Source organism: Diadema antillarum, unplaced genomic scaffold (assembly GCF_040938485.1).
Source record: "Diadema antillarum isolate AM-2024a unplaced genomic scaffold, OU_Dant_1.0 seq00001284_RagTag, whole genome shotgun sequence".
NCBI classification, from domain to species: domain Eukaryota; kingdom Metazoa; phylum Echinodermata; class Echinoidea; order Diadematoida; family Diadematidae; genus Diadema; species Diadema antillarum.
Window position 1 is genome coordinate 711990 of NW_027272063.1, and position 72089 is coordinate 784078.

At 38.6% G+C, this 72089-nt stretch overlaps 3 protein-coding genes and 2 long non-coding RNA genes across 5 annotated transcripts; 4 read left to right on the plus strand and 1 right to left on the minus strand.

Annotated features, from left to right (window-relative positions):
* Positions 1–12438: 12438 nt before the first annotated feature.
* Positions 12439–42557, minus strand: LOC139745665 (uncharacterized). Its single transcript, XM_071656060.1, has 9 exons — positions 42348–42557; positions 39568–39814; positions 38678–38737; positions 36919–36991; positions 18080–18258; positions 17126–17365; positions 15959–16041; positions 14912–15129; positions 12439–12939 (listed from the first exon to the last, which is right to left on the minus strand). The coding sequence occupies exons 1-9, from the start codon at positions 42514–42516 to the stop codon at positions 12439–12441; spliced, it is 1770 nt and encodes a 589-aa protein (XP_071512161.1). The 5' UTR covers positions 42517–42557.
* Positions 18867–23009, plus strand: LOC139707924 (putative nuclease HARBI1). The gene is made up of 4 exons (XM_071619918.1): positions 18867–19232; positions 21159–21425; positions 21912–22048; positions 22724–23009. Exons 1-4 carry the CDS (start codon positions 18867–18869, stop codon positions 23007–23009), a joined length of 1056 nt encoding a protein of 351 aa, XP_071476019.1.
* An 883-nt stretch (positions 42558–43440) lies between the features above and the next one.
* Positions 43441–49005, plus strand: LOC139707911 (uncharacterized). The gene is made up of 4 exons (XR_011709310.1): positions 43441–43523; positions 46844–46924; positions 47737–47847; positions 48959–49005. It is a non-coding gene; the product is annotated as an uncharacterized lncRNA (long non-coding RNA).
* Positions 49006–49028: 23 nt separating this feature from the next.
* Positions 49029–50960, plus strand: LOC139745666 (uncharacterized). The gene is made up of 3 exons (XR_011711904.1): positions 49029–49146; positions 49608–49781; positions 50490–50960. It is a non-coding gene; the product is annotated as an uncharacterized lncRNA (long non-coding RNA).
* Positions 50961–64063: 13103 nt separating this feature from the next.
* On the plus strand, positions 64064–67567 carry LOC139707920 (uncharacterized). The gene is made up of 4 exons (XM_071619914.1): positions 64064–64074; positions 65026–65415; positions 66225–66401; positions 67498–67567. Exons 1-4 carry the CDS (start codon positions 64064–64066, stop codon positions 67565–67567), a joined length of 648 nt encoding a protein of 215 aa, XP_071476015.1.
* The last annotated feature ends 4522 nt before the right edge of the window (positions 67568–72089 follow it).

The following is a 72089-nucleotide window of genomic DNA, read 5'->3' on the forward strand; positions in this document are numbered from 1 at the left end:
CATCATTCAAATCCTTGAAAAAGGTTTCTGCCAACCAAACACCGGAATTCTCCTCCACATCAACAGAATCCGCATCATCTTGAACAGCTCTACGAGCCTGAGACCTAGTCACAACACAATCTGGGAAAATCCCAGGAAACTCCTCCTGCAACTGCTCAGTTTCAGCAACCACCACTGGTTTATCCGAAACAACTGGAGACGCAACCACCTTGTCCCCAGCCAAGTCATTCCCCAACAGGAAGTCAATCCCTGCCATGGGCAACTCAGGAACAACTCCAACAGTAACAGGACCAGAAACTAGGTCACACTTCAAATCCACTCTATACAGTGGCACTGACATATAACTGCCATCAACAGTCTGAATCAAGACTTTTGCATTCACTGCACTATCTGGTGGAAAAGTCATACCACCATCCACCATCAACGACTGAGAGGCCCCCGTATCCCGCAGGATGACTACTGGCTTACCTGCCTCACCAGAAGTACATGGGGTCACCTCACCATCAAACAAAAAGCTATGATAGCTCTCATCCACCTGCTTCATCCTATCTTTGAATTTGGGAGATTGACTTTCAATGGCCTGTGTTTCACTGAACGGGACACTGTTTTCGGGTAGGACACTTTTTGACATGACAAATCCCAAGTCCTTCTTTGTTTTGTTTTGCAACTTCCAACACTGTGACTTTACATGCCCTGTCTTGTTACAGTGAAAACATTTGATGACATTTGCACTTGTACTGGACCCTTTGTCAGATTGAGGCTTTGGTGCCGATGAAGTTTCAGAACTCGTGCCTTTTTCAGAACCAGCATTCTTTGGATTGCTCGACTGATTTTTGTCTCTCTTGTTTCCAGAGAAATTCCTGAAAGGTGGTCTGTTGTCATTTCTGTGGGTCAGCTCATACTCATCAGCCATCAAGGCTGCTTTATGGAAACTTGTCACTTTGTGATCATCCAAATGTGACCTCACACTGAAAGCAACACTCTTTTTGAATTCTTCCAAGAGAACAACCTCACGAAGGTTATCAAAGTCCTGATCCACTTTCAGGGATCTGTACCACCTATCAAACATCATTTCTTTTTCACGAGCAAACTCAACATGTGTCTGGCCTGGTTTTCGGTACGAATTTCTGAACTTGTGTCTGTACGCCTCTGGCACCAACTCATAAGCATTCAACACTGCTTTCTTGACTGTAGCATAGTCATGTGATTGCTCTTCAGAGAGAGATGAGTACACATCGGCTGCTTTGCCGACAAACACACTTTGAAGGAGCATGGGCCAAAATTCCTGTGGCCAGTTCAAACTGTCAGCCACCTTCTCAAATGACACAAAATATGCATCAACCCTATTTTCTTCAAACTTTGGCACCAATCGAATGTTCTTGGCCAAATCAAATTCAGAGGGAGCCCTTTCACAATTTCCAACAGTCTGTGCATGAGTCAATTCCATCTCACGCAATTTCAGTTGTTGCTCCATTTCCTTTTCAATTCTCTTCATTTCTATTCTTTCCTTCATTTCTAATCTCATCTTCTCTTTCTCCATTTCCAGTCTAGCAAGTTCAAGCCGTGTTTGATCAGAAATTTGAGCTTGATCTGGAGTGTCAATTTCTTCTTTGAGCTCCATGTGACCAGCTACTAAGTCAAGAATCTCTGCCTTTCTTGCACCTTGTGGAACATCTACATTCAAATGCTGTGCAACAGCAGTCAAATCACATTTGCGTAACCTTTGCAAATCTTTGAGGGACAAATCTGTCCTCTGAACAAATGCCTGAACATCCATTGTACTGATTGACATTGTTACAATGTATAACACACAATACACAATTGAACAATCAACTCAACTGGTATTTTGTCTGTACCAATATTCTGGATTCCGGAACGTTCCAAATTCTAAGTTTTGGCTTAAAATTCACTTCCCGGACAAGCCCCCAATTTTGTTACGACCAAAATCACTCTGAGAATGATCGCACAAAAGAAACAATCAACTGATGTTCAGGCGGTTTATTAACAGTGATATTGTGGGTACAGACTGGTAATCGGTTTCACATCAGTACAATAATGATCACTAGAAACAAATATAAGTCAGTAATGGAATCACTTACTCACTAAATCACGAAATCCCTACAGTTTCCTGGTAGTGTCCAAATACGATGCTTGATGCACAAATGAATGATCCGTGATGCACCGATGAATGATTCCTTCGACGTAAATCCAGAGGCACAGGTTACAATAGTCCGCGTTATAAATCCAGGGTATATGTCCACAATAGATCCACCGTATAATGTTCCCAGCGAAAGGTGCAGAATCCAACGACCACGTCCAGTCGATGCGTTGAATGATGATTCACTTTATATTGTCCAGCTAGGAATCCAGCCCGTCACAGCTTTGCCGTAGCAATGTCCGTTGACATAAAAACATGGAGTCCAATGAAGGCACATTAATTCTCTGCAGGCAAAATGTCTCCCAGGCCAAGTATCTCCACAAACATAACAGGTCAGCAGGTAACACAGGACTGACTATAACAAGTCGCTTCAGAGCCAGAAGTGACGTAACTCTCAGAGCAGAGGTGTTGGGTACTCTGCCTACTGCAGAATTCCTCTGGCTTATATACTATCCATTCACCCCCTTCTAGCACATTCTATAACTCTCTCCAACCTACTAGCCAGTCCAAGTTCCAGGAAACCTGGATGACTCACTGCCTAACTACAGTATGTACAAAACATCATTACCAAGAATAACTACCAATCACATTGGGCTACAGGGACAGTGCCTCACTCAGCCAAATATGTAAGCACTTCCCAGAACTTTCTGGAACGGGTGAAATCATTCTAGATTGAGTGAGCTATATTGTATTTCCTGTTACATGCATATACTGTATAGCTACATTGTATACCACCTAGAAAATTCTCCACTGATCTGGTCAGCCTGTATGTACTATATCTATACCATGTAGAATGTTCTCCATGAATCTGGTCAACCTGTGTACATACACATTAAAACAGCCATGCATACAGTACATCATACATATGTACATGACTAGTGTGTACATTTGTGACACTGGTATTCCTTTTGAGAAAGACAAGTCAGTAATTTCACATGTTGGAGATAATATACAGCTAGTAAGCAAATAATCAACGTTGGTGAAGGTGATGTGACAAACTATCACATCCGAGGCGATATGAATGTAGCTATCTTTCCGAAGCGCAGCTGAGGAAAGATAGCGTACACATTCAGATCGCCGAGGAAGTGATAGTTTGTCTCATTGCATGAAACTAAAAGTTTCATATTTGCTTTATATTCCACATCTAGGGTCCTAGTTACTCCCATTCTATTCCACATCTGAAACCGTTTTAGCTGTTTAATAGGGTGTCTTCAGGGTTTAGGCCACGTAGTTTACTTTATAACGTATGCGTGTAGATGACAAAGCAACAAATTTACTCCGCGCCCCGCGCGTGGCACCGAAATAAAAGTGCGTTGCACTGTGGTCTATCACTTGACCCAGGTCAAATGATAGACCACAGTGCAACGCACTTTCATTTCGTGCGTACTCAAAATTGGAAGTTATATCACGCGTTAGGACTGTGTGGACAAGAGATCAGCGAAACAATGACTATCATCATAGAGTGTAACGAACTTTTCTTCTCAGGTGATGTGATGGGCAAAACTACGCTTTATCACGTGATCAGCTCTTGACCAATCCTATAGCAAGATTCTCAGCATGTGGAATATAATCAATATTATCGCGAGATGTTGATCTTGTGAATATGGGTCAATTAACTAACAAAATTTGCAAAAATAAAAACAAAGACAGCTAAATAAACAACTTTTACAATACAGCTGTATGTGACCATGTTCTTTGATAACTAAGTCATAACAATACAAACGAGATATGAAACTCGTCACGCTGACGAGTTAGGTGATACGCTTGGGGTCATCAGGTGTCGGTCATCTGTGATCGACAAAGAAAAGAATGTGATATAGGCACCTTGAAGTTATATTGAGCGTGCATGCAAAACCGTTTTTCTAACCACTCGGCCACGGGACATCCCCGGAAACAGTCAATGCCCACTCTACAATCGTGGCCGCGTGAACATGTATTGCATTGCTAGACGGAAATGCGGCCTTGTAACGACTGATGTCGCTATGCCATTTCTGGCAACTTGGGAAAAATACGCGCCGTAGACATAAAGCCTATAATCGGCTGGTTTTGATACCTTGCCTTTAATCACAATTTTCAGTGTGATGACGTCATCAAAGTACAAAACAATGACATGGTCTTGAAAGACAATTGTTCAAAGTACAACACCTCCGTCGTCGTCATTACATACTATGATCGGTTTGACAAAGTCAGCCTGCAAAATTTTGCAGCAGTCGAAGCAATGTGGTCTCCAACACAAAAAAGAGGGATATGGTGTGTGTCTGTGTGTCTGTGTGTGTGTATAGGTGCGTTTATATACGAACGTGATTTCTACATGGACGAATATGTAATACAAAATTGAAGAAAAAAAGTAAAATAGCTATAAGTATTTTGTTTCGTGATCTTGTGGGGTTCGAACCCGCAACCTCACGTCTCTGAGACGTCGACTTTAACCACTCGGCCATACGTCTCGGCGAGAAAATATGAGGAACGTAAACTTATGTATGTGAAAGATGAATCGGGAATCGTTTTGTCCACATTCCATTCTCATTTTCAGTTTTAAACTGCAAAATTGTCAACCTGATGATGAGATTTCAAAAAATAAAATGCATGATTACTGAAGCTTATTGTCACAGCTACAACATACTTAAGTTTCAGAGGAAATGAAGCAAAATCAGCTGAGATAAAGGTGCTTAAACATTGTCAAGTCAATGCATGGTTTAAAAAAAAATCACCTCCCATAGACATAACACGTAAACTTGTCCGATTTGGCATCTTTACCTTTAATCACAATTTAAGGTATGATGACGTCATCAAATTTCAAAACAATGACTTGGACTTAAAAGGCAAATGTTCAAAGTACAACATATATGAATTTGGGATAATATTGAGCTTAAACAACAGAGATACGAGCAAACGAATGTCAGAAACAGTACCTCAAAAAAAATGATTCCACTTTTTTGATTTCAGATGATGATATGATGACGTCATAATGTATTTAGGGAAATATTGATACTTGAAACGTTATTTTCAATTCATATGCTTTTGTAATATGCAATAAAAACATAGGGTCACCTGACGTTTTAAAGAGCTATGGCGAAATAAACAAAGACATGTTTTTCGCTATATTTCCACATAGACGCGCACACGAAATTTCAACTTTGACGCCAGCGCATTCCTTTGTTATAGGTCGAAATTGATCGGAAATCAATGGATATTGTTACTTAATGTATCAAGAATCCAAATCTGTCAAAAAATGTGCATTTTCATGTTGCTTACGCAGAAATGCGCGGACGGACGCGAACGCGCGGAACGCTTAAAATTGTCTGAAACTTCGAGATTTCCCATTGGGAAGTCGTTTTAAGCATTTAAAAACTTTGACGCGCGCTAATGCGCGCGTAATGATGTCCTAGGTAATTAGCATTAAAAAAGTAAGATAGAGCGTGACCTGAACTTTATGTCCAACGAAAATGATACAGAAATGACCTTTAGTTATGAAGTTATGATCGATCATGTAACATGGTCCGAAACTCACAAAATGGCGCCTAGATGACGTCATAGATATGTTACTGTCATGAAAACCTTATTGTGGCTAGATATTGTCATGAGACATGTTGACTGAAAATGTCATGTTATTCCGTCATGTCAATGTTGAGATATTCACGACACAAAATGTGCCAGAAAGAAAGAAGAATAAAAAGAAAGAAAGGAAGATTTTGACAAACACAATAGGTGATACGCTAAAAGCGTATCACCTAATAAGGCTGTAGGGATATCACGAATACACTCTATTAAATAGGGATCATTCAATCTTCCTTGTCTGGCACGAAGTAAACAAACGTTGATAACACAACTTGGCGAAGTGCATGGGGATGATAAAGACTAAATTATCATCTCAAAGATATGAAAAAGAAGTAGAAAAGGAGACAATGACTGATTATTTACTAAACTTGTCTCCAGTGGCATGAACACACATTTTGCATTTGCCGAGTAGGTCATCTGAGCATTAGCTCATTCATGATGGGGTGTAATCTTTTATTCACAGTCCCACATGTATATAACTGTGTTTGCACTTCATCAACTGCAGGCCTAACAACAAGTATATCACAACTCACCAATCTACTGAAAGTATCCAGCAGTACTTTGAACAGGTCTCATAGCAACTGATATTGAAATGCCATAGTCACATCTGTATGTCAGTACTGAATGTCACACAAATATTTACATACACACACACACACACACACACACCTTTGGTCACGAGTACAATAGTAGGACCCTATAAATTGTGGGACTGAGTGGACTGACTATGACAGAAAGTCTAGTTCTCCTCCCTACACATGAACTGTCAGTTATCACACCAAACTCACATGTACCAAAGATTACCATCATGTGACAGAATGTGTCTTACAAAATGATGAATTCTAACTGACAAGAGGTTCCATACTGACAAGATAGTTGAGTTAAATGTGAGTAGTCACATGAATGGAGTGAATAAGCAAAAATCAAGAAACGACTGAAGAGAAAACTATTAGTAACTTTTCCTATGAACATGTATGTTAAACCATTTGAATGTCCATACAATACTTTATCATAGTGTCTACTATGGACCACAAAAAATTGCTGTTATTGCAGTTTGATATCTCTAACATCAAACTCACTTGTTTTTCTTATCAACATACCAGGTACTAACACTATGAATTCTATTCATCTGAATGACTGTTTACGTGTCTGCTGTCCTGACAGAAATATAAAATCACACTGCCCTAGAAATTCTTGAGCAGTCAGACAGAATATGTGTATTTTCTCAGAGTAAACTGTGCAATTAGTGAAACCTGAGATTCAATCACAAATGAGAAGTATTACAGAAGTGACTTCATCCATTCAGACATCCCATGGCAACTTTGAGATACCCCTTGCACTCTGTTAACTTACTGACTCACTTTAGAAAAAAAGAATTAGAATCATATTTTAGATATTTCATCTGATTTTGTGTGAACATTACTGGGTGGCTCCTTCTATCTCATTGCTTTCAATCTTTTTACCGTCTCTTGGGGTTGAATTTCTTTTTGCACGCTGTGCAACGGTCTGCATCTACTGGCACATGCTTGTGGTTATAACTTCACAGCAGATTTTGCTTGACATCATCCAAAGTCACATTAACGACAAACTGACTGCCCAGCATCATATATCAACGAAGTGGTGTGCATGTGTGTAGAACACTTCATAGTTTTTGTTCGAATTGAATTCCTTGCACAAGACTATGACAAAAATTGATTTCATATTATGCTTCATTTATGCTTCAGTTTCCTCACTAGCCATTATAGCTGCATCAAGGAAGGTTTGTAGACTGATTTCATAACAAAAGAAAGACAGGAGTGGTATTCACGTATTGATTTAAAAACAAAAACAAATGTAAAACTCATACATTAATACATGATACATACACATGAAAATCTACTATTTCACACAAATTGACATCACTGCCTTGCAAACACAGCATCTGCACATATACTGCCTTTAGTAAAACTCATGTGGCACAATTTATGCCACTGTCTCCATGGCAACAAGGAAAAGTAGAAATTACGCGGTGCGTAACATATGTCCCCGCCGGAAGTAGCATTTTGTAACAAAATGTGCAATATAGGTAAAAAATCAAGGTCAAAGGTCAAAGAAGTCAAAGGTCAAAATTCTGTGTAGAAGTTTTGAAGCCCTCACCTAGTGCCATCACATAAAGCAAATGGAATCAAAATTGGGTTAGAAATGGCGAAGGAGTAGCATTTTGTAGCCAATGTACAATATAGGTCAAAAATCAAGGTCAAAGGTCAAAGAAGACAAAGTCAAAATTCTGTGTAGAAGTTTTAAAGCCCTCACCTAGTGCTATCACATAAAGCAAACGGAATCGAAATCGGGTTAGAAATGGCGAAGGAGTAGCATTCTGTAGGAAAATGCACAATATAGGTCAAAAATCAAGGTCAAAGGTCAAAGAAGTCAAAGGTCAAAATTCTGTGTAGAAGTTTTGAAGCCCTCAACTAGTGCCATCATATAAAGCAAACGGAATCGAAATCGGGTTAAAAATGGCGAAGGAGTAGCATTTCGTAGCAAAATGTACAATATAGGTCAAAAATCAAGGTCAAAGGTCAAAGAAGTCAAAGGTCAAAATTCTGTGTAGAAGTTTTGAAGCCCTCACCTAGTGCCATCACATAAAGCAAACGGAATCGAAATCGGGTTAGAAATGGCGAAGGAGTAGCATTTTGTAGCAAAATGTACAATATAGGTCAAAAAATCAAGGTCAAAGGTCAAAGAAGTGAAAGGTCAAAATTCTGTGTACAAGTTTTGAAGCCCTCACCTAGTGCCATCACATAAAGCAAACGGAATCGAAATCGGGTCAGAAATGGCGAAGGAGTAGCATTTTGTAGCAAAATGTACAATATAGGTCAAAGGTCAAGGTCAAAGGTCACGACTGAAATTCTGTGTAGAAGTTTCAAAGCTCCCATGTAGTGCTATCATATAAAGCAAACAGAATCAAAATTGGCTCATAAATGACAGAGAAGTAGCAAATTGAAGATTTTGATCACACACGGACGCACACACGGACACACGGACACACGGACGGACGGACGGACGGACACACGGACGGACGGACACACGGACACACACACGTACGGAGCCCGTTTCATAGTCCCCTGCTCGAACTCGTTCGGCGGGGACAAAAAGCCTTTCATTTTTTGCCAGCACATTACATCATTAACTTAAATCTGCCTCAAATTGCACTTAATCATAACTAGATGATTTGATCTCTTTTGGCAAACACCTTTAGCCTATCCAGTCCCGAGAACAAAATTTCTGCAGTTTGGTGCTTATCTTTTGGGTCTTCGTTGTTTCTGCTTCATAAGGAAACATGAAAAACAAACTCAAAAAAATCTATTTCATAGTCTTTCTTTGTTGCTCAAAACATAATTGTTTGTCTTGGATTCAGAATTTCCAAAAGCCTCTTAACTCCAGAAGTTATAAACTCATTCTTGAATGGCAACATATTTCAGAAGACAAAAAAATTCATCTTTCTCTCACACAGTGGCAAACTCTTTGGTCATTTCTACATCTGCTTTTGTGCAGATTTAAAGAATTCAACAAGTGAAATCCAAACTTTCTCAAGTATGAGAGTAAAATTAAGACTTGCCAAAATGAAACTAGCAGTTATTATCTTGTCGTATGGATTGGGCACACAATGGCAAATGAAACAGTTAAGGAAGAAGACAGATATGGTACTGCAGTGAGGTAGGCTGGGCATTTCATTGTTGGTTGCTTTGGAGCATGAAAGAACAAGGGGCGGGACCAACATTTTTGGCAGGAAAAAAAAAAAAGGTTCTTTGTCCAACTAAAACCCTTTTAGCAGACACTGCAATTGTTAATTCATTCATTCACCATTTATGCTTCTTCAGTACCTGAATATCACCTTTAAAGAATTGTGCCAGTACAGCAAGAAAATGCAAACATACTAAGAATATCCACGTCAAAGGTAAACATACATTGTACACATACAATTGCATAATTTATAGGATGAACAATATTTTGCATTGATATACAGAAATAGATATATATAATGATAACATAAGAAATCAATTCATTTCATTCTATATTACTCCTTTTGAAAGTGGCATTCCTCAAAGCATCTCGTACTAGACAGAGAAACCTTGGTAGAGCTCCAGGGAGGTGTACGTCCTTCCGCCCAGCAAGAAGTTGCTGACATTGCGCAGCCTGTCGCTGGCTCTCATCTGAAAGAGGAATGGCTTGCGGGGGTACTCCTGGGCCGTCGTCACGCCCACCGAAATGTACGTCAGCTGGAAGTGGATGAGGAACAGCTCCCACACCACCGAGTACACGTTCATCCCCCACAAGATGGCCACCCACGTCTCTTCGTGAAATAAGCGCAACGCGAAGGACGTGATGTCTGCAGCGTCCGGGTAAAAGATGAAGAGATATAGACAGCCGTGAATCAGAAAGGTGGTGTGGGCCGTGACGGTGAGGAGGAGGAAAAGGACAAAGTTGCGGTGGTTTCGCTTGCCGACGCAGTTGAGGATGAAGAGACAGTGGTGGTCGAGGTTCTCCACACAGCGTTGGCAGAGACGACAGTGCTTGGTGAACGCTGGCCGCACAATCTAATTTGGAAAGGAAAGAAAAGGAAGAAAGGATGAGAAGGATGAAACCTAATTTCATCATCTATGCATGCACATCTGTGCAAATAAGACACTGTTTGATTGCAATGCTATTTCAATTGATTAGGCCAAAGTACTTTGAAAACAATCCATCGCAGGCAACTTTTCAAAGATTCTGCAGCGTAGACATTTTTTTTCCCTAAAGGGCTATTTTTATAAGGTAAAAATTTAAACCTCCATTCACTTCGGTCATTTCCTGAGCACCTATCAGCCAGTACAATATTAAACCTTCACCGTCCATTGCAGTATGTGAAAGATTATGAGTAAATAATAAAAAAAACCATACTCAAAGGATGTCTTTGAGGTCGTGTAGTTCACGCCTGGAATCTTCTCTTCACACAGCATTCTTCTTGTTATGTTACACCTAAGATTAAAGTTTATGATAAGGTGTGAGTGAGTGCTCAAACATGCCAAACATCATGCAGTCTCGGGTCATTCCTTCTCACTCAGAAACTCAACACATCTTGCTGGATACAATCCATGCACTTAATCATCCGTAACTTGTACAGCTCATAAACACTCCATGCATTTAATATGGGATACATTCATTGTGTAACTATCCATTTTGATTAATAGTAGAATATAAAGTTGAAATGTGTAAGTTCAATGCGCGGCATCAAATGTGCAGGCATCATACAAGAAGCATTCATACACAATGATCATGCAGGAAGTATAATGTTAGCATTAGCAGTAAAATGGTGCACATATTTCTTTGTAAAGTGTGAAATGATATACATAGTAACTGCACTTGCCATATATTCAGGACTTTTTGTCAATTTCTAGAGTGGTTTAAACATGTGATTATGGAGTACAGCAATAGACAGTGAAATGTACAGTATGTGTGCATGTCACATTCATGTTGGGATCACAGTTAACATTTTCATGCATTTTCAATTCCTGAATAGCATCAGACTTGCAAAACTCTCTAAAATAAAACCCCCACAAAATATATGCCCTTTGTAGTATACTGTAAAACATGATATATTCGCGGCATGAATTTTTCGCGAATTGGAGCCGACGGCCTTTTTTGCGGCATGAAATTTTCGCGAACTGCCACTGGCATTCAATGCATATAGTGTAGACAAGAACTTTTGCGTGCATTTTAATTTCGCGAATCTTGGCGCTCGCGAAATTCGCGAAATTAAAATGCACACGAAAATTCCTCGTTTTACAGTATACAGGATTGGAAACATATTATGCAATTTTTCCTAGCAAGTCATGTCAGGGGAGTCTTAGAAATAATTAATCTAAAACTCAATGAATGGGTACAGTAGCAGTTGCTCTTCGAAGCAACTGGAAGATTTCTAAAGCAATCACAGGGAATACATGATATTCAACTGCTTGTTTGTTTTCATACCTTTTTTGGTAACTGTGCAATTCATAGGCAGTTTACGCTGTAATTTGGCTTGAGATTTCCCAATAAGTATATTAAATGATTACCTCTAGATGGCACTATACAGTGTACACAGAAATGGGGGAGGGGGTGGAATTTGAATGGTCATGAAAAAGGAAGCTAATACTATAGGAATACTATCTCCAACATAGATAGTACTAGTAACACAGCAAAACCAGGAGCTATGAAGGAACACAGGTACAGTTCTATCTCCACAATCATTTATGTTGGTATATATTGCTCATTTGCTTTTTGTTTTTAAAAGACAGCACCTATAAAATGTTTGTTTGTTTTTTTCAGGGGAACAGCAAACAAAACAAAGGAAAAATAAGCATTAATGCAATTCCACCCAAAAATTACATACCAAAAAAAACACACAAAACACTCACGCACATAAAAAACAACAACAACCACCTAGCAACAACTACTGGTACATGTGAGGTATTCAGTGGAAGGATTAAGTGTAGATGCTTTCCTAGTATGTAAGAGTATATGTTAAGTGGCTTGAGGGGTCAAAGAACTGAACAAAAGCAAACACAAATATGCAAAAAGTTACACAAACACACAACTGCAATGACACAGCAATACATGTCAACTGTAATACACAGAAGAATGGCAATGGTGAAAGTTTGTTTAAGTCAGATGATACTAACACAGGACAGATAGATGTCTCCAGGAACACAATGTCTGTCTCCTCATACGCCGAAAACCTTCGGCTTGCTATCACTATATTTGGCATAGGGTGGGCGCCCCATCAAAAATGCCATGATATTCTTCAGCCTGACCCTCCTGGTGACGGGCAGGGAGGACAGTCTTGGAAGATTCCTCCTGGACCTTGAGATGACCTCAAAGGTGGTCAGTCCGTAGGAGACCACGTTGAGTTGGTAACGGGACAGGTTGGCGTTGCCTAGGAAGGAAATGGCATTGAGGGCGATGAGGGCACAGACCCAGCCCTCGCCGTAGAAGACGGCCATCAGGAACGGCCACCACTCCAGCTGGGCGTGGCCCTGAAACAGGTAGAGGGCGGCATGGGCGACAAACGAGATGTGCATGAGGGTGGTGAGGAGGATGAAGATCACGAAATGGCGGTGGTTGCGCCCTCCGATGCAAGTGAGGAGGAACTGGCAATGGTGATCAAAGCCGCTGACACAGCGCCTGCACATGCGACAGTGCTTGGCATCTTCTGGCATGATCAGCTGAGCATGGACACGATGGCAGTGAAGGGGGTGAGGAGGAGGAGGAGGAGGAGGGGGAGAGAGAGAGAAAAAAAAAAGGTGGGAACTCTTTACCTACCTACCCTGTGAATGTCAATCCCGTGCCATAGCTATTATATTTTCTTAGTATGGTGTAATAATCAAGTTAACTGTGTAATGGGTTTACAAATTCTGTAGCAGTATACACATTTTGAATGTATACTCTGAAAATTAATTACCTGTACCCAAATTATCACCAACATGTATAAGTGATGATGTTATGGCAACAGAAAATATATCTATAGAATCAGTGTTACATAAGATAAACCAAGAGGATGGCATGCCGAATGTATTCAATGAAAATCCAAGCCAGAAAAGTATAAATACCAAAATGCTGATCATTCCATCCAAACAAGAGGAGGACCATGTCAGCTTTCATGCAAATGTAGCAACATTAAAAGCAAACTAATCATTAACTCATACTGGCATATCAACCAAACTTATTTTGCTTGAAGAACTGAAAACTTGCACATACTAAGCACGCTAAATCAATGTAAGAAACGAAATCATTAGAATAATATTGCACTATCTTTCACGAAGAAAAGCATACTGGCTGTCATAAACAAATACCACTTGGCAGCTCTGCATTTAAAACATTACAAACCAAACTTACAAACCATGCTACGCACATGCCTATCAAGCACCCAGCTGCTGATGCAACAATGTAATACAGGATAGGATTGCACTAACATATATCAGGGCTGATATTAGCAGTGGCTCGGTGGCCCAGAGTCACTAAAACTTCCAAAACAGTTAGTGGCCCAATCATACAACTGGGATTCAAAACGGAATGTTGTGATTACTTTCATTTCAAGCCACTTTTTCTTTTTTGGACCACCAAAACTCTAGAGTTCAAAATCTTAGTGGGCCAAATGGGTCACCAGAGAAAAATGTCAGTGTTGAGCCCTGCATAGACAATTGGATATACAAACACTGTATCCTACAACCTCTTTTTCCATTCTGTATATGCATGTGTCTGTACATAGCTGGGTGGAAGGAGTAATGTACAATTTTGTAGTAGACTGGATGGCATTAAATGAACACCAACTTCTCCTAGCCACACTGTATGCTCAACTAATAATGAACTGAAATGACAGTGTAGTGTACATTAGCATGGCATCTCTTGATGAAAGCATGTCACATCCTTGTTTGTCAGATAGAAATGACAGTCATCGCCATAGAAACAAAACACTGGGCAAAACTACACTAACTTCTATTGCACGATGAGAGAGTATGATGATGATAATTTATGTTTCTTGTGTAATTAAAGTATTATTGAAACATTTGTTTTCATATTCATGGAATACCCTGACCTGTGATTAGTTCTCATTGATCACGTTGGATGCATCCGAAAGACTACCTTTTAAGCAAATTTAAAAGAAATAAATGTATTCAATACAAACACATACATACGCACACCCATACACACAAAACAACAGCATGTGTTTTTCTTTCCAACAATAGCTTAAAGGGATCGCATAGTTTTGGTTGAGACCTAACTTCCAGTTTTTAACATTTTTGGGTAAGAGATAATGAGAAACCTGTTATGAAATATGTAAGAGCACATAATTCCAAGAGGAATTCAATGTTTACTTGATGAAAATTGGTTTTTGAAATGGCTGAGATACCCAAAAAAGAGCAATGCTAATAAAAGGTGGGACCAACTTTTTATTACAATCACTTTGTTTTACTTTGTTTTTGGATGTCTCAGCCATTCCAAAACCGATTTTCATCAAATAAACTCTGAATTCCTCTTGGAATGGTATGCTCTGTATTATTTGACAAGTGGTTTCTTGATATCTTGCAAAAAGTTAAAAGCCCAATCCTCATCTCCACCAATACTGTACCATCCCTTTAAGCCTCTACCACGAAAGAGCTGGAGGAGTGGGAGAAAAATCGAAAATCTTGTGCTTACTTCACACGTCACGCAGAAGGCATCCATTTTGCATCGCCCCTTGGCGAGGTCATTGATGGTCAGCACTGCCCCAGGTCCACCCCCCGAAGTGGCGGCGGTCTGGGAGACCTTGCAGGTGCCTGGGTCCTCGGTCAGCAAGCGGTAGTAGAGGGTCAGCATGACCAGCAGGGCTGGGATGAGGATGACGAGTTGAAGATTGACCGTGTGTGGCCAGAGCAGTGGACATCATCATAATGTCAAGGAAGTCAACTTTGACCTGGGAAGGGTTTGTGTGACCAATTAACTAATTTCTGTCATGCAGGAAAAGTCATCAGTGTCAAATTTAGGCTTTGAAAAAAAATCACTATTCAAAGATCGTGTGTTATAAACCTTGCTCTGATTACCATTTCACCAAGATGTTTATATTTCTGTAAGATTTTGACAAAGGGAATTCACATCAGGTGTTTTTTATCAAACCCAAGTCCCTAAAGGTCCATGAAAAGATCTTGACCCGTTGAGGACAAGTCCCGAGAATACTCGGGCAAGTGTCTATGGGAAATGCCTGTAGTATCAAAATTAGCCCATCCTCACCGGGTTAAGATAAGCTGTGAAGAAAGTATTTTAAGACCAGAGCTGCAATAGCAGCCACACTATTCATGCACCATGATCGAGGCTAACAATTCTAGTGATATTAGTGTCACGTAACCATGTATGCCAATTCCAAGTATTGTACTGAGTGTAACATTGCTTGGTCCTTTTAGAGCCATAACAACGTCTCGGGTTCACAATCACTCTCCATTCAGTGGGTAATCATACTGATTTATCAATCTTCTGACACTGGATATGTAAGCTCAACTTTATTGAGTGTGCTTCATCTGCCAAAAGGTGGCGACACCTCTTACACTGAGGGATATCAATAGATAGGATATTCTGATGCTTAAATGGGTATAACTTTCATCAAAAGTTTTTCTTGTGTAGGGACTTTCCATTCAAATGAATCTGAATTAGGAAATGGCAAAATCACACTGTGTCACTTTTTCCGCCATTGTTGCACTTGTGAAAGGATATCTGGTAGCACTTTGTACACGTAGCAAATGATGGTGTGACTAATTCCTGCAGCAAAAGCCCCTGCTTGTACGGGATTTGCCCACCTGGAACAGAAATCAGAAAAATTATGCAGGTAAGAAGCTCTCCTCACTATTCTGTTGAAATCTTTCTTATTCACTGTTTGCCACTGTTTTATTTGGGGGGTTTTTCACATGAAAACAACCTAAATACAAATTTATTCAACGGTGCAATACGACCTACTATACTGCTGATCAAGTTTAGAAACTCAAGAGTGAACAAGATCACTTCACTCATCATTGTGATATCTTCACTGCTTCAGGTGTAAGTAAACTTAGGGTGTTTTTTTCTTTCACCCAGTTCAATGTGATTGTGTAACCTCAGGGTGTCCTGAGCATGCAAATATAAAGCAAGCTCAAACATGACAAATTGCATGTACATCGTCAGTACTATGTAATAATTTTATTTCCTCCTTTATTATTCTAATTCTGTTGGTGCCATTTTCACAAACTTTGCTATTTCATGATGTGCACAGCTCACATTTTCATTCAAACACAAGATAAGCAACACACTGAGCTGAACATCTCGAGCATGATGCATAAATGTTACCCTTATTCTTGGTATGCATGATGCTTCATGAAATGTCCTATGTGCCATAGCAAATATTCATGAGAAATCTCAGGAAATATAAAACTGCTATTTATCTGTGGAATTCATTCCATATGGAAATGGCATGTCCAAGATTCTCTGTTTGATGCGAAAAGAGTAAAAACTTGTGAACATTTTTCTATTATTTCCTGATAATCATCCGTAAATGTAAACTTCAGGAAATCAGAAATGGAAATTTACATAAATTTTATTAGAGAAACTCACTGAAATACTATGTAGAAATTTACAATACAACCAGTCAAAGCATGAAAACTAAAGTTTTTTTGTCTTGTACTGATTGATTTTTAGCCAGAGAGCAACTTATATGAATTGCTTACAAACTCAGAGACAGACAGACAGATATACAGACACATTGACAAACAGATACATTTTTACATTTTTATGCCTCGACCATTCATTTGTAACATGTGATACTTACAACCAATCACACTCACTGAAACAAGACATCCGCAGTGGATATCACCAAGACTTCACAACTCATGAATCTTTATATAGTAATACCTGCTGATGTGTGAGATTCTGTGGTGCTGGTTACTAACTAGGAAGACAAGAAAGGCAGTCAGAACCGAGATGGCGACACCGCTGTAGTCCCCCAGCAGGGAACCGACAGCCACGATGGTAGCGAAGCCGGTGAACGGTCCAAAGAGCAGCGAGTACCACGAGGAAAGCGGGCCTCTGGGGGGCAGGTGAGGGGCCCTGGACTTGGACCAGTAGGCAAGCTCCTTGTACAGGTACTGGTGGCTGCGGAGGGGAGCAATCAGGGAAGGTTATTCAAGGGTATATCAGCCTGCTTTGCTCCGAGTAATATGGCTTTATCAACTGATAACCTTTATTCACCTCTCATTTCTTTTCATAACTCATCATGGGAGATTTATTCAGTTGGCTTGGCTTTCTTTTTAATTGAATTAAAAGTTATGAAACAAAGAAAAGAGTGATTGAAAGAATGAACAATTCATATGATTACAGATGATGATGATTATACTGCTGCAGCAAATACTGCCACTACTCACAACAATACTTCTACCTCCACTACAATAACTATAGACAGGTTCCATGATGTCAAATGACGTGTTGCCCGAAGGGCAAGAACAAATTACGTATGTATTAAGCACATAACTTAGGTGCACAGTAACGCATACCGCAGACCCGCCTGCCTGGTTGGCCAAATAAAATCTCACGCAATGAAGAGATGTGGGACGTAATGCTGATGCGCTTGTCCATGCGTACAGGGGCCCCCATACGTAGTTTCTGCCCTTCAACAAGGTCTGCTGACATCCTTAAAACCTCTTCTGTTACTACTACTACTACTACTACAGCTATCAGGGGCTGCTGGATGTTTTCTTAGGTGAGGATCACCCTCACATTTTGAGATAAAATAAAATAAAACAAAATGTTAGAATCTGCATAGTGTGTATCAGGGCTGCTGCACTGATAATACGAGGTAAATCTTCTTACGCCAAAGATCTGCCCTCCTTCAGTATGTCTAGCGGTGTCTTGCCCTCCTTGTTGGGGGCGAGGAGGGTCTTACAGTTGCTCATCTCCAATAGAGTCCAGCATGTCTCTGACAGGGCATTGAGGGCCGCTATGTGGATGGGGAGGTTGCCGTAGTTGTCCTTCCACATCACATCTGACCTCTGTATAAAAAGAAACGACCGGGCAATTTATTTTTTGCTCAGTTACAAAATGCCCCTGTTGGATTCACAATCTCCATCCCAGCATATATTTAATCGCATGGTTTGCAACATTGATCTACTTTCGATCTTACATTTGCTTCTGTTTTTATTTTTTCAAGTTGTATATCAAAAAGGTTAAAAAAAAGATATTACATTCTCATTAACATTAGCACTGATGGTGATATCAGTCATTGTAAAGTTTTGATAATCATAATACACAATGTAATGTATCAATGACATTAAGTCTTCAGATTTCTTTGCGTAAGGCATAAAAATAAAGTCCAAACATATTTTTCCCCTTAACAGTTTGTATCTTATGACTCAGTAATGCATGTTAATGGTACAAGATCTTGGCCCCGTTGCTAGAAACTTTGCGTTTAAACGCAACTCCAAAAATCAAACGCAAGTCCTGGAAATCCCACGCAACTTTGCGTTTAAACGCAAGTCTGTTGCTGAAAGGACTTGCGTTTAAACGCAAAGTTGCGTTTAAACGCAAGTCCCTTGCGATCAAACGCAACTTTGCGTTTGATGTAGATCAAATGCAAGCAATCAGTCACAGCACAATCAAAATGGCTGCCTATGTGGTAGAACTTGAGGAGGAGGAGGAGGCACTCCATCAAGCTCCTCGGCCTCATCGTACTTTCAAACAAAGGTTCTCTGCCTTGGACTCCCTCACTGACGAGGAACTCAGAAAGAAATATCGTTTCAGTAGGGATGGTATCATGCACATTGTCAACATGCTGGACAACCATCTACAGCGCGCTACAGCAAGGAGCCATGCCATCCCTACTGAACTTCAAGTTCTAATTGCCCTGAATTTCATGGCTACCGGCTCATTATTTGACTCTGTTGCGAGTATTCACGGTGTACACCGCAGCACAGTCTCCCGGTGCGTGCATGCTGTTGCCGAGGCCTTGTGCCAGCAGAAGAACAACGTTAGTACATTTATTTGCCTTTGTAAAATTTATTTTGTATTCTAGAACTAGATACCGACTTTCAATAAAGTCGCTATTGATATCACCACATTCATTTTAGCAATGTTCTGAACTAAACTTTATTATGAAGGCCACCGTGGCAGTCGCCACCATGAACAACCATGGCTGGGACTAAGAGTACCTGTACGAATGTTTACCGTAGTTACTACACAGTATAATAGTCATTACGCTGCAGCTGACACTCAGCTTGCTTGCCTTGCCTTGCCTTGACTACATTTTTCCCACGTTGTTTGAAGCGAACATTCAATTGTAACTCAGCAGTCCTAGCCTTGTCTAATGTCCAGTAGTGAACTAGTACACTTGCAGAATTTCCAGACAGTCAGTTTAGCTCAGTTCAGGAAGATGTAGAACACTAACTCAGTTTGATTATGATAATTTGTCAGCCTTCAAATCGAGCCTTTCTGAACTTCTGCTACAGTTCAGTGGTGGTGTACGCATCGAACAGTATCCGATCTCCTGTGATCATCGAATCGTCGTCTACGTTTACGTGGCCTGAGAGGGCAGCAATTAATCCAGCAACTTTTTATTATTATTATTATTATTACTGTATTTAGAATTTAAAAAAAAAGTTTTTTCCCTGCAAACACTGTTTAGGGCAAAATGTTTGAATGTCATTATTAGCATCATATTCACACACTCATACACATCAGAATACAAGTGTAAACTTAAAGCACGCAGCTATACTTTTTTAATGTACAGTTAAAGCATACTTTTTAAAGTGCAATATGACATCTTTTAAATGAAATATTTCAAAATCCTTAATAACTTTTTTAAATGAAAAATCTGCCTCCAATAACTTGCTAGAGACATCAATGTCTCTTAATAACTTTCATAATATGACCACAATCATTTACCTTATTACCCATTCTACAATGTATGTGAAATACCTCTAGACAATTGAAAACAATACCCTGTAATCTGTATTAATTATGAAGAGTTTGTTTGCAAAAACCGATAAGTCCATATTAGCCAAATTGAGATATTTACGATTAAAGGTCAAGAAAAATAAAGAGAATAATAAGGAAATGTTCGCTTCTTTTGACCATAAGTTCAAAAATGTACCTGTATGTGTAGTGACCAATATATCATTTAAAAAGGTATTATTTTGTACTTTATGACAGAGACAGTACTTCAAAATCTTCAAAAATGGACCTATTGGTTTTTGCGAACAAATTCGTCATATGTTCTACATGTATATATGTATGTATGTATATACACACATATATACATATAGAACACATAAGTCTACACACCAAACTGTAGCACCCGCCCCCATAAAGAAGAAATTAACAAAGCACCACACAAATACTTAACAGCACAACAAAACAAAAAACATTTCCACTCTCATACATTGATGTACAAGTCAATAACATGTGTCAAATGTGTACGCACTCCATTGAAAGCGTTACTACTTATAAGATGTGCAAAGTTAAAGCAGTGAATCATGATACACACACATATACTGAATGCACCACATACATCCCACACAAAGAAATGAAAAAATTCATTGCATGTACATACATAGAGAGAGATATAGATATAGATATAGATCTGTAAATATGTAACCACACAATTACACATAGTATACTGTACAAGAGAAAATGAAATAATATGAAGTTATTAGGTGTCAATGATGTGAAGAAATAATTTATTCAACATCATAATAACTTTTCATTTAACTTATCATTGTAATGAAAAAGTACATGAATATACACGGTATAGAAAAAAACTGACAACAATAATACAAACGTCACGTACGTAGATGTAAGTACCACATACTGTGAGTATTGTATTCTAGACCTTTTGCGATGTTATTTAAAATGTTCAATTACATGTAGAACAATTTGTCTTGTCAACACATTTCAGGTCATCAAATTCCCCCATGCCCCAGAAGTTGTGGCCTCAACTGTGGAGCAGTTTCACAACATTGCGGGATTCCCAAGAGTCGTAAGCGTGATAGACTGCACGCATGTCAGTCTCCACGGATGCCACCTCGGGGAAGACGAATATGTTTACATAAATCGTAAGGGAAGGTGTACAGTAAATGTTCAGCTGGCATGCGATGCCAAGTTCAGGATAACCAACTGTGTTGCGCGATGGCCAGGCAGCACACATGATAGCCGCATATTTCAGGTAAGTTCTCTCGATAATGATAATACAATTTGAAAATGCACCATTTTTTTTTGCTTTAAATCTCACAAACTTGACCATATGTATCGAAAGAGTTGATACAGTTTCATGACAAATTACAATTTAAATGAGTTTGACACTAGCTGTTATGAAATAGCACCTTTCAGAATTTACATTGCTTTAAAAGTCTTGATGATGTTAAAACAAGAAATAGTACTGCAGCACAAGGCCATCAATGTATATTTCCTTAGGCAATGAGTCAATGATACTATGAAACAAAATAAGAAACTAAATGCAATAAAATTTGAAAAGTCAATGTGAGAAAACTGATATTACCTTCACTCAAAAAAAAAGAGAAAAACATGTCATAATTGAAGTCACACTTATATATAAAAATATAAATAATTGTTGGTTGACTGAATACAAAAAACCAAAAGCATTACTTTATATTCTTACAAGTTTGTATTGTATCACAAACTGTTATCACAGAACAGCAGACTCTTCCAGAAGTTTGAAAGTGGCCAACTTCAAGGCATACTGCTCGGAGATTCTGGGTATCCCTTGCTTCCATACCTCATGACCCCAATACTGAATCCTCAAACGAGAGCAGAACATGCATACAACCAGTAAGTAACCAAGTATGTCAAATTCTACAGTAAATATTATGGTACATGTTTTCAAAACATAACATGACATAGTGTTCATTGAATAACATCTTCCTTTTTTTTTAGAAAATGGTGAACACTGCAGTTATTTCACAGATATCTTATCTTTGTGTATTGCATTGCTATCATTTACTTTGTATTTCTTTTACATCAACAAATGTATTCAATCTTTTCTTCTCTGAATGATTACACACTGTGGTACTACACCCTCAGACCAAACTAAAAATGAAGAAGGCTTACCGGTATATACGACCTTCACTGTACTGTAACTCTATCTAGGAAAAAAAAAAAGATCTGTTCATTACAACACTAATATATATTGGTAGATATCTGTTTACAGTTGAATACAGTTACTCCAAAATTATTTATTTTGGCAAAATTCTGATAGACAGCTTCTTTCAAGCAATTCTGTGGCATTTTACACAATTACCTCTTATAACAGTGTTGTATAATACATCATTGTACAGGAGGTTATGCATATAAATGTAATGTACCCTTTCACTGTGAAAATGCCTCACTTTATATTTTGATGTCTGGGCAAAAAATGTCTTCATTTTCAATTTGTAGGAGGGTAAGACAACATTAATGTTGACATTTTTTCTTTGTTTTTTTCTAATTTCATCTACAAATCTACAGTGCACATGTTCACACCAGGTCCATCATTGAGCAACTCAACGGCCAGATCAAAAACAAATTTCGTTGTTTAATCGGCCATGGACTGCAAATTTCCCCCCAGCGAGCCTGCAATATCATCACAGCAGCGTGTGTCCTGTTTAACATCTCAAAGGATCTGGGTGGACACGACATGGATGACGACTTCGCACCTGCCAACGAAGATGCTGCAATGGAGTTCGTCAACAGAAATGCGGACCCAGCAGCCGCAGCTGTGCGAGCAGAGATAGTCCGTGCATTTGATGCCTAGGTTTCTTTGGACCATAAGTACAGCATACATGTGCTTTTATGCCTCAGCCATGAAGTGTTACTTTTGGGGTTCGGGGGTTATCCGTATGTCAAGTTGTTCCAAAATCTATCTTGTGAAGAGTGTCAATTAGAAAAAAAAATAGTGAACAGAGCTGTGCCTATCAACTCCTGGTTGCACATGCTCAATAAGATTAAAGGTTAAAGTCAAATTCTTAAAAACATCACAATAACTCCTATATACATGCATTGCCTGAAAGTACTTCATTGCAACATATAGCGTACATACATGTACATGCATTTTCAGATAAATTCGCTGGGGAAAGTTTTGGGCCAAGATTTCAAAGGGCAATGGTCAAAGGGCCAGCTGAATTGCTAAAATGTCCACACTAGCAGCTATGCTCTCTTAATAACAAAATGAATAAGTAAAATCCATTGATCTTCAGTCCATTTCAGCTCGTTGGAACCATACCTCAGAATTTTTATTGGATAACTTCACCACCTCGAAAAAAATGGATTGAAATTAAACTTGTCAAATTGGACCAGTTATCTCTATGGGAGTGAATTTTTTCTTGAAATGAAAGTTGACACGACTGTCTTCTGAGAGTACTAGCTCACTATCCTTCGATGAATATGTACATGTATTAGCCGAGACCTGGGGCTATCCATTTTTCATCATATGTTGGGATCACATCAAAAAACTTATCTGAAAATGAATCTTTGCTTCGATGTATGGAGATATTTCTTCTTTCTGTGATTTTCTTAGCAATAGCAAATGAAGAAAATTCAATATCACCCCACTATTTTGCACTTGCTTAGTACATGTCATGTACATCACTTCATTAAATAATTACTTCATCTGACACCATCTTGGGTAGGTAAATTTGGGTCATTGGTCATAAATGTTTAATACTGTGTATTCATGAATACATGTTGTATCTTTCCCATATTTTACAGACTTAAAGAGCATGATACAACAATCATTTCACAAAATAACAACTTCTTGCTTAGACCCAATCTTGTCCGTGCAAAGGAGGTTGAAGGTCAAATATACTTCATTCAGTAGCTTTGTGATTGTATGTGGTATCACCCCCGTACTTTGCACACATGGACCACGATACATTGATAAAATAACTCTTTGGTCATCTGCCATCATGGCTGTAATAACGAGTTCAAAAATTCTTTCTTCTGTATCTTGGTTATTATACAGTCCCTTACGGGGGCCAGATTGTGCACATACGTAGACCAAGTTATCATGATCATTTCATAGAATGTCGACTTTTTTAATCAGACGACATGTTGGCTGGAGCAAAGGAAGAGTCAAGACTAGAATTTGTACTGTACCTTTGTATACATGTCATATTACTCCCATATTGTGCACACATTTAGCCGAAGCCATATGGAAGGTTTCATGAAATAACAACTTTCTAATTAGGAGCCATCTTGTCTATGTAAAGTAGGGACAAGGATCGAAAGCATCTTTTTCTTTATCGTAGCAGATACATAGCATATTGCCCCCATATTTTCCATAGATATGGCTGCGGAAATGAGGCATGAAGGTCAAAAGTTCTTTATATTGTATCTCGGTTAGAATAGGCCTTACAGAAGGGAGATTGTACACATATATCAAACAATGTTACCTGAATCATTTCATGAAATAATGACTTTATCCTCAGAAGCCATCGTGTCTGTGCAAGGTAGCGTCATAGGTCAAGAATACTTCCTCTTGTATATTGTATAATATGTGACGTAATGTCCACAAATTTGCAGATTTTCACCCAGATTTTAGTATGTTGTAGCTTATTAAATGCTCTCATCGATATTCTAGCAAAACTTTAATTGGAAGACGGCATCACCTCGTAAAAATGGATTGAAAGTAATCTTGTCAAATTTGACCAGTTTACGTGTTATCTCTATGGGAGTGCAGTTTCTCTGGAAATGAAAATTGACATGACTATCTTTATCGAGCACTAGCTCACTTATGCTTCGGTGAATTTCTCCCAGAATTTCATACGTTGTAGCTGTACCCTCCATTTTTTCATACCACATCGAAAAACTTGGTTGAAATTAAAGCTTATCTTCGATGTATTGAGGTATTTCTTTCTTTCTGCAACTGTCCTTGCAATAACTCAAGAAAAACAGCCCCTATCACCCCCATATTTTGCATATGTTTAGTTCATGTCACATACATATTTCATAAATGAGCAACTACTTGATCGGACACCATCTTGTGTAGGTAAATTAGGGTCAAAGGTCAGAAATGTTTCATCCTGTATCTTGGTGAATACATGTCCAAGCTTTCCCATATTTTGCACACGCAAAAGACCATGTTACAAGGATCATTTCACAAAATAACCACTTTTTGCTCAGATGCCATCTTGGCAGTGCAAAGTGGGGTCAAAGGTCAAATATACTTCATTCTGTATCTTCATTAGTGTATACGGAATTCGGTACCAAAGATGGCAGGTCCGACTCCCTTTTAAATGAGAATCCAAACATCACACGGCCAATGTCCCCTAAACACATATGAAACCTGTATGGTCATGCCTATTGGGATCAGGACTCAAATCATTGATTTCCAAATAGATCGGATCACCTAATTTGTCAGTGCTGACAAATTCCAACTCTAGTTTATATTTGTTTTTAATGCCCCATGAACTAATATGAAGATGCAGATTATGCATGTTGTGATGGATAAGCAGTTAACATTATTTGTAAAGAGATGGAATAGATTGAGGTGATTTGGGGTATGCAGATTGAAACTTTCTGTGAGATAATCACAAACCATTTGCAAAGATTGATAAAGATCATACTGCTTGAAGAGGTATTCATGACGCAAATCTCTCGTTTGAAGAGGCTACACCCCCGTAAATAATGTCAGTGTATATCTTGGCAATCAATGACTTAAAAACCAAAGATATAAAACACCTGTTTCTTGACCCTTGCCTAATCTAAGCATCAGTCATTGCCACAGCGCCACGGGGGGGGGGGGGGGGGGGGGGGGGGGGGGGGGGGGGGGGGGGCACCGCGATAGGAGGAGATTGTTTTGGTTTTGGCATGGGCTATGTAGCTCCTTCTTATTCCTGTATTTTCGTTATTTACGGGTCAATTTTTTTCGTTCGAAATGTAAAATGGATGACCATAGAATTTCTCAATAGAATATAAAATTGAAAACTTTAGAAAGGATAGAGAAAATTGAGTTCACTTTGAATGGTCTGCCACAGGCAGATATCCTTATCATGCTCTTACGTAATACGACAGCTGCTGTAGTCATTAAACCCTGGCTTTATAATTGGCCTCCAGGTTTGTCACGCCTGAGCAGAAAGCTAATTTGCAATGGACAAATACTTCGACTACCAACGATCAAACGAAGAATCGTTAGGGGGGTATAGCACCCCATCAGCTTCGTTAAAGTGGGGTCTCGCCTCAAACGAGGGATTGACGGCATGTCAAAGTTAGAAATATAGAAGTCCAATTTTAAAGGACAAGTTCACCTTCATAAATGTGTGGATTGAGTGAATGCAGCAATATACAATAGAAGAATACATCAGCAAGAGTTTGATTGAAATCAGACAATCATTTTAAAAGTCATCAACTTTTGAAGTTTCTGCTTCTTCACTGTTAGTTGAGAAGACTAGTACAGCTTGTGATGCCATTTGTGTAGAACAATGTAAAGAAAATAAGAAGAAAAATCAAGATATTCACACTTTTCTCGCATAGTCAAAGAACACTTGACTTCCTTCTTTCAAAAGGGAAGGGGGAATAAAATTACCCTTAACTTATGACAATGATGAGTCGAGGAAATGTCAACTTTTTTTCAAAAAAAGTGAAATTCTTTTTATATTTTTTATATCGTTGTTTGCATGTGACATCACACACTGTAGTAGTCTTCTCATTCAGCAGTGATTGTGCAAAAACCTTAAAAATCTGTAAATTTTTAATGGATTGTCTGATTTTCCTAAAACTCTCACTGATATGATCTCCTTTTTATTCTTGCATTTACTAAATCCACATGTATGAATGAAAGTTAACTTGTCCAGTAAGTGGCACAGATATCCAAACAAATAATGAAGTAAATGGTCCTATTATGAGAATAAAACTGTCACTAGGATTTCTTTGTTTCTGGATATCTAAGCCTTTTCAAAACCAATTAACATCCAATAAAATGTAAATTCTTTTAAAATGTCATTTTTCGGTTGCACAATTCATAACAGGTTTGTCATCATCTCACAGAAAATATGGCAAACTGCAGTCCCATCTCAACACATGCAATTACATTCATGGTATAAAAAAGAACATTATAGAATTAACACAAGTTAGGTGTTGACATTGCAGCAGCAATAACATCAAGAGAGTTTGCTATTCTCTCAAGGTGGGAATTTTGCTGCCTCAAAATAATAAGACGCTCTCTTTCCAACGCAACGAGCTGCTGACTAGCAGGTGGATGGGTCGTGGGGGGATGTGGAGTAGGGAAAGGAATTTCAAAGGGGCATGTTGCAGAAGGAAGAGATGCTGTCGGGTGGGTTGCAGGGGGATCAGTTGCAGGGGGAAGGGAAGCTGGACGATCTGGAGTTATGGGAGTTGGTTGTTGAACTGGAGTGGAAATCGGGAGCACTGGGGAGGATGCCGTCCCTTCAAGCAGCTGCCTCAAAAGATTTGAGGCAGTGTCATTTTCGCTTTCGTTGGTGCTCTATTAAAGGGACAAACGGTAAACACAATCAAATTGGTAATAGCTAATGTTATGTATTGAAGATGACTATTCTTACACAATTATCAATTAAAAGATTATCTTTTGGGATTTACTTCATGCATCTTTCCTTATTAGCTATCAATTTTATGACATATAACTTGAAACAGAAATAAACCTTTGAACGAAATAGTGATGCATTAAAGTAATTCATTATTCAAGTCTTTTAATCAAAATGTAATTCCTTTTACAATGGTTTATTCCTACAATAAAAAAATGAACACAAAGGCCTACTTCTTGATTAGAAAATGACAGGAATTTGAATGTTTTGTTGGAAACTTCATTTTGGTGAAATTGAACAATAAACATTAAAAGGCCCATTAAAAAAACATGATAAATGGCCACAAAACACTTTACCAACCTGAGATGAACTGAACCCCGCTTCAGTCTCCTGTCCCTTTACACCTACAACAGCCTCCTTGGCCAACACTTCAAGCACCGCCTCCATCAAGGGTTTGATTTCAAGGCTTCCTCCACCTGCATGTAACATAACGTGTCAACAGTCGGTAACTTGTATGTTGATTTGTAACATTTGTAACATCAGTCAACATATTTGAACTGACATGCTATGCGTACATATCACACAGGGAACAATACACTTATAGTTGAGAGAGATAGACTTTAATAGATGACTATGTTTGGCCAGAACTTGGAATAAAATTCCAATACCCAGTACACTGTGACTGTCTGCTCATACACTGATACTACCTACAAAGGGAACACCTGCTTCTGTAACACATTGTGATCTCTGAGTGACGTGTGGTTGAACCCTCTGGTCGATAGAGCTTAGAGGCCATGTCTTGCCTCATTATGTAATATACTGCTTATTTCAGTTATCTGTAGCAATCACAATGGTAAAAGGATCCCTCCTTCCAATACATTTGCCAATTTGTGCATGTTTTCTGGTTGCCCTACATTCAATAGGAAAAGCAATTTGCTGTTTCCCTACAATCAATAATAAACTCAGTCAATCATCTGCATGTTAGAAGTTTTGTATAAGATGAGAGGTATCATATATGACACAAAACTAATTTGAATTATCAATCCATAAATGATCTAGTGAGGGATTTAAGTTTATCAAAATCACATACTATCAATGTGTTTGTTTCATTATAAATGCTGTTTGCTTCGATTCATCTGGGACTAATTGGTTGTTCATAGCAATCATTGTGATCACTGTTGACACTGGGTTAGGATATGACTGGAAAAAATTGCAGAGGCTGTACGTACAACTATCAATTGCACCAATACAATAATACAATATTATCTGAAAATCAAAGAGTTGTGTAAATTACAGCAGTTTGCTTCAATTCATTTGGGACTAATCTGTTGATCATTGCAAGCATTATGATCACTTTTGACACCGGGCTAGGATATGACTGAAAAAAAAACATGCAAAGGTAATTTGAATTATGAATCCATGTATGAGGACTTAAATGACCTAGTGAGGGATTAAATATGTATCAATTGCATGCTTTAAATGTGTTTGTTTCGGTAGAAATGCTGTTTGCTTCAATTCATTTGGGACTAATCAGTTGTTCATAGCAATCATTAAGATCACTTTTGACGGTCGGGCTAGGTTATGACTGGAAAAAATTGCAAAAGTAATTTGAATTATGAATCCGTATATGAGGACTTATATGATCTAGTGAGGGATTAAGGTGTATCAATTGCATACTATCAATGTGTTGTTTTGAAAGAAATGCTGTTTGCTTCAATTCATCTGGGACTAATTGGTTGTTCATAGCAATCATTATGATCACTGTTGACACCGGGCTAGGATATGACTGGAAAAAATTGCAGAGGCTGTACATACAACTATCAATTGCACCAATACAACATCTGGAAATTGAAGAGTTGTGTAGATTACATGTATATGTATCTTTAGTGTGCTTGTTTTGGTGATTAATTCAACTCACCAAAGCTTAATTCTATTTAGAAAAAGCCATTACAATGACTAATGACACAGCACCAAGATATTAAAGAAATATGTTTATTTTGACAGAGGCTGTTTGCCCAACTGTAATAAATGCATTGATTCAACACTAAGCTGTGTGATTTTTTTGTTATTTTTGTACGATGTTGATGTTTCGTGTCATTTGGGTTTAGATATTTGTTCATTGCAATCATTGTAACGAATTACACTGAAATCGGATACAGATTTGTACAAACATTATAAAAAACAGCAGAGGCTTCAAAAGAATAAATGGACTTAAGTTTGAGGCAAAACATAGTTATGGTGTGCCTGCAAATCTGTCAATTAAATTTTCGGTCAAAAATGTGCATGTATGCCTAAAAGAATGTAATGAATAATGCTTTAATAACAAGATATTCGTTGGATAACGATGAAAAATGCAAAATATCAACAATAAATGTTTGCATATCTGAACTTATCTGATCGGGGTCAGGCTAACTCGGACTCAGGGACAACTCGGCCCACTTGGATGGCAGGGCTGAGTTGTCCCTCTGGACTGTAAAGCGTGTATGGGAGCGCATCATGTTCTGGCTGGTCGCAGTTTTGGGCCGAGTTGATACAACGCAAACATCAAAGAACCCCTTTGGCGCGTCTAAAAAATGAACATACGTGCCTATGTATGGCGATCACTAACTGCGTATAAATTGTCTGAAATAAAGTGGGCTGAGTTGTCCTTCATACCGAGTTAACCTATATCCTTTTGCACTAAAAGTTGGTATAAACCAACTTTTAGTCTTTATCTCAAAATAATATGAAACTCATCATCCCATCAAATTGTGTCATCGAAGTAAGTTTCTTGGTATACTCTTTCAATATATTGCAAGCAAATACGAAATGGTGCCAGACAGGTTTATTTAACTTCTCACTTAAAATCAATGCAATATGTAGTCTGACGATAATTTCGGGTGCTGTTCGTTATTCCGAAGGTTCGCTATTCCGAAGGTTCGTTATTCCGAAGGGTCGTTAATACGCAAATTCCCTATTCCTAGAGGTTCGTTAATCCGAAAATGAAAAAGGGTTTGTTAATCTGAAAATTTGTGGCGTTATGCCGAAGGTTTGTTATTTCGAAGATTGGTTTATCCGAAAAGGAAATTCGGAACAATGAACCTTCGGAATAACGAATCTTAGGAATAAAGAGCCTTCGGAATAACGAACCTTCGGAATAACGAGCTGTAACCAATAATTTCAGTGTAAATTGCAACATTGAATTCTTCAGCGTCAATAAAATATGATGAATGTCATATTGCTCTGTTAAGGCATGGATTGGTGTGTTCAGGTGTATGGGTGTTTACAGAATCATGACAATGCATTTCCCATTCAAATCATACTTCATTTCTTTTCAGTAATGTTTGCATGAAAAATGCTATAAATGCATGGTGAAACATTACAAGAATACGGCGACTGTGAACAGAAAAGACATGCATCGGTATGTAACGTTACCCATTGCATTTCTTGCTGTCTTGTATTTCAGCGCCCTCTGCTTGAGGTCCTGCCATTTTCTTCTCACTTCCTCCTCCTCCCTGGAAAACCCCACTGCTTTCAAATGTATGGTTGCCTTCCTCCAATACCTCTTTTTCCGCTTTTCCACCTGAAAACATAAATGAAAATGAAGAAAGTAATTATGACTACATACAATATGAGCAGAGACATGTATTATTGATTTATAATATTCTGGACTACACCTTCACATCTTTCACCACTATTTATCTCAATCATTTCCAGTTCTAGAGGAAATTTGTAAAGATTCCTTACAGGAATTGGGGGGGGGGGCACCCCTGCCCCCCCCCCCCCCCCAGGTGGGGTATGTTGCCATTTTGATGTAATTGAGATTCTATTCCCCTAGGGATGCTTCCTGCCAAGTTTGGTGGAAATTAGTGATAGGGTTTTCAATAAAAAGATGAAAATTTACCATGTCCGTCCAAATTTAGGCCCCCTAGGGCCCCCAGGTGGGGCATAGTGCCCATTTGATGGGAATGAGATTCTTTCCCCCTAGGGATGCTACCTGCCAACTTTGGTGAAAATTCTTAATGGCATTTTCAAGAAAAGATGAAAATGTACAATTTGGGCCCCATTAGGACCCCTCCCCACCCCCTCCCCTGGGTCCCAAGGGGGGGGGGGCACCCCTGATTTTGCTATGAACAAACTTGAAACTACAGTCATCAATGCACTAATTCATAGTATAAACTTAGGTCTATCACTACTGGTTCTACAGAAGAAGATTTTTTAAGATTCCTTAATTTTGGGGGATTTGGGGGTTTGGTGCCCACTTGAACAAATTGAGATCCTATCCCCCTAGGGATGCTACCTGCCAAGTTTGTTGAAAATCGGTCAAGGGGTCCTCAAGAAGAAGATGAAAATGTAAAAGTTTACGCACGACGTACGCCGGATGAAAAGCGATCGCAATAGCTCACTAAAATAGCTAAAAATACAGGCAGTATTGCACCAAAACAATCAGAATGAATAGTGAAGTTCTCATGAAGCAAGTGTTAATATAAGTTTGTGTAATAGTTTTCAGTACAGGCTAACTTACCGGAACGCTGGCATGGCCTGCCTTGCCAAACAGGGCAGACTTATGTCTGCCCACAAATTGGCACAAAGCCATAGCCTCTCTGTCTGTCCAGTTTCTTCTTCTTCTTCTTGACAGATCTTCCTGAAATTTAAGAGGGAAAAATGCAGATTTCACTAAATGTATAGTTTAATGTCCGTTTACATAATTTATTTTTCTTCATGAAAACTATAAATTATGAATATATTGCTACCTCCAATAGCGATGTATGCTAACACTTTACTGAAAAACCTAATACAAAATGAAGTTTGGCAAAAACTGCTGATACTCTCATTTTCGGACATGGAAAATGCTTAGAAGTACAATTGCAACATCTTGAAGGATTTTATTTATTATTTTTTTTTGGTGTGCAAGTGATACAAAAAAAGTAATGGAACTTGTCACTAACATAATTTTTAGGGTAATATCAGTCACCTTGCTTTCTGAAAAAGGTTAACTGAATGCTTTATTATTAATATGTAATGTGAAACATTCTAAATATTCTTCATAATTTCCTGATATTGATCAATACATCATATGGTGTACAGAGTTCCTATCCAGATATGATTCCACCAAAACTGAAAGATTTGCAACCTTTTATGACAAAGTTATGTCAAGCTGTAATGGATATGCATTAGTACTACTGCTACTGTCACTCAGTCCACATTCATGTTGGGAATACAGTGCACTCCCGTTATAACGAAATGATCGGGACCGGCAGTTTTCTTTCGTTATAACGAAATTTCGTTATAACCGAACAAATACAATATATAACGAAAACAAAGAAACCACGTATATATATCATATTCTGTTTGCTGAATACTCATCATACATTGGAGAGCTATGTGAAATGTGATGGGATAACTGTATCACAATAATAAACGCAAGTTCCCCTCAGAAACTGTATGTGACACAAAGAGCGAACACACAGTGGTGTGAAGCGTTCAGCCATGCAGAGAAGCTATAAATGCTTGTTCCGCTACGAATTTTCGAAAGCAATTCGCATTTCGTTATAACGGAGCACATTTCTTTTGTTTTTCTTTGTCTGTGAAGCTCGGAAAAGACTTCGTTATAACGGAAATTTCGCTATAACCGTGTTCGTTATAAGCGAATTTTTTACCATAGACTTTAATGGTGATAATTTTGGGACCAAAAGATTTACTTCGTTACAACGAAATTTCGTTATAACCGTGTTCGTTATAACGGGAGTACACTGTATAGTATCCTTTGTATTTTCATGCCCTGCTTATTTTGGATGGATATCTAAGAGTTGTTTGTTAGTTTGTGTTTGCTGTTGTTTTATTTTCTACAGAAAACATGAAATAACAGATCCAGCATTGGAAAATCAGTTATAATTTACTTTAAGTGAAGAATGCCAAATTACAGCCAGAATTGTTCATTCAAACTTCTCATTTGTATTGGCAACACAGACATGCAGAGTATATTACACAATTATTAACTTCAATTTGGCAATGACAATAAAACACAGATTCTGAAAATGACTTACCATCTTGATGATATGAGCTAGCAACCTGAAAAATAACACAGAGAAAATGTGTGCTTAAGATAAATTTCAGAACCATTGCCACAGAAAAATTCAGTAAGTGATTAATATCAAATCAGTTAACATCATTTAATAGTTAACATCAGTTAACATGACATTAGGACTATGACAGCTGACTTTGCAGACTTGTATAGTCACTATGAAAGCATCTGTATTGGTACTGAATTTTAGTCCACTTCATTGTGTGAGCAATCCATTATGAAATAATCTGGAAATAAAATACCATATCCACAGGTCAGTGCATAAATCACAGAATAACGTTACCCTACAAGATAACGGAGGTATAACAATGTCATAAAAAAGTACAGGCTGTTAATGGACAGTACAATCATCAACAAATTATTCTTCACTCATCAATTTGTCCATGTAACAATCAAACTAGGGGAGCAAAGGAGACTACCTGAAAGTATTCAAAGAAGGACCACTGAAATGATTCCAGGAATGAGACATTTGTCATACTCTTCTAGTCTGTGTCATCTATCCCTACCACCTCTCAGTAATATACAGGCAAAAAGAGGGGACAGGATAGATGTGTACAAATATTTGCATGGTCATTGTCACACTAAGTTTGACATGTTGAGTCCTAACAGTGTTGGAAGAACTCGTGGTCACTCAATGAAGCTTGGAAAATTGTATGTCATTAAATTGGATGTGAGCAAGTATTTTTTCTCTTCTTTTTTTTTGCCAACATTGGTCCATATGTAGAATTCTCAGAAGATGTGGTCTCAGCATGCTCTGCTAATGCTTTTAATAAGCTGGACCAGCATAAGAAAAACTGTGCATTTGATTAGGAATAGGTTCTAAGTGCTATGTAGAGTAACATGCTCAAGTTTGGTACACTTCATGATTTTCATGCTATAGATGAAGTCCTGAGTGTATCTTTCGGAAGATTGTTTGTCAATATAATGACATTCTAAATGCATATTCGAGATATGAAAATTATATAACAATTTTGCAAAAAACTAATGGAATTTATGATACCTTATCTTGTGCCATGCTAGGCACAAAGGTCCTTGATTCGTACACACACACACACACAAATGTCACAATTTCTATGCACTGTAATACAACTACATTAATTTGCACGCTTAAACATTATCACCAATAAAAATCATGTAGCTGTACCAATCATGGCACAGTGCTGTCTGGAGGCGAGGCTGACTAGCATTAAATGTAAATATCTCTGTGAGCTCACTAGTCATTTGTAATCTGGCTACTGTTTACTAAATATGACAACCAACTTCACTTGCACAAGACGACTATTCAATCACGATTCAGTGAGCAACAACTGGTGAACAGCGGTCCAAAACAAGAACCGCGTCTAAACTCGCCTGCTAATTTCCAACTTGAAATCAAGTTTGGCAAGAGGTCATAAAGATCAAAAACTTTTTTGGGAAGCTTCAGGTCTTTGCTGCCCTGTTTACTATGAATTTTATGAGGTAGCAGCCTAGCAGGCTGTATCAAGATTTCAAACATGTAACAGTTATAGCTCTAACGTTAGATTTAGCTTGTAGCTACATGTACTAGTACTAGTAGTTCTATACAAGACTGCTTTGTGAATTATTTATTACTTGTATGATTTAAATCAGCTTCAGTGTTACAAAGAATGTCCTTTGAAACCCTGTCCGGTTGGTCCCAAATAAGGGGTGTTGGACAGTAAACAACAAGAAGAAAAAGAATATGTCTAGGCCTACACTACTACACCCTAGTAGGGCTAGGCTGTACCAATCATGGGCTTGTGTACGCTAAATGTCCTTGGTCTTAAGCAGTTCTCACCACTCCCTGCCATAAATGTCTGTCCCAAGGATTTTTTTTTTTTACTCAGTAACATGTTTAATAAGATTGGCTCAGCCTCAGGCTATATTTCTCATCATAATAAAACAAGTTAAGACTATCATTAAACGTACGTTTAATACACATTAGTTCGCATTGCTAATGCTATACAAGTGCTACAACCAACCCAAAACTAAAGCAAATGAACAGGCAAACACTGAAACAAAACTAGCCCTGTAGGCTAGGGCTAACAGTTTTTCTAACGCTGTTAGGCCTGAAACAAGGGTTTCTGCAGTGTTGGCCCTATAATATTTTCTTTTAATAACATCTACCACAAACACGAGTAGCGTCAGACGATTTAGACCTTATGTGGAACGGAAATACAGCATACTTCACAGCGTTCAGCGGATATTCACGCATTCGAAACTACAGCCACTGAGCTGAGCCAGTTCTAATACACATCAGCATCTTCACCCGCACGACCGTACGATCGTGAGCACGTAACTACAGGAAACTATAGCCCGTGAAATGCTTATAGAACGAAAAGAACTTATCTATGCTTTCAATGTACGTTAATTAATTGAAGCTGTTAATAATTCACGCAAAATACCATCATTTCAACGGCCAAAACGTATTAGTCGACTTCATTTTTACCAATACTCACCGGTGGAGCAGCAACAGGCAGGATGGAGCAGACGACTGAGAGCTACGCTGACTAGACGCGCGTTCCGTTTTTTCGGGGAAATACCGGAAATTAGGCTCGTCCATGACAATTCGTTCCGATTGCGCGTTTATCAATCACACGCAAGTTGCAATCAAACGCAAGTCTTTTCTAGCAACGGCGCGCAAGTATCCTACGCAAGTTGCGTGAGATACTTGCGTAGGATGTGAGTTGCGTTTAAACGCAATTTGAGTTTCTTGCAACGGGGCCCTTGACTGCCACACACTAGATTGCATCATACTGGATCATATGCACTACAAAATGCAAAATTTGAGAGAAAGTGATGAGTGCTCAGACTGCAATGCCTTCATGATAGATAGTGCATGATAAAGCCTGTATTATAGTCTATTGTGAATATCACAGAGCATTTATAACACCGATTTCATTACAAGGATTCACAATAACATGGCATATCTGTGCACTATAAAGACAAAAATAATAATGTCACACAGTGTCAATTCAACCAACCAGAAACAAGTGAACATACTACACAGAGTACAGAATAAACTATTGTTCCTATTATAAGGGATTTTTCTGTATCATCTCTGCTGCTTTGAAACATGGCAACACAGAATTATGTTTTCTCACCCCTTTCCTCAGCAGGTACTTGACAGCGTCTTGGAATCCTTGTAAGCATGTTACATGCAGCGGTGTCTGTCCACTGTGCGTAAGACAATTAAGCAGTAAACATCTTGGTGTTATGAATCATGTATCCATGGCATTGAGCAGAATTTGTTCTCGTTCAAGCTATACTGCATTAACCTACCTGTTTCCTATGATTCAGTTCAAGATGTTTCAATAATATCACATTGTGAATATTTTCCTCAGAAGAGAGAAAGTTGTGTTCTCCATTAAAAAGGAAAGCATAAAATGACAGCTTCAGGAAAAGTTTGTGGTTCATGATGAACGGGGAACCTTTTCCCACATTATTCACACCACCATACAGCTGTGGTTATTTTGATACAGTGGAAACTCGATATAACGAGATGGTCGGGACCGAGTCATTTTCCTCGTTATAGCCGATATCTCGTTATATCAGTAGGCATAAAAGAAGGCATAACATAAAGACATTAATTTGCACATGTGGGACTACCCATCATATTTCAATCAATACTGATAACTTGATATTGTGTGTGAGGGAATTACTCACCTTTATGGGTAAGAAGATGTTTTTCGCCAAGGAAATCCAATATCAAGTCATGAATGTGTTTCTTATTAATTGTAGATGTTTGAATTTGTAAATCTATAAAGCTTGCGATTGTATCAAGATCGTATGTGGATTGGTATGTGGTTATCATATGGGTGTGTGTTGTATGGAAGCTTGAATATGGGCTGCACAATGTTGTGTGTGTATGTGACACATTCTGTATGTACATTATGACTGCGTGTGTGTGAAGATGGGGAATTCCCTATGTAGAAAGCCAATCACAGCATCAGATTGTCTCATTCCTGCTAAACGTCATGATGATGTCATGCATACATTATGGCCGTCCCACCACATTTTCTGCATGTATCAGTGTGCGCGCACACACACACTTACACGTACAACATGCAGTGCTAGCTGGAGTGCACTGACTAGTGTACAAGACCGTTTTTGGCGCATCAAGTTTTACACTCTCGGAATATGATAGCACAGGCGAAGTAAAGCTTTACCGAAGGCATTTTGCTTTACCTCGCTATAGCAGGTTTGATTGGCTATGTTTTTCTTTGTTTGGAAGTCACAAAATTTATCTCGTTATAGCAGTTATTTCGTTATAGCCGATCTCGCTATAAGAGTAGCATTTTACATAGACTTGTGTGGAAGGAAATTTGGGACCGCGAAAATTTCCTCGTTATAACCGATATCTCGTTATAGCAGTGTTCGTTATACCGAGTTTCCCCTGTAATTATAGAAGATGTACAAGGCAAACAAAGACCAGATCAATAGCAAGACAACTTGTTAAATGCATCCTAAAGACTGACATGATAAAATTGTAAAAGAAATTTACATTGTGCTGAACTGTTTGCACGAGTTCATTACTCCGCCACTACTCTTCTGCTGTTCACCAAATGCGATTAAAACAGTGACAGCAAGAAAACTTTTGAAACACCTTGCATATCTCCGGAGGGGTGACACAACATTTGCTCTCGTGTGACAAGTGCTCAGGCCTTATTTTCTCCAAGGATTTAGAGTCAGGGTTAGGGTTGTGCTAGGGTTTTAGGTTTAGTGTGATGTGAGGAATAGGATGAGGGATAGGGTTTTGCTTGTGGGTAGAATTTGCGTTTGGTTTAGAGTGCAGATATTTCATGAGAGCAATTGTCACACAAGCAAACGTCATGGAATCCTCGGGAGGAAAATGATACTCACTGTTTGTCTCGGTCTTCAAAGGTGATTCCTTGCACTTCAGAGAGGTAATGAAGGGTTTGGCTGTCAAATTACAAGAAACAGAGGTAAAGGAAAGCATTTAGTGAAATCTTTCAATGTTTGAAAGAAGTTAATGACCACACTGTTTGCACAGACCACGATGAATCTCTGAACTATCTTAAAACCCGTTTATTGGGGAAAAGAAAAAGAATGCAAGGAATCGATAATAGTACAGGTGATTTTACAAAGATTTAAATGTTTTAATTCTTGTATTGAACATCTTCACAATGTGTAGCAAATCATCCCTTAGATAGAGTCATATCAATAAGACCAAATTGATTAACATACTAGATATTCATTTCAAATATGGGCTGCTCTTTCCTCCCATTTTCACATAATGACACTTGTGTAGTACATGAACACTCACTAAGTAACTAAGACTTTAGAAGTTCACTGTGGAGAAGTAATGGCAAGGCTTCAATTCAAATCTAAAACTGAGGTTTGAGTGTTGTTTTTTATTAGGCAGAAAGATCAGTCTGTATTTATCACCAAGGATTATATGAATGTATGTGTATGTATGAGAACCCAGTGAATAGAGTAAAGCTCAAGTCTACCACAGGAACTGAGAGAGAGAAAAGGGCTCATTCCTTCGCCCTCTCCTGGCACCTTTAGCTATTAAAGCTGAATTTTGGTGAACAATGAGAAAACATCGCCCCACATATGGAGCAACTGGGTGACTGAGCTTGATTTTGGACACTACGAAGAGTGTCAGATTATCAAACTCCTCCGAACAGACAGTTTTTTTCTGTGTATGTATTCATTTTTTTTTTTTAAATAAGAGACTGCATCTATGGGTCTATCAAATTAGACTAACAAACACCGACCACACTTACACACTTCCCCCAGCTGCAGCATGGTGAACAGCCTTGCGCCCCTGATGGTCTACGATGTCCAGATCGGCTCCTGCCTCGATCATGGTGGCAATATTTGCTGAGTTTCCACGCTTGCAGGCGTACATGAGAGGCGTTTCGCCGTAATCGTTAAGTGCATTGATGTCTCCTCCATGTTCCAACAGCAAAGATATAATCGCAGGGTCACCTCTCAGAGCTGCTCTGTGCATTGGCGTAAAGCCATGCCAACCTACATAATGTTGGGTTTTTTTTTTAAGAAAAAAGAAAAGTCACTTGTAATGAACCTCAATGGGGCACAGCATGTTATGAATTTAAGAGAAATTTCATTCTAACGATTAGTACGCCTATAGAGGCATGAACACAAGTAGACTCTGCCTGTTTAAAGGTACAACTTCAAAAATAGCAAATAGATCTAGAACCTCTAAATCATATTCAACTGATCGGACAGATTCTATTAAAATTGTTTTCAGTTGAGAACCAATGGTAACTCAAGAGCCTCATTGCATTCTTGTTCTAATCTCACTTGAATTCACACACATGGCTTTGATCTAACTAGGGAGGTATCATCTCCCTGATCTAACAGAACTGTTCCATTACACTTGTCAATTGAATGTGCTAGGGTGTGAAATAACCGATACAGCAAGTAGACTAATTCACAATAACATTTTAGGATCTTTAGAAATACACACTTAAATGTAGACCTACAATAGATGAGGTAAAAGAGTGTCTAGTATTACAGTACACTATAATTATCTATCTTGAGAATTCAATCTGGATAACCTTGGATGAGTTTATTCCTTGTCCTGATCTGACGAGTATAGTAGGTGTCCAACACATTGACACTGTACATTGAAAACGACACCCCTCTATTTATAGCACTGCGGGTAAAGAACGAACTTTCATGCATGAGACTATGCGCAGTAGTTTTACATTTTTCACTAGGATCCGGATTTGATGATGTGAAAATATTACTGAAAAAAACAACCAGATAACATACTAGAAATGTCGCTATGGCGACTGGCATGCCTCCGCCATAATGCGTGGTTCTCTTAATAGGTCTATAGTACAACGTCTTGACAATGTGTGATGACAGTTTCACGTAATTGGCAAAATATTAAAATGACAGGTTTGTCACAAATGTGTTGAATGTTCACTTTCCTTGAGCTAGGTTTAATTGGATGAATGGCTATACTGTCTATTAAAAGAGTGCAGGTATTTGGGGATTTGAGGATTTTCACCCAACTTTTGACCCTTTTATAAGTTTAAGGAAGAAGTGAAATTTAGCACTTCACTTGACTTTTGACCTTTTGGCAAGAAACTTCAAAAAGAATCTCAATTGGGTAATTATACATGCATACACTAAAGTTTCAAGAAAAATCCTGCAGGCATTGCATAAATAAGAGGGAAATAGTGACATTTGATGAGTTGACCTTGACCTTTGACCCATGACCCTTAAATTCCCTAGATGATCACTGCCAGTTAGTACATGCATATGTACTAAGTTCCATGAAGATACCTTGAAATATTTGTGAGATATGGGGAAAAAAATGAAATTTTAACATTTTCACTTGACCTTTGACCTTTAACCTCATGACCCAAAACTCTCTCTGGTGAATTTTTATTTGGTAGTTCATGTATACACCAAATTTCAAGAAAATACCTTCAGGCATATGGGGGAAATAGTGAGATTTTGAGCATTTGAGCTTGACCTTTTTACCTTTGACCTCGAGCATGTGCACCCAAAAGTTGATAGGCACAACTTCGCCCACTCATATACACATGCTAAGTTTCTTTAGGATACCTCAAAACTTTTTTTAGTTACGCTGTCCACAAAATTGATTACGGACGAAAGGACGGATCATACAGACGGAAGGACGGACGGACAACCCGAAAACATAATGCCTCTAGCGACACTTCGTGGCGGAGGCATAACAAGATCAACAGTAAAACAATGATACCGTAGAGTATGAATGGCACGTAGGAAACGCATTACATGCATTTCACACGTTATTGTCAATAGAGGGTAGAGGCCTAGGGGTGTTGGTTTCAAAATATGGCGCAACTGAGCGCGTCAAAATAACCCACGCGTTCAAAGAAGTTATCTTGGAGCGTGTACCGCAAATCGCATGCTTGTGAATTCAGAGTATTTTCTTTACATGTGAGTAAAATTTCAGGCAAACTGTGAGATATTTGAAGTATCTATCCACAGGAAAACATTAGGGTGTCGATGTGTTGGACACCCAACCATACATATTGTATCTAGGGCCTACCGCACCGGGTACATGATTGTGAAATAGGGTCAAGACTACCGCAAGTAGAACTAACGTTAGAAAGTAGAATTCTAGATTAATTAATTACAATGGACAGGGGTGTATTCAGGAATTCCATTAAGGGGGGTGCCTTTTGGCTTTACAAAATTAAAGGTGGCGCATGCGCCCCCTCCATTTTTACTTTTTATATCTTTGGTTTTAAATGAATTTAATAATATTATAAGGGGGGGGGGGGCGCACGCGCACCTGAACGGTGCGATCCCATCCCCACCCTACCTGGTCCTGGATCTGCTGCTGCAATAATTACCATTAAAAAAGTCCTATTACCCGCTACTATTTTATAATCTATATAAAAAATAGTGGAAAAAGTCTGTATAAATTCAACGTTAGACTATAATTTAATTATTCTACTGTAATGTTGAACAACAAGAATAAGACTCGAGTTAAGATTTTAAGAATGACCATTGCATTGTCTTGAACATGCTCACAAACCTTTCTCGTGAATTCCATCGGGATTAGCTTGGATGATTTGAACAATGTGCTCGTATCTCCAATTGTTTTGAATAGCATCTACCAGTTTAATTGTTGAGAAATTAGGTCCTTGGTCTTGGCTCTGGGCCGAAGACATGTATGGTGAGGCAAACGGTGCGAAATCAGACATATTCGGAGCCAAACTTTGACTCTTTTTGTTAGAGAGTCGAGTGCTTGTGGAACCAGAAACCTCACTCAGCTCAGCAGGCTCATCAGACATCAGGCTCTATATCCTCCTTCAACAAACATTTGAAAGAGGAAGTCTAATGTTAGCGTAGATGCAGAGTTCTGTCACTTCTGAAACTGCAGTCTTCTGAAAATATTTGTTGAATAGCGTTGATTAACGCAGAAGATCCTGCCGCATTAACTTCATTGATTTAGCACGCATTACAGATGAGATCGATGACGATATTTAGAACCCTGTAATCTGTTATAGACATTCTTTTCCGTGAGAAACCTAACGTGTAAATGGGCAGTAGTGCCTCCTCGTGAGATCCCTGGCCTTGTTGACTCGATGAAATGATTGAGGCGCGGCGCGGCGGCGGCTGCTACACCACACCATTGCATTGGGATGCCGCAGGCAGGGATGGCCAGTTACGTTACGTTGGTAGGTATGCATTTGTTATGTTTGCGCAATATGGCTCGCTAGCAAGGTTCGGCCTGCCGTGGAAGACAGTCTTTTTTCAGACAAAAAAAAAAGGGGGTCTACCAGCAATCGCCAAATTGTATAATTTTTAATAGAATATACTTTGGTCTTAAATTCAATTGATTTACAGAGTATACATTTTTAAAGATATTATTCATATCAAGTCATCCATAGAAAAATAAAATTAACAAAAAGTTATGGTTAACATTGACAATTTTTACTATTTCACTAAAAAAATCTTGTGTTAGGCTATGTGGCGCATATATGCATACTGTACAAGCGCACCAGGGTACGCTAATCTGCGCTACATTCGCTAGCGCTTTTTACATGTGCTGTGCTAAATACAAGATGGCTTCTTCGCCTTTGTACGACAAAGCCTTCGGAGGCTATCGCATATTCGTTGGAGGGCTTGGAAATGGCAGAACGGACAAACATGTTCTTCATACAGAATTCAGTCGTTTTGGTGATCTCATAAACGTTTGGGTCTCAAGGTTAGTTTCATACACAGTTATCTTTCATACTAACTAGTAACGAACGTTAGGTTAGTTTCATACATGTCAAACTACAGTTCGGCAGGACGTTGTGGATCATTCGCTGCAGTTGCGTGTGGTGCCAGTGGTGGTGGTGACTGATGAAACTGAGTGTTGTTAGCACTAGGAGCGCCCCGGGGTTAGTTAAGTGGCACTCTGTGGTCACTCAGAGAGTCAGACTCTAACTTTAAACATCATCATCATGATGATAAAGCAACAAAGTTGAAGTTATTCTATTATATTGAGACCGGAATATGGTATACAGGACCAGTCCTCTAACGTTAGATTTACTTCCACGTTCCATATTAAATTATAAATTAAAATTAAGTAAACTTACTCGCAGCCTTCGCGACAGCGGCGCGGCTGCGGCTGCACGTCTAACGTTACCCTCTTCGTAGAATTTGTCATTTTCGGGGTGGGTGTACGTTTCCTTCATGAAATATCTTTATTAATTGTAGAAAACTAAAATATTTATAAGGAATCCCCATAGTCTACGATATTCATTCAATAATCGGTGTGCGATTTCAGGCCTCGAATTAACCGACGGCCACCGACGGCCATGGCCGTCGGTGCCCCTCTCGTTGGCCGCAATGCCTTTTGTTTTTTGATCAAAGTTACGGCCAAAAAAAAATGTGCCCTTTTTCTTGGGGCCGTGGTGCCCTTTTAGAATGAAAGTTATTATTTATGACGTATAATATGCCCTTTCTCAAAGTCTACACTTTAATAAGCTTGAACAACTTTCCTGATCTCAAATATCATACCTTCAGTTCACTCGCGTCCCAATATATCTGATTCAAACTCAAAGTATCTTTCCGAGATATGAGACGACGTGTACGTACAGTACATGTACGCCCGACCGGCTTTTACCGTCCCGACTGCCTCCGCAGCGCAGCAGCCGCCAGAGTTACTAGCTAGGCAGCGCATATTCAGATAGAGTAGTAAAGAGTAACACCAAGTTCACCAAGAAAAAAGAAAAATCCCACGATGCCAAGGTGTGCCAGACTGGGGAATGGGGAGGGGTGGAGAGAGAGAGACCAATCAACAGAAGAAACCGCGCGTACTGGCGCATTCTTGGAGGTCATGAACTGTCTGTCACAGACTAATCAATTCACACGCCCGCGCAAATTCCTTTGCCATGTGGTTTGTCAGCCAGCTGTCGCAATGTGCTTTGAAGTTACATGGCAGCCTGGCCTGGCTGGCCTGAAAGGGTGTCGAGTTTCAATCAATACCTACTGTTGTTTTATTCCTGTTTTAAAAAATGTCGTTTCACCTGATAGAAACGCGGAGATCGGGAATGTGTTACAGCTGTAGGGAAGAGGTTTTTGTTGTGTGTTGCACTTTGTGTGTGTGTGTTTGTTTGTTTTTCTCGGTTTGTTTTTCTTCTTTCTTTTTTCATAAACACCAAACATGCCCTTTCCAATGTGGCCTTGGTGCCCCTCTGACTGACCTAAGTGACCTGGCCTCTTGGAAAAAGTGCCCTTTTCTAAATGGCCTTGCCCCTCCAAAATCCTATTTCGAGGCCTGCGATTTTATTTTTTTAATTACAATATCGGTACGTAAGCGTCCGTATTGCTTCACTCCTCATCTTCTGTGTGTTATTTGAATGGCAATCACTCTCGTATTGTCGGAAACGCGCGAATATTAAAGCCCAAACAAAGTTCTGGTACGCCTGCAAAAGTTGTCAAATTTCGCTCCCAAATGTGAACGTATGCTTAGGAAATGTGCAGGATAACGATGTTATGACAAGATATTCGATGGGTAACGACGAAAATGCGAAATATTAACCAAAAAGGTTCAGTCTCAGTGCTTACCCGAACGGGGTCAGGCTAAACTTGGACTCGGGGATAACTCGGCTTCGCTTTGACGGCGGGATGAGTTGTAATGGTTGTCCCTCTGATTGTACAGTGTTGTCCTATGGGAGCGGCCTGTATAAACTAGCCCTTCCTGTTCTGGCTACTCGCAGTAATGGTCCGAGTTGTTACAACGTGTGCATCAAAAACTTCTTTTGCGCGCATGCAAAATTAGTGTGCGCCTATCAAGCACCTCTTAAACAATCAAAGGCGCTTGATAAACAACAACAAAAACTCCAAAGACCGCGTGTCTCAGCAACTGAGGACCGCGCGCTGTCATTTTTGTTTTGTTTGTACAGGATTACGTTAGCACGCACTTTCCTGCCCATTCAGTTAGGCCTCATTTGGTATTATGCAGTAGCAGTGGCCAGTAGAATGTGGCAAGCACGAACTGCGTGTGAATTGTCTGAAGTAGGGTCGAATTTTTCCCGAGACCGAGTTAGTCTGGAGCCTTCTGGAATAAAAGTCGGTTTTCCTACTATTATTATTTTTCTCAAAATACTCCAAACCGACTCATCATTCCGGCAAACCGCATCAGCCAGGTAAGTTTCTTAGTGGACTCTTTCGATATATTGCAAGAAAAAATGAAATGGTGCTAGACGGGTTCTCAAGCACTTACCGAAACTTAGTTTTCACTTTAAAGTAAGTGCAGTTAGACCCTCGCAACCACGAAATTAACAACGCGCGGAAATGTCCTCCAAGTAGCAAGTAGCGAAAATATCTGTACGCGAAAATTTCACTTTCAGCTCGTACAGTACCTAGCGGCCTGATCCGACTAAATATTGTCGGTGCTTTTTTTCTGCGGCTCTCACCTCTCCGCGCACAAATCAGCCTTATGAAGCTGAAGTCTGACATTTTTTTACCAAAATTTGTAATGAGAAAAATAAAATCAGTACTAACCTGATCTTGTTCATTTATTCAAAATTACTATTCCACACTGATAGAGTAGGTGGGTACTCCAGTTAGCAAACTAATCACTTTGTAGGTATGACGGGTTCACTTTCTTCGTCAATTCTGCCGTCCGCTAACCTTTGGACACTTTTTCTGGAATCCCGCGACACGACATCACATCACATCACGCATCCAGCACATACAGACAGCGCGCAAGCTGTGAGATTTTCAGAGCGAGCTTGCACACACACCGGACGATACAGTATCCTCCGGTGCGTTGCTGGATGCGTGATGTGATGTGACGTCGCGTCGCGTGATGATTCCAGAGAAAGCGCCCAAAGGTTAGCGGACAGCGGAAATATTTTACAATTATTTTATAATATATAATTTTATACCTATCATGATAGGTACGGTAGTTCAGGTAATTCAACTGATTCAAATGAACTTTTCTTTTTCTTTTTAAACAGTAGAACCAGCTTGTCTTCACTCTCATTTATCCCCATTCCATATTGACTTCTTCTCTGTATTAAATTTGTGCAGAGGTCCGCGTTCGGGGTTTGCCTTTGTGGTCTTCATGAATGGAGAAGATGCAGACGAAGCTGTGAAATCAATGGATGGAAGGTAAAGTAAGATGAATGAAAAATATTTCCATGGCTTTACCAAACAATTAATGTTGCTCTTGTCAACATTTAGAGAAGTTATACAGTCAATACTAGCCCATTTGCAATGTTGTATCAGCTCTTAAACTGATAGGTGTAGACCACCAGCATATTCATGAGTATGATTGCACAGGTTGTAAACCCAGTATTTCCTTCGAAAGGGGAATAAAACCCGAATGTATACATGTGGATTGAGTGAACGCACCCATATTAAAGTAGAACAAGTCACTGAGAGTTTAAGGAATATTGGACAATCTATTCAAAACTTCAGAAGTTTCATAGTTTTGATACAGCCACTGCTGTTTGAGAAGACTAACAACTATAATACCTGATGTTAATGTGATTGGAAAAAAAAAATATGAATGGTAAATATTCTCTGGACTTGCTGAGATATGTTAGGGTTATTGTTCCCCCTGCTCGCTGAAAAGGGTAAGTTGAGTGATCTTTTGTTATACTATGTAGATTTTTTTTTTTTATTTTAGCTTAATTGTACATGTATAACAATGCCAAAATTTGTGATAGCAGTTTGACGTTTGCAATTGCATCTTAATGTTGATATCCTATATATTCAAGGGTTTACTATCTTGGAACTGGCAGGAGAGGCAGGGACTACAAAAAAAACAAAAAACAAAAAAAACAAAAAAAACAAAACAGGAGGTTTCCCCTTTGGGCTGTAGGTCTGTACATGTACTGCATCACATATTTTTCTAGCACCATCTTTGCATTTCATGGTATCATACTTCTGTGTTTGTTTGTGTGTGTGTATTTATGTAGATTGATGTGTGGTCAGAAATTGCGTGTTGAACACGCCCGTCTCTACGAGGGTCCACCGCCACGGAGGAAGTCTGAGTCTCTAAATGGGGGTACTGTCAGAAGGAGAAGCAGGTAATCTGACTCCATGAATATTTCTTTAAAATGTGCCTTTATAACCTTTCATCATTTTTTATCATCATGTCATTTTTTTTCATTTTTTTTATTTTTTATTTTATTTTATTTTTTTTTTTTTTGGGGGGGGGTATGGATGCAGGGGGTATATAAAGAGTAGGAGTTGGATGGATCATATATTGAGTTCCCTCAATATGTAGGAAGGAGTGTTTATTCGTAACTGTGCTTTTGGTAGTTCCTTTTAATGACTTGGTATTAATCTATGTGGATGAGAATCATTAGGAGTTTAATGAGGACGTTGGGGCTGAATAAATTGATATTTTTTAAAGGATAACAAAATTGTGAGTTTTGAAGCATTTGTGTGCAGATAATGGTGCCTTTCTTGTGTTTTGTGTGTGCTTGTTGTTGGTTTTTTGTTTGTTTGGTTTTTTTTTTTTTTTTGGGGGGGGGTAATTTTTTCAAAACAATTAGATTAGGGAAAAAAGATCATATGCCATGTCCCTCATTTTAAAACAGTTTTACATATTCCATGTGATAGCCTTAAAGTACATTTAAAGTGTGATATATATATATGGCTGTAGTTTAATTTGTCATGGATATTTTATGGTCGATATCATTCATTATCAATATAGCCATTCACCCTATTAACCTAGTTCAAGGAAAGTGAACATTCAACATATATATGACAAACCTGTCATTTTAGTATTTTGCCAGTTATGTGAAATTGTCATCACACATTGTCAAGACATTGTGATATTGTGTTATTAGGAGAACCATGCATTATGGCGAAGGCACACCAGTCACCATATTGACATTTCTAGCTTAGTTTTATATCTAAAGAGAATTTTTACATTTCCTCTTGTCATTGAATTTGTGAGATAAGAAGAGAAGTTCTGCTTGTTGGTGACTGTTTAGTATGTGCTGTTGGCAATCTTTAGAATTCTTGGTGGGTACTAACACCATTGGATTTCTCTTCAACCAGGCCAGATGGCAAGGATTTAGCAGGAGAGGAGGTGAAAAAATGAGAAGCAGGATTCAGACTTCCTTTTGTTGGCTTTTTGAGATTTATTTTTAATCTCTGTTTGAATGTTTGCTGCATTGTTCAACCTAGATCAAGGGACAGGAGGTCAAGGTCGAGGTCCCCTCATCACAGACGAGCGCATTCCAGATCCGATCTCGATCCCACTCTCACTCGCGACCGCACAAATCTCTATCTGGCACTCCTACAAGATCAAAGTCACCTGCGCAGTCCAGACCAAGATCCAGATCAAACTCTGCCGCACCTAATGAAACTTCAAAGTAAGATTCATGACAATTCCTCATGTGAATAAAAAGAACAAAACGAAAATTATTAACAAATGCTATTGAAGTGGAGCCTTATAAAGCTAGGGGGATGTAACAAACAGTCCCTTATTTTCCACATTTTTAATTTTATTTATTTGTTTTGTTATTTTTTTAGATCAACTCATAATTTGATAGAATGCCTCACATCAGGCTGCTCTTTATTTTGGAATTTTGTAAGTATGACACCTTGTTTGCTTTTAGCTCTTCCATGCCAACCATTGATGCCTTAAATATCAGTAGATTATCTTATGCAGTTGTGATGCAGTTCTACAAGATGAAAAAAATCAAATCACCAAAATTTGTTCAGGGGTGGGACACGTTATTGATTTGTTAATCGAAGAGTCTCATTGGAGACCATGTTACCAATTACTTAAGTATGTGTGTATCTCATTGTACATTCCTCTGTGATTTTCTAGGAGAAAATCACATGAGCGATCATCATCGGGGTCTAGGAACCGTCAAGGTAGCGAAAGGAGCGCAGGAGGCCACAGGAGTGTGAACAGGGATGGAGATGGTGACCATGGCAACGGCCATTGGGATATAAGCGAGGAAGCCTTTGCTGTGCCCAATGTTGAAGACCTGATTGATTGGTGAGTATTGTGTTTTTTTCGGCAGTTTTATCATGGGAAGTGCCATATCATGTATTTACTGTTTCGCTATTAATTCACTTAGGCTGTAATTTTTTTTCATGTTTTCAGACTGCCACACATTCATCATTGTTCATTTTGAGCATCGAAATTGGTTTATATCGGTAATTATACTACTGCAAACACACAAAGTGTATAAGGTGGTACCATATATAGGAAATCAGCTTGTGGTTGATTGGGCGGTCCAGGCAGTCCGTTGCAAATCTTGCTTCGCGAACTCCTACAGCTTAGAAGAAATTTAGTTGAAACTTAGGGTACATGATGACATCAAGGTGTAGATATACAAGACATGTTTTTTTTTGTGTGTGTGTTTTTATGAGAAAGCATTGCCATGGTAACCACAATTCAACACATTTGTGACAAACATTACAGTTTCTTTTTTTTTGTGCCAATTATGTGAGAACTGTCATCACACATTGTCGAGACATACTCTAGAGCCTATCAGGAAAACCTTACATTATGGTTGAGGCATAGCAACATTTTTTAGTGGGGTTTTTTTTTTTTGTGTGTGTGTGTGTGTTTTTCAAAACAACAATATTCTTAATTCTTACCCACTTCCACTACATTTTTACATTGTTTTGAGTTTTTCTGAAATTGGAAACCATTTTCAATGTATTGTGTTTCGTTGTATTGTTGCTTTCCTTACCACAGGAGTCCCAGTGATGAACATTTGGAGGAGAGACTGGACGAGAAGATTGAGGATAATCCTGTGGATAGTTGAGAGATGGACTATGGACATGAAGCAAAACAAACTCCGTGCCTGTGGGACCTAATTTTTCACCTGTCTAACAACCGCTGACTTAACAGCAGCGATTTTGGTTCTCGTGATGTGTGGTCTCGGTGAATGAGAGAGTCCCAAGCTGGATGACTTCAGAACAGACCTTCCAGATTATTCTGATGTTTTTCTGTACACCTAGCATGACTGTCAGCATTATAACTGTGGGCAGAAAGAGTGGACCAAATTTTTGTCCAGTTCAGTGAGGACTCAAGTACAGGGAGATGGTGAGGGCAGGTCACCTCACAAATCAACATCAGTGCAGAATTTGCAAAGTCGTGATTGTCGACTCGTCTAATGATTTTTAGCTCACCTTTAAATCTGAAGGCTCAAGAGCTATTGTCACCACTCATTGTGCAGCGTCCTTCCTGAGTCATCCATCGTGCATCATCTGCTGTGTGTCATCCGTCGTGCATAAACTTTTTATATGTTCATCTTCTTTTTGGCAGGTAGCATTCCTAGGCAAGCAGGATCTCAATTTTTTCAAATGGGCACCAGGCCCCCACCCCCAGTGTGATGGAATAAGCAAATGGACTGCCCCCTAGTTTGCAATGTCCTCTTGTAGTACTCTGCAAGAATGCATTGAAGGTGAGCACGAGACCCTCGGATCTTTTTTTTTTTTGGGGGGGGGGGGTAGGAGAGGGAATAGGAAGGGTATAAACTCTACAATATGAGAAGTTATGTATTTTTCTAAAAGGAAGTAAGTTGTATTTTTGCACCATTGAGACAAGCGTTATCAAATGTAAATGTACTATAGACATTAGCTAGTTGATCATTGTATGGAGAATTTGCTGAAGTGTCCTCACCCTTGATCAGGTCATGAGATAGAGTCTTTGAGCAAGGTTTCGAAAAAGGTTTATGAGCAAATTGTCCACGACAGAGTGATGAGAACAGCGAAGGCACGTCTACTTGCAAGTTTGTCATGGTACATGGTGGTTCATCCATGTAAGCTCAGTGTCTAGAAGAGCAAAGGTGATTACACGTACAGTCTTTATGAGAAATTTCTTTGGGTATTCTTGCAATTAGGAGATTAATCTTTTTGTGGTAATGATCAGTGGTTAGTGTTTGCCCGCTGTGACCACTTTTTTTCTGGATTCAATTCATACATGGATAATGTAGAACTCTGTCTGTACATACCGGCAGATTTGCCCAAGGACTGCATTGAGTCTTGCCCATCATAGCAATAAACACTGTCAACACAATACCATTTGATAGACCTGTGATATATTTCAGTGTAAAAGATTAGCTCATCACTAGATATTTGAATGATTAAATGTCTGTGAATCTGAATCAATCCATAAACAAATGTGTTGGTGAATTCTTGTGAAATAAATTAAGTTTTTATCTATAATGAATGATAATTTCAGAGGCCTTGTCATGTATAAAAAATAAACTGACAGGACATCCCAGGGGAAAACCTGCATTGTATTCATACATATTTCTGCAGTATGTCCGTTTGGTTTAAAAACACTATAAACTTATGTTATCTAAAACTGGAGAGAAAAGGAGATTCAATGGGTTATCAAGTCAGGTGCATTAAATAGTACATAAATGAACTGTTGTTAGACACACTGAATCCCCCCAGTTATGGCCAAAATAGATGTTAGCATTAAAAAACAGTGCCCAAACCTAACAAGGCTATAAATGGTTATGTTCCTATGTCCTCTCTTGGAAAGACAAGATTTGCGACAGTAATGGTGAATAGAACTTTTTTGTTGGCTGCTACATTCAAAATCAGCAACTCTGGCTTCACATATTGGTACTGATTTCATCCCAATGAAATCATTTGTTGTTACAGCAGTACATTTAACATAAACCTCACATATTCTAGTGGCCAAGAATGAACATAACCAGTGATTGAGTATTCTTCTTGTATCTTTGCTTGCTAGCAATAGACGCAAAAATATTTAACTTATATGTCGCATCTACAACTGGAGATCCCTAGTTTGGACCAAAATGTTACATTGACATCTGCATTTTGTTGATTGAAAGATAGTGACTTACACAAATTACAGAAATAAGCAAAATATCAGGACTATTAATTTGTGTGTGTGACTTACATGATTGTATTGACTGCTAGTATTATCTGTGACAATGTCGTCGTAAAATCTTCATGTTCCTTCTTACCTCTGCCAAGGAATAAGGTTAAGTGATCATCAGCATTGTCTTGTCAGTTCACAAAATGCCTCAAAATGTTGTGAACAGATTTGAGTGGAACTTTCAGGAAAAGTGGATGATGGCACATGGACTTGGGAGTTCAATTTGCACGCACTGGAGGTTTTGATTTTTATATTGGGAAATTGCTTGCATTTCTGAGGCCCGTTGCATAAAAGTTACTATTATGGTAACTTTGCCATCCAATGGTAACTTCCATGGAATTCTTGATTTTGATTGGCTGTTGAGTATTGTTGCCATGGTAGTTACCATAATAGTAACTTTTATGCAACGGGCCCCTGGTTTGAAATGAGATGCTTGCTTGGCAGAGGTGTGCACTGTCCAAGTGCTTGTCTAGTTTTTTACTAAGATTTCCCTCTTTTTTTTACTTTTATCTATGATTTTCAGGGTAACCTTTGCTTTTATGATACTTTTGAAGGTTCATATGCTTCATTTTGCCATAAAAAGTATTTAAATGGTACACTTTTATGTCAAAGTGTGTTATGGAAGCAATGGTTAGAAAAGTTCTGTGCATAGAGGCATTTGTAAATGTGCTTAAATACAATGATGTGATACTGTATCTTTTCACAAGGAGTCTCCACATGTGTGGTTATGTAAATGCCAACATTGTATTGATGCATCATGACTCAATTCAACTTTGTACATATCATAAAGTCTACTGTTGCCATATCAAACTTTATTGTGTGTCAGTAAATAGTCTATTTGTGTATTATATCTGTATAAAACAAAGAAGAAAACCAGTACATTTATTACTGTATTCAAAATTCTTCACCACACCCACTTAAACAAAAACAGCAACTTTAAGACATTAGCAGTGACTAGAGTGAGGGATTAACATGTATGTGCTCATGTACACATTAGTCTGCAATGTACATGTATGTGCAAGTACACACTTATATCCCATTTCTTCCCATCAAATATTATATACATGTATATAATATGTGTGTGTATATATATATATATATATATATATATATATATATATATATATATATACTATATATGTATTCTGCTCTTTATGGAGGCTGGTGGAAATTAAGTACAGTACTGGTACACTATACATGTACATGTATTACACTGCTATAAAATCAGCAACATCAACTTTTTAAGAAATGACAACTCTGAATGGCATAGGAGAGAAGACACAGTTTACAAGTGCAGGAGACATTAAAATACATTGTATTACTAAAGATGCTTCGAAAAAAAAATCAGTATAAGGGAACCCTGCTGCAACAATCTTGCTTAAAAGATAGTGTCGGGACTTACTATTTTTAAAGAGGTATTGAAATTTGATGATCCTGATTTCCAGTAAGGCCCTATATTGCAAGAGTATAGAAACACACGCATGTGCTTCTTTAGGCCTTTTCTTCTTCTTTTTTTTTTCAATATCCAATGTGTTTCTAATTATCTCGCAAAAAGCTAAAAGCTGAATTCTTACTTCCACCAATACAACACCATCCCTTTAACTCAGATTGATGCTTTCATTCATATGATATTACAGAGTACGATGTATACTGAGAGGTACATGTACTCTGTAATATCCATGGTAACATCATGTACGGCCTACAGTGGAAACTCAGTGTACCGGGTAATGGGATCCTTGGGACCAAGAAAATTTGTTCTTTATATCAGTTATTTTTTTATATATCAGTAGTCAACAAACAATATGAAACAAAGGAAATAAATTCACTGGGACCATGAAAAATCAGTTTGTTATACACATGTATGAGGTATTTGTTGTGTCAGACCTCTTTATACCATATCGAGTTTCCACTGATGCACCCCTAGCGCCCTAGGTATGACTTAAGCCACACAAAATTCAGAATGCATGCTCTTCTTAACCATCATTCTTTTTTTATTTTCTTTATTAGATCAGTCTGCACAATAGCACACATGCTTACATTTACATTGAATGTGTCGTGCAAACAATTTTTTACATGGAGAGAGAGCATGGAAACGTTCAATATCAATTGCAACAATGAATTCTATTCGCCATCCAGCCGGAGTAAACACAGTTATATCCAAGGAGTAACATTGATACAATAGCCAGGGCAAAATATCACAGTCTTTTGATTGGATCTGTTGTCCTTATGATCGTAAATCATACACAAGCAAGAATTTTTTAAACATATATTTAAAAAAAAAATCTAGGCCTACATATGAACCAAATGAAAACATGGGTAATGCTAGTTTGTTTTTTCTTCCATATTCATATTTACAAGCTTTAGAGAAATCATTTTGTCTTCTTCTACAATATCAAACATTTGTACATGACAGTAAAAAGCTAGAAACACCACTATAATTCTAATCATATATAGCAACACAATTCTAATCAGGCTGTAATTATTGTCAAGTTTTGCCAAGAATTAAATTAAACAGGGGCTAACTGAAAAATTACATGGTAAACTTAGGCATAATAGGGCCACTATCAAAAGCGAAGTCACAGATATGGTACGGTCTTTGTAACGGTGACAAACATAAAATATTGATATAATTGTACAGACAGTTATGTAAATCATACAGACAACTTGAATTGGGAGAATAAATTGAATTACTTTGTTACAAGAAAATGGCCTATGTCATGACCCGATTGTAGTTTATCATTCCTTTAAAAAAAAAAAAAATAATAATAATAATAGGTCGCTGCATGCTGCATGGTCTGTCGGTGTTTTTGTTGCCATTGTGTTGGTGGGTTTGTGTGTTAGTGCGGTATAAAATTACATGTATTTGTATAATGTATCTATAATACAGTAGATGCATTGACGATTAATGACCATGACCACAACAGGGGGAGGGGAGGAGGGGGCGAGCGGCGGAGACACTCGTAAACCACTCGGGTCCTTAGGGATTCTCATCTGGCATGAGGTAATCTGCAACGCTGCAGAACAGAGCAGAGTGCATCCGGTGAGCACATGCAGGGGCTAGCGGTCTGAAAGGGCAGGGTCCCCAGATCTTACATAGTCTTTCTTCAGACCAAAAATATCTATTGGTAATCAAATGATTTCATAATCTTGAGTAAAAAATATACCTATATTCTTATATTTGACTGAGTCTTAAAATATTGATTATCTAAGACAATCTAATGCATATTAAATCATAAGGAAGATCAAATTAACAGAAAATCTATGATCGACATCGACCATGATTAGTATTTCACTAAAATAGAAGACTTAATTTAGGCTACGTGACGCAGAAGATGGCTCCTCCACCTGACAGAGCTTTCGGAGGTTATCGCATTTTCGTCGGGGATATTGGGACCAGAGTAGGCAAATATGATCTTGAGAGAGAATTTGACCGTTTTGGACCTATCACAGACATTTGGGTCGCAAGGTAAGTGTCGTACATGTCAAAAGAGTTCGGCAAAATGTTGTATGAGGATTTGTCGGCCGGTGCTGTACCAAATGGCAATGATGATTAGACTAGTGATTGAATGATGCTGCTGTTGATGTTGTAGTACTTGTACAAACATCAACCAATACGATGACCTTTCTTTGCATGGGATTGCATTGCAGGGCTTTGTGGCAGGGCGGGCAGACAGGGCTCCCTCCACGCACATTCACATCATCGGGACTTGTTAGTATTGATAACTAAAAAACAAATGGCAGACCAAGAAGAAATGCCCAGATTCATCATTACAAAAACAGTGCGCAGTGGACATGGTGGGGATCTGGGGTCTGCTGTGCGAGTATGGCAAGCAAAGCCTCGTTGGTTGGCAATGATAGCCGTTTTCATATAAAAATCAGATGTACACCAAGCCATGAAATGAGATCAATTATCCGTAGATTGATAGGTAATAAACACATGAAAAGTGTTGAAATCAGCCGCTTTTTTCGTTTTCTTGTAAAAATCTTGCATTTTTTAAATAACTTTTCACGTTTATGATTTTCCCCTTATACTAGTCTGTTAGCGGCTTCGATTTGCCGATCATCATAAGTAGAGAGCTGAGCCAGCGCGCGGCGTCCGCGGGCAGTCGTAAATCACACAACACACATAGCGACTCCCCCGGCAGCAACCGCGAAGCTCTTCACGGGCTCCCAATTTCGGGCCAGCCAATTTCACTGAAACAGGCATTGCAATATTAAAGGTCCATTTCGTGTACCGTTGTAACATACTGAGCCTAGCTACATGAGGTTGATAAATTTTCCTTTCAAAAAATCAGAAAACACTTCAATTTTGAAAAAAGTGAAGTTTTGATACTGCCATATTGTGCGCAATGTGGATTAAGTTAAAGTACAAAAATACACCCAAGGTCACGACAAATAAGTGCGAAATTTCGACTTAGCATGCCGAACAGATCGATCTCCTCGGGCTACTAGCGGTAGGTAGCAGACGCAAACCCACATACAGGATGGCAAAAGTAGTTCAGGTTTGTGATTCGAACATGTTGTTTGCAGTACGGCCGTATTACCGGTACTTTTGAAAAGAATGATATCAATGCACCCCTGTCATAATTGCTACAGCTAGCGATCATCGCGAATGGGCTCAGAAACTGAGCACACTGCGTGTGTAGAAAACGATGTACGTGCGCGAGAGCGCCATGTAGTGCTGAATGATGAACGCTAGCAATGAAAGTAACGTTAGCAGTCGTTAGACAGAAAAATCCGTCTGTCAGCAGTCTGGAGGATTTTTAAAATCATTTTTCTACATTTACGGCTCTCCGATGACTCCGTTGACATACGGTCTACGGAATACGTGTCACTGTCTGTAGCGTAGGGGGACTTTTAACCACTGTCCCTATATACTTGGCTATGGAGAACTGGGTGAGGTACCTCACCCTTCCGACTTCTCAATTGCATCTTGTTCACAGTCCTAGATCAGCAAAGTTGAACTTCAATAGTAAAATTAACATTTCATGAATACAATGCGCTTACCAGCTGTTTGAACTATTATTATTAAAGACTTGAGTGGAATATTCATGTGGAAAAGGACACAGCTACCAGCTCATGGACACACTACACAGGGAAATCCCATTACAACGAGATTGGATACCACTAGAATGCACTCATAACGAGAAAAATTGTCCGATCCCAATGTACTTTTCGTGTTAACCTATGGGAATTCAAAGTTTAGTTTATTACAAGATAATTTTCGGGTCTAAAAAACAAAGAAAAACAAAGATGAATGTGCATGGATGTAACTTTTTTATCTCAATTTTTTCTTTCAAAAAAAAAAAAAAAAAGCGGACAAAATCACACACTATTTCAAAACCAGAATTTGCAGAAACTAACTGTTGAATATGTTATAAGGTTCACTCTCTCTGTTGTAATTGTCTGAATAATCGTTGCGTGCATGTCAGTGACTATACTTCCAGTAACGGAATGCAATCAAGAAGCATCGCAAGTTCATGAAGTCTCTTTCCAAGGACTGCCAATGGAACAGCATAGGAATATCTGAAAGCGAGAGCCTTCGCTAAAGAATAGGACTATGTTATCACAAACTCTACGATTTGAATTAGTGTTCTTTTTGCTGTAAACAAGAACAAAGTGTGGTGTATAATATGTATTCAAAATGTTAACCTTTCAAAAGATATGTAAAGGGTATATCTTTAACTGTGCGCGGTGAATGTTTGCAAACGTTGGGAATCGTATAATTTCATCAGATCGCAACTGTTACTGAATCCTGACAAAACCTAAAATTTGCCTAAAATTCACTTTGTTCACAAACATTAGCCGCTGAGTTAGGTACCCCCTTTACACATCTTTTTTTAATGAGAGAAATTGAATTATATGTCAAAATTGAATATCGATGTCAAGAGGTTGTATGCTAGTATTAAATCAACTCATCTGTATACAATTTATGATCTCAGATTTTGCTGTCAACAGTTTATAGTTTTCGTTATCGTACACGGCATCCTTCAATCCATTCTTCTTTAAATATTCCCACAAAGCATGCTTTCAATATAGGCCCCAAATGCATCGCAACAAGCACATGGCGCTATATGGCTGTTGTTGAGCACATGTTTCACGCACCGCATTGTACAGCAACAGTGATTAAAAATAGGAAGTTAGGCACATTTTCCTTGAAGGAATAAACAATGAAAACATAAATTGTGATGTAGACCATTACCATAATCAAGTCATCAGCTTGTCTTCACACTCATTTAACCCCATCGGCCATATTGACTTCCCTGTCGTGTATGTGTGCAGAAATCCCCCAGGGTTTGCCTTTGTGGTCTACATGTACCGAGAAAATGCAGACAAAGCTGTGAGATCATTAGATGGAAGGTAAGATAAACAAATGTTTCCATGGCCTTGCCAAACAATTCATGTTGCTCATGTCAAAATTTAGGGAGATTACAGTCAGTGCTGGCCCATTGGCAAAGTTGTATCAGAGATGTTGTGCACCACCAGCATATTCATTAGTATGATTAATTGCACAGGTCACAAACAAGATATTTTCTTTAAAGGGAATTAAAACCCATACGGATTGAGTGAATGCAGCCATATTAATAGAACAAATCAAAGTGAGTTTGAGAAAATTGAACAATCCGTTCTAAAGTTAAGAAGTTTTGCATTTTTGGTACAGCCATCACTGGATGACAAGATGAACAACTACAATTTCTGATGTCACATATGGGCAATTCCACGGTAACTGACGTTACACGTAAGGATTTTCATGAAATTGTTTACCTTGTAGTTTTGTGAATGAAAGCACCTTGGGCTTGCAATTAGCATTGATGAAAAGGTTCATGAGAATGAAGAAATAGGTGGAAAGTTTTTCTCTCAAACTGCATTTCTTATCACATAGCAAGTGAAAATGTGTCGGTAACTGACGTTACGGAAAAAGGACATGGGAAATTATGGTGTAGATGTAAATGGAAATATCTCATGTCCCTGACTTTTAGCCTTTATGTGTTTAATATGGCAATACACCTAGGTTCTTAGGAACAGGTGTGCAAAATAATGTGCACTTTAGTTGCCTCCTTTTACCACCATGCCAATTTCAGTGAAGGCATGACGGTAACTGACGTTACGCTTACATTTGCCATAGGGTTTACACATGCAAAATCATGATTGGGAATAGCTATGTGATATTTCATAATTCTGACCATTCAGAATGATTTAGTTGATATGGAGTCATACCTTGGTTCATCAGTCATAAATACACAATGAAATGAAACAGTAGTCCATTTTCTTTGTGTTCTATGAAAACTTAAAGGTAAATATGTCAGTAACTGACGTTACACATACTTTGCTGTAGGGTTTACAGAGAACTAATTTATTTAACAGGTTATTATACTGCTGCAATGTACCAGTGACAATCCCAGGCAACTACAGCAACAAATTAAAACAAAATCTAAAGACACAAATAATATTGGGTGGGCCCTTAGGGGCACCCCCCCCCCCCCCCCATGCCATAGCACAGTTGGGCAAAAATAATGTAAATGCACAAGAGGATATTTCTTGACATTTGTCCGAAGATTTAATTTTTATTCAACATTTATGATTACACAGAGTCATTAGTAGATTAAGCAGTTCCAAGTATAAATATATTGACATGACTAAGGGCTTTTTTGTTTGTTTGTTTGTTTGTTTGTTTTTAATGAACAGGAAAGTTTTTATCTGTACATAGAGTGCTCCACCCATAATACCTTGTACTACACAAAACATGGATATTTTTGTGCTTGAAAAAAATATCAAAATATCTTGGGGAAAAAAACATGTATCAACTCATAAATATGCATAAATATGTATGAAATCTATTGTGATTTATTTCGCCTTCTTTTCTTTATTTTACTCCTGATGATCACCATCATCAATTGATTTAAATGAAAAGTGTCGCACTTTTAATATTTCTCTGTGAAGAAGAAAAATAAATGCTTTTTTTGGTTAAAAGAGCATTATTGTTTTATTCCTAGCTTGAAGTAATTTAACTGTTTTTCTTTTCCTTTTCACTGATATATCACGGCTTGCAAATACATTCAAGATACCAAGAAATCGGACTTTGCAACGAAAGAATACTAAAATCAATATAAAAAACTCTTCCTGTTCATAATTATCATGTGTTGTATTACAAAATGTCCCTGCATGAATAGAATAAAGTAATCAACAAATACACACTGTATGAACAATTTTTTTAAAACCCTATAGAATCCTCTCTCACTTTGAGCAACATCAGTGTTAAGTTTCAAACAATAATGAGTACATTGAGTACAAGCCTTACGTACCATAATACAAGATGAGCCATGTTAACTACACCACACATTTAAGTGCAAGAGAAGAAATATCTGTTTGTGCATTTGCCTTGAGGTAGAAACTTGACTAAGCTTCCTGAAAAAAAAAAGAAAAATGCCAGCAAAAGCAAACATTGGTGAAGATTGTTAAACTGTTGGTATACAGCTGTGCAGAAGTTTGTTGTTGTTGTTGTTTTTTTTTTTGTACAGAAAATGTGGTTAACATGCAATCATGTCACTGATTAGGCCTACAAACTTTGGTAGCTTTATCATCCCGTAGGGCTGGGAATGTACTAATTTGAGTGCATATACTGCATGTGGCAAACTAAACTTCCAGATGATTTAACCTTAAACTTGTGCTGAATCAAAAATCAAAAGCTCAAGCCCCCCCCCCCCCCCCCCCCCCAAAAAAAAAAAAAAAAGATAATCATGGTAAATGAATGAATAAATGAATTTAGAAATAATAAAAAAAAAATATCCATGGACATACCATGGTAATGACATCATTTCCTATGAAAGGGATTGGTGCTCTTTGTTGTAAGTTGACTTCCCAGATGTATTGAAATGGCATAAAGTCAAAAAATTTGCCTCAGTTATAATTACTGTCATGGTAACTGACGTTACATACTCGTGTATGACGTTTCGGTAACTGACGTTACACATTTTGTAGTGTTCATTTTGACTCTCCAGTATGCCAAGTATCCTTATTTCTGGTATTAAAATAAAGGCATATGGGCATACATTAGAAATCCCAAGTTACATCATACAGCTCACTTCCTTTGATGAATAAACTTAAGAATTCCTTGTTTTTGGTAACTGACGTTACATCCATCATTATCAAAGTAATTAACAGTTTTTATCAAATTCTTTAAAGCTACCAGCTTTTTCTTTCTATCTTGTGGTAAAAGACTTCTCTGGTAACTGCATACATATGAAAGATTGTTGTTTAGAGTACTAATAAAGTGGATATACAGAGAGTAAGTTATGCGACAATACACTCTTTTCACCATTGAGTTATAGGCATATTTTGACAGCCATTTTGAAAATCAAAATGGCCGCTTTTATCAAAAAACATAATGATTCTTAAAACTTCAACTCAAGTACTGTCTGAAAATGTATGGTGTTTGAAACAAATATCATTTTGAATTTTTGGCACCTGTGTCCTAGTTACCGTGGAATTGCCCATATGAAGAATGATGTAAAGAAAATTCAACAGACTTCACTTTTTGTTGAATTCATTTTTGTTGTTGTTGAAAAATACACTTTCCTCGGACTTGTTCCTGACATATGGTAAGGGTAATATAGCATCAATCAAGTGCTCTTCCATTATGCTAGAAAAATGAAATATATCAAATTTAGTATAAACTTGTATGTATAGCAGTGCCTAAATTTATAGTATTTTGACATTTGCAGGGTTGCATCTTAATGTTAACATCTTCCATAAAGGGTAACTATCTTGTTTGAAGAGGGGTGCTGAAACGGGAGGTAGCCCCTTTTAACATGCTACATGTAGGCTACATCACATATTTTTCTCACACCCTCTTCACATGGCATGGTATCATATCCTTCATCTGATGTGTTTGTTTGTTGTGCATTTATGTAGAGTGATATGTGGTCGGAGAGTGCGTGTTGAACACGCCCGTCCCTACCCGGGTCCACCACCTCGGAGGAGCTCTGAGTTTCCAAGGAGTACTGCCAGAAGAAGAAGCAGGTAAATCTGACTCTGAGAACATTTCTTTTGAGTGCACCTTTGTATCCTTTAATATTTGTACCATCATTATTTGTTTGGGGTGTTTTTTTGTTTTTTTTTGGGGGGGGGGGGGGGGGGAGGGGGTGTGGATGCAGGGAGTTGTTTAAAGAGTAGGTATTACGAAGGATCATATTCCCTCGATATGTAGGTAGGGATGTTATGATGTGATTATGCTTATGGTAATTCCTTTTATGACTGTGATCTTATGACTTTTATGCATGAAGTTACACATTCGTATGTGGATGGGAAATATGAATAGAAGTTGAATGATGATTAGGGAGGAAGATATTCATATCTTTAAAAGATAAACTGGAATGTGGTTCAAATATGTGTTTTAAAGCTTTTGTGCAGATGTGTGTGCCTTTTCATTATTTGTTTTTTTTTATTGTAATTTGCCAAAATGAATAGATTTTGCAAAAAGCTCATGTTACATGTCGCTTATTTAACTGTTTTAGCATTCCATGTGATAGTCGTAAAATACTTTTAAACTGTGTGATATTTATAAATCAAAATTTGTCAGGGGGTATTTTATTGTTAGTACAAGTCATTGTCAATATTTCAAATATCATATTGTGTTAGATATGATGGTGTGACCTTACTTTCTTGAGGAACTGAACAAGCGGTCTTATAGGAAATGTGGGTCATCAAATTTATCACCAACTTGGACTTGTTATTGAGTATGCTAAATGATATTGATCGTAATGTGAGATAATGTGCTCAATTCACCTGAGATTTGCACAATGACTTACAGCTTCGTTCAGCGAGCGCTCAATGTAAGCACACTGGGATGCAGCTGAGAGGGCCGCAGACTTCTGAGCCCGACACTGCGGCTAGCAGCGAGCGTCAGCCAACAGCCGGCCACCCAATCCCATGCTGCACTGTCCAATGGCTGCCTCCAGGGGGCTCACTCACTCTCAATCTTAACCAATCCATTTTACGCCACCAAACCACACTACAGCTGACCAAGCTCCAAAGTCCACCCTCTGGCAACCCAACCCAATCGACCAATCTTCCAAACTTGACCAATCTTAGTCACTCAGTCTAGCCTACCTCCAATATTTTGTACCCAAAGAGCAACGACCTCCAGGGCACCATACCCTGACCTTTGTACAGCCATCTATGCTGGCAGCTGATTTAAAATTGCCTAGCTGCAGGATCGGAGTAGGTAAATACTTGTGCATGTAACATTGGTACAATTACAGTCATTCTATTTTTTTTTTAATCCACCACTTCTCACATTTGTAAATGTGTATGTGCAGATGTCCAAAGTCAAACTTGGGTTGTACAACCTCCAACACATGCCTGTAACAATTCACATGCTAAGCCTGCAATTAGGTTCAACAGGATCACTAATGTCAGATTCGTAGGGGGAAAGACTGGAATCGAGTTGATGTGTTTGGATACGAAGGGAATAGGGTTTTGGCTTTTTTTTTTTTTTTGTGAGAATTAATTTGGTTTTCTGTTATGTTGAAATGTGCAAAGTGCACACATTGCCTGTAATATTCAAATGCAATTCCAATAAAGTACATGTATGCTGTGAGTTCCAAAGATTTGCGTGAAGATAATTCTGCATTGAGAAAACACTGCTCAGTAACAGATGAAATTGGATGTGTCCACAGAAAATGGAAAGATGAATGTCATTTAGACAGCTGCTGTGTGGATCATAAAATTTAAATTGCAGTTTTAGTCACTTTAGTATGTGTATGATGAAGAATAATACTAACAACCTTTGTTTACATCAATGTTAATATGTGACAGTCATCTTTTGGTATAGAGGCCTGTGTGTCACATGAACAATTTATGTGTAATTAAGTGTGTAGTTACTACCTAAACAAGTGTATGGTTTCCCTTGTAATTACTAAAGTGACATCCCCTACATCTTCTCAATGTGAGCCAGATGCACAACTGATACTTCAGGCAAAGTTCAGGGTAGGGAGAAAAGCACACAAAAAAAAAGAACTAAGAAGAGAAAGATACCAAGAAGAAAGTATTGACAGACAACCCAATCAAAAAAAAAAAAAAAATACATGTAGAGAATTTTTGCCTTTCATTTAATTTGTGAGATAAAAGAAGATCTGCTTGTTGGTGACTGTATGTGTTGTAGCAATCTTCGGTTTTGGGCATTGTCGTAGAACTGATGTTTGATACTAACACCATTGAATTTCTCTGAAACTAGGTCAGGTGGCAAAGATTTCTTTGTGTGAGCAGGAAAGGAGATGGAAGAAATGAGGAGCAGCGTTCAAATTTCTTTGTGTGTGTATTTGAGATTTATTTTTAATCTCTGTTTGAATGTTTGCTGCATTGTTTTACTTAGGTCAAGGGACAGGAGGTCGAGGTCGAGGTCCCCTCGTCACAGACGAGCGCGTTCCAGATCCCGGTCTCGATCCCACTCCCACTCGCGGGAGCGGCGCTCAAGTCGACGGAGGAGTACCCACAGCAGGGGCCGGGACAGGTCCCGTTCACGGTCCCACTCGGGGCGCAAGTCCAGGGGCAAGTCCGTGTCCCCGAGAAGGCACCGCACCCGTTCCCGCTCCCACTCCAGGTCCCGTTCCCGACCGCACAAATCTCGATCTGCCACTCCAAAGAGATCAAAGTCGCCATCACCAGGGAAGATTAAGACCAAACTCAAATCCAAGTCCAAGTCACCTGCACAGTCCAGGCCAAGATCTAGATCAAACTCTGCGGCACCTGATGATACTTCAAAGTGAGATTATTGACAACTCCTCATGTGAATCAAGTGAAAAGAAAAAAAACAAAGAAATGAAATACTATTGGAATGGATTAAGCATTGATAGGCATAGGAAAATTTCACATCACTACCTTTATTTTTTTTTTCTAATTGACACTTTTCTTAGTGTACTAACTGAAAAGTAGTTTAAGCAGATACGTTTCTAATATGTACATTAAAACAAATTGCAACTCATGCTAGGCATCAAACTCATTGGATTTGTGTCCAATTGAAAGGGGAAAAAGTGCAATTCATGATCTTTTGCAATTATTATGAGAAAAATAGCAAAGTTTGTTACTAATTTATATAGCGCTAGTCAATGTAAGACTACCAGGTAAACGAAGGCCAAATCACCAGCTGACCTGCCTCCAGGAAACGTGCCAATGAGATGGTACTGATTGTTTGACTGATTTGTGTGTATGGCCTCTTTAGTGTAATATAACTCTCACAGGTGAGTGTATGAACTTAGAGATGATATTATCTTACGATTTGATAGAATGCCTCACATCAGGCTGCTTTTTATTTATTTTGGATTTGTGTCAAAATGACATCTTGTTTCCTTTAAGTTCTCCCATGGCAACCATTGCTGCCATAAATGCCGGCAAATTATCTTGCTATGCAGTTGTTATGCAGTTATAGAAGATGAATAGACAGCTATTGGACTTTACTACCAAAATATGTTTAGGGATGGGACATGTTATTGTTTGGTTAATCAAAGACCCAAGTCTTATAGGCCATGTTACCCAATTATATTTGTATGCCTCATCCCTTTTATGATTTTCCAGGAAAAGCAAATCACGTGAGCGATCATCGTCGGGGTCTAGGAAGCGTCGAGGCAGCGAGAGGAGTGCAGGAAGCCACAGGAGTGCAGACTTTGACGGAGACGGTGACCGTGACAACGGCCATGGGGATATCAGCGAGGAAGCCATCACCAAGCCCAAGGCTGAAGATCTTATCGAATGGTGAGTGTTTTGAGTTTTTGAGACAGTGGAGTATGTCTTGTGAATTTTATATACTGTCAATTCCCTTGTGCTCTCATTTTCTTGTATCCCCTTTTTCTAATCACCACACGTACATTGTTACTGAGTTTTATCACCTAAATTGGTCTTATATTTATCAGTTTTGTAGTCCTCATTGTTTTCAAGTTGCTTACAAAATTTCACTGACACATCCAAGTATTTACCAAACATTGTTCATGAGAGGCTGTGGAATCAGACACTGTTGCTTTAATTCCATCAATATCATATCAACATCTAGTTTATATAATACTTGCTACAAGATTTACTATTTTCTGTGATGAATGATTCATTGTATATTATTCTGGGGGTGAAAATTGGAATGATTTCATTATTTTTTTCCTTGCTTTTTGTTAGACCAAAATTTGAAATGTACTATTAATGATAGCCTTGATGCAGTGTGCATTAAGAGCTTTTACAGAGATCTATTTTCATATTACTGGTTATAAGAACCAGGTTGAAGTCATGAAACATGTATATTGGTGACATGAATATTGAGAGAAAGGAATAGTTTGTGGTATGGGAGTTTTTATTTCCTTAGCAAATTTCATCCTCAATGAAGATGATTTCATATGAAACTTTTTTGGGTGTTTAATTTGTATTTCAGATACTGCCATTCCTTTAAAAAAAAAAAAAAAAAAAATTATGAATAACTCAAAGTCACCAAAGTGGGCTCATGCATAGAAAGTTAACAGTGCAAAATTTACCATACTGCCAGAGTCAAAGGTTATTCTTCGGTCTTCTTAGGGTTGGCCGGTCCTGAAGACTTCGTTAAAACGGGAGTCCACTGAACAAGGAATCCCCATTATTACAAGGGTGCTGGGACCCGTTTCAGATCATTAGTTTCGATCCTGCACCAAAGTTTGCATGTTCTTTTTTTTTTTTCTTCTTTTTTTCTTTTTTTTTTTAAACTGTCCTTAATCCCTACCCACCTCCACTACATGATTTTTTTTTTTTTTTTTTTTTTTTTTGTCTTGAGCCTTTTTGAAATGGAAACCATTTTCAATTTATTGTTTTATGTTGTTGCTTTCCACACCACAAGGAATCCTACTGATCAGCAGTTGGAGGAGAGACTGGACGAGAAGATTGAGGATAATCCTGTGGATAGTTGAGAGATGGACTGTGGACATGAAGCAAAACAAACTGTGTGCCCGTGGGACCTACAGCCGTAGCATTTCACCTGTCTACCAAACACCAAGAACAGCAGTTATTGGTTCCAGTGATGGGTGGTCTCTGTTAATGAGAGGGTTCCTGGTTGGATGACTGTAACACACAACATCCAGATTGTTCTGAGATTTTTAAGTACAACTTAACATGGTTCTGAGCATTATACGTCCATGCAGAAAGAGTGGACCAAATTTCTGTCCAGCTCAGTGAGCATTCAAGGACAGGGAGATGGTGAGGGTAGGTCACCTTGCAAATCAATGTCAGTATAAAGTTTGGAAAACTGTGATTGTCATGTAATAATTTTTGTTTTCTAATTTTGTTCCATTTTTTTAAACATTTTTTTTTTTTGAGGGAGAGTATAGCTGTACAAAGTATGCAGTAATGTATTTTCCAGGATGTAAGCTGTATTTTTGCACGATTGAGACAAGCATTCTCAAATGTAAAATATAGATATGAGCCAATTGGTCATTGTATGGAGAATTTGCAGAAGTGTCCTCCCCTTTAATATGACACGAAGTAGAGGCTGTGTAACAAGAAGGTTAGTGAACAAATTGTTGGCGACAGCAGGGAGGTGGAAGAGAGATGGAGATGGCACTCTGAGAGCTTCCCTCAGAGAAAAAATCAAGTGGTCTTACACCGATTAACATCTTGAAATCCAACCCTCATTCTGTGATAAATATGTCAAAATCTGGCCTTATCGGTCCACCCATCACCCTCCGGCGCACTAGAGTGACGCAACATGATCTCCTTTCCAGGCCTTCCATAAACACACGCTCGTAAAAATCGGGCTTTGAAGCGATGCGTGGCACCGACAATATGACGTCATATTCAAAATTTTGGCAGTCTATTACATTCAGTGAAAGACGTCCCCCTTCGAAAGCTACAACTTATGGCTCAAGAATTGGGTAGCGTGGTATGTCTATACCTTTCGCTGGTTCAACAGACTATGCTGAGGAGATTGCCGTTTGAACCAGCGAAATCGGTAAACAAACAACGGAGTTACTGAGCAGTAAGTTTTGTGCGCTAGAGATGTCATCATATTGTTTCTGTATCGATTATGAGAAATTCCGCACATTTCCGCAAATTTTTTATAGTTAGAGAGGTAGGCCTGACCTTGATCTTCAAAATGATATAAGTTACATGATATCATCATATTGTTTCTGTATCGATTATGAGAAATTCCGCACATTTCCGCAAATTTTTTATAGTTAGAGAGGTAGGCCTGACCTTGATCTTCAAAATGATATAAGTTACATGAGCGTGTTCGGGCGTGTTTTCAAACAGTTCGAGTGTAAAAGTAGTGCTTCATAGAGACCAAAGCGGGTTTTTTGTCCCCGCCGAACGAGTTCGAGCAGGGGACTATGAAACGGGCTCCGTACGTGTGTGTGTCCGTGTGTCCGTGTGTCCGTCCGTCCGTCCGTCCGTGTGTCCGTCCGTGTGTCCGTCCGTGTGTGCGTCCGTGTGTGATCAAAATGTTCAAAATGCTACTCCTTCGCCATTTCTAACCCGATTTTGATTCTGTTTGCTTTATATGATAACACTACATGGGAGCTTTGAAACTTCTATACAGAATTTCAGTTGTGACCTTTGACCTTGACCTTTGACCTATATTGTACATTTTGCTTCAAAATGCTACTCCTTCGCCATTTCTAACCCGATTTTGATTCCGTTTGCTTTATATGATGGCACTAGGTGAGGGCTTCAAAACTTCTACACAGAATTTTGACCTTTGACTTCTTTGACCTTTGACCTTGATTTTTGACCTACATTGTACATTGCCTACAAAATGCTACTCCTTCGCCATTTCTTACCCGATTTTGATTCCGTTTGCTTTATGTGATGGCACTAGGTGAGGGCTTCAAAACTTCTACACAGAATTTTGACCTTTGACTTCTTTGACCTTTGACCTTGATTTTTGACCTATATTGTACATTTTGCTACAAAATGCTACTCCTTCGCCATTTGTAACCCGATTTCAATTCCGTTTGCTTTAAGTGATGGCACTAGGTGAGGGCTTCAAAATTTCTACACAGAATTTTGACCTTTGACTTCTTTGACCTTTGACCTTGATTTTTGACCTGTATTGTACATTTTGCTACCAAATGCTACTCCTTCGCCATTTCTAACCCGATTTCGATTCCGTTTGCTTTATGTGATGGCACTAGGTGAGGGCTTCAAAACTTCTACATAGAATTTTGACCTTTGACTTCTTTGACCTTTGACCTTGATTTTTGACCTATATTGTACATTTTGCTACAAAATGCTACTCCTTCGCCATTTGTAACCCGATTTCAATTCCGTTTGCTTTAAGTGATGGCACTAGGTGAGGGCTTCAAAACTTCTACACAGAATTTTGACCTTTGAATTCTTTGACCTTTGACCTTGATTTTTTTACCTATATTGTACATTGGCTACAAAATGCTACTCCTTCGCCATTTCTAACCCGATTTCGATTCCGTTTGCTTTATGTGATGGCACTAGGTGAGGGCTTCAAAACTTCTACATAGAATTTTGACCTTTGACTTCTTTGACCTTTGACCTTGATCTTTTTACCTATATTGTACATTTTGCTACTAAATGCTACTTCCGGCGGGGACATATATTACGCACCGCGTAATTTCTACTTTTCCTTGTTTTTCATCTGCACCCGAGCAAGCTGGGGCTTTTCAGCGTACTCGTCGGGTTGTTGTAGGGCCGCGTCGGGACAGCGTTCGTTGCCGTTGTTTCGGTGAATTTGAGTTACTAGTAAATACATATTGGAATGGAAAGTTGAGTGTTAAAAAGTGTAAATTAGACATATCAGCCTTGATTATAATTATTTTCCGTAGAGAATTAAAGATGATATCTATAAAAGCCTAGATGTATGATGCTGTAAGTATATTTTAGGGGGAAAACCAGAGCTTAGTATACAGTGTTTCGGGTCACTCTCCCTCGATCATTCATCGGTAAATACCGGTAATCGGCTTGACTCTACCCCATGCTAACGTTACAAAAAATTGAATTAAAAAGTAGTAGAGTACACCTCTGGAGCTAGTAGAATCTAACGTTTAACAGTGGTTAGATTCTAGTTTGTGAAATACTAGAGTCTACTAGCTAGGACTAACGTTAGGTATGCTTTTGCTAGGCAGCATACCTGAGGTGACGCTGCGCTATTAAACATTGTCCTGAGCCTTGCCCTTGCCTTGGCCTCCAATTTCCAAGCCAAGGCCCAACTAACTTTCTGAGTTTCAGTTTCAATTGTAAATCAAATTTCGTTAAGTTGCTGTGTTAATGTGATTTTGAATTTGCTAAAGAAGCAATTCCTCCTCAACAAACTTGTCTCCGTCAAAATCACGATCGCCAGAACCACCACCACTGCTTACACCACTGCTTACAGTTCTGTGCTTACACCGTAGGACGCCATTTTATTCCCCGACCACAATGCATTTCGCGTCATGATTTCCGCCACAAGATTTACGACTTGCAGTGCGCCGAGCGTGAGTAATTGGATTACGGGAGGGGGAAAAAATCGCTGTCGGGGCCACGCATGACTTCAAAGGAAACTCAAAAGAGCACACTCCATCTCTCTTCCACCTCCCTGGCGACAGATAGATCTACAAGATTATATGAAGGCACATCTGCTTCCAAGTTTCTCATGGTACATGGTGGTTCATCCGCATAAGCTCATGTCTAGAAGAGCAAAGGTGAATACAAGTACAGTTTTCATAAGAACATTTCCCAGAGTATATTTGTGATTAGGAGACTTTTTTTTTTTTTTTTTTTTTTATGATCATGGGATGGTGTTTGCCCGATCATACCACTTTTTGTGGATTCAATTCATGCGTGGATACTATAGAACTCTGTCTGTAAATGCCACAAATTTGCCCAAGGAATGACTGTAAATTCAAATACATGTACCATTTAAACTTGTGATACAGTGCTGTGGAAAGGAGTAGCTCATCACTTGGTATTTGAATTATGTCTGTGAATGTAAATTCACTTGTAAACAAGTGTGTAGGTGAGTACATAGTGGATTACATGAAGTTAAAGTTCGTTTCTATGAAGTTTTAAAAAAGAGAAATGAATAACTTATGATGCCTAGTTATGTATGAAAAATAGACAAAGCATCCCAGGGGAAAATCTGCTTTGTATTCATACATCTTGCTGTATATATCTATGCTGTTCAAAAACATTGTAACTTGTCAGTCATAAGTGGGGAGGTATCCAAAATGATAGGAAAAGATGATTCAGTGGGTTATGTAATGAGTCAAGTGCGTTGCTTTGTTAGTACATAAATAAACTGTTGTTAGATACACTGAATCCCCCCAGTTATGAGTGAAATAGACATTTATTAGCTTAAAAACCGGTGCCTAATCCTACCAGGGCTATAAACAGGGCTATAAATGGTTATGTTTCTATTCCTCTCTTGGAAAGATGAGATTTGCGACAGTAATGGTAAATACCAGTAGAACTTTTTGGTCGATTGTC

Coding starts and splice junctions, on each gene's coding strand:
- LOC139707924 (XM_071619918.1), top strand. CDS start 18,867: ATGGCTGCCTATGTGGTAGAACTTGAGGAGGAGGAGGAGGCACTCCAT. Junction 19,233..21,158: donor TGTGCCAGCAGAAGAACAAC/GTTAGTACATTT, acceptor AACACATTTCAG/GTCATCAAATTCCCCCATGC. Junction 22,049..22,723: donor GCAGAACATGCATACAACCA/GTAAGTAACCAA, acceptor ACAAATCTACAG/TGCACATGTTCACACCAGGT.
- LOC139745665 (XM_071656060.1), bottom strand. CDS start 42,516: ATGTCTGATTTCGCACCGTTTGCCTCACCATACATGTCTTCGGCCCAG. Junction 17,366..18,079: donor AAGGAGGGCAGATCTTTGGC/GTAAGAAGATTT, acceptor TCCCCTCCGCAG/CCACCAGTACCTGTACAAGG. Junction 12,940..14,911: donor CCTTCTGCGTGACGTGTGAA/GTAAGCACAAGA, acceptor GTCCATGCTCAG/CTGATCATGCCAGAAGATGC.
- LOC139707920 (XM_071619914.1), top strand. Junction 65,416..66,224: donor GCACCTGATGATACTTCAAA/GTGAGATTATTG, acceptor ATGATTTTCCAG/GAAAAGCAAATCACGTGAGC. Junction 66,402..67,497: donor GCTGAAGATCTTATCGAATG/GTGAGTGTTTTG, acceptor CCACACCACAAG/GAATCCTACTGATCAGCAGT.